The following is a 72,089-nucleotide window of genomic DNA, read 5'->3' as shown; positions in this document are numbered from 1 at the left end:
TTATGAGGAAGCTTTGAACAACGTTTGCCAAAGCTGATCAAAGTGTCGAAGTTGTCATCATGTTGTTGTAACTGTTAGAAACCCGGATCAGCTCGTGGAGCTATGAGTCGAGCGATTGACATGCTGGATCCAAAAGATCAATCGAAGATTTTTTCATATGTTACTGGGATTTTCAACCGGCTACTGTTTGGCGGCGCTTTGGCGAAAGGGTCGGACTCTTTGTTATTGTGTAGCGACAGTGTGAAAGACATGGAGGTTGTTGTGCTTCGTTTGGATATGATGATGTAGACGACAGTTTAAAATTCACAGACTTTTCGGTGAGTTAAAGATGATGTGGTGGTGCGTCGGATGGAATGGAAGAGTGAATCGGCATTTGCGGTTGGTTGTGATGTTTGAGGTGACGATGGAGGCTTTTCCGGCGATGAGTGGAAGAAGGCGGTTGAAGGTGTGTTTGGGTGGTTGTTAGGTGATGAGCGTTAGAATGCGGACATAGGGTGTATAAAGTGTTTTTGGCGAGTGAAAAAGAAAAGCGCTTCTTGATTCTTCTGTGGTTGTTTTGTGCGTGACAACAGAGGTGAAGTGTGATGATGGAAGCTGAAGGTTGAAGGTGATTTGGCAAAGGGTTCACGACGGAGTTGGCGTTGGCGGATTATGATCGCGATGGAAATGGGTGTTGGAAGAAGAAGATGACGCTGAGGAAGAAGGGTTTATCAAAGGGTAGGCAGTGGTTTTTGCGTGAAGACGACAAATGGAGTATGGGTGAAGAAGAACGGGATTTCGGTTTGCGGTGTGTGTGAAGGTTGAGAGTGGGTGGATTGTTGTGGTTGTCTAAAATAGAGAGAAGAATTTTTTTTTCACTTGTTGGTTATTTTTTAGAAAATTAAATTCGGAGGGAAGTCCGATGGTTTTTTTAAAGAGAGAGCCTTTTTGCAGGTTTTTCTCTCCTTTTGTTCTTTTTCTCTTTTTGCCAGCTCATGAGAGACGTTGGAGAAAAAATCAAGTCTTTCCGTTATTTTTGTCTTTTCCTCCTCCTTCAACCAAAAGTCACGCGTCCCTATATTGTACTGATAGAGAGAAAAAAAGATTCTCTCTTAGTGCCAGTTGGATCGTAGGAACGTGATCTTCATTATATCTTTTATTACTTGAATTTTGGAAATTAATCTTTGAAAATTTAATTAAGACAAATAGGAATTAAATATAGTATTGGAAGGATTTCCATTTAAATATAGTTGTCATCTTAAAAAGCAAAAATAAAAGGATTATTAACGAATAAAAAAATCGGATGAAAATACTTGAAAAATTAAATTAAATACACTAAATTGATCAGTGCAAAATAAACTTATTGGAAAAATACAATGTTTCTTTTAATTTTGAAATAAATTTCCACCGGTTAAAAGGCTCAAACAAATTAAAATGCAGCTGAAGATATCATCGACAAATATATTGAGCACACCAGGTTAAACTACGCAAACCGTAGATTAATAATACTGGCGTCTGCAAGTTTAATTTTGAAAAATTTTACCCGCTGATTTTGCACGTACTTGAGAAATGATTTAACCAAATTGTCTATATTTCTAAGAATTTATTCCGACTGACATTTTAGATATCATTAATGATGAAATGCATGTCATGCTGTACAACTAATGCAAATTAAAAATGAAATCAAATTTATGAAAATGTTGAAATGTCCAGACAAAATTGGGGTATGACAGTTGCCCCTATTTAATTAACTTGAACCAGAAGGTATGAATGACAACAGTCTTCGTACATTCATGGTGGAAGATTATTAAATACAAAAGACCTTAATTTTGTCCTTTGAAATGCAGAAAGAAAATGCAATGAGAAATACAATAAGAAATATTTTTGGAAGGTAAAATGAAATGATCAAGACTCTCTGGGAATCGTCAGAACAGTATCTTGGATGTCATAATCGAGATTTTCCAAAAACGGAATGATACCTCACTATACCTAAGACTTTCTGAGCATTAGCAGAACATCATCTTGATTTGAACGCACGAGATTCTCTGAGGATCAACGAAGCAGTACCTTATATGATATAATTGAGATATTCCGACAAGGGAATGATACCTAAATTGTATCTAAGATTCTCTGAGGATACCTAGAGCAGTATCTCTAAAAATGAATGAGACTCTTCATATTGATGAAGCAGCATCTCAAACAACAAAATGAGATTCTCTGTATCGAATCGAAGCAGCATCTTATATGATAGAATTAAGATATTCCGAACAAGGGAATGATACCTTAATTGAATCCAAGACTCTTCAAGGATACTAGAGCAGTATCTCTAAAAATGAATGAGACTCTTCATATTGATGAAGCAGCATCTCAAACAACAAAATGAGATTCTCTGTATCGAATCGAAGCAGCATCTTATATGATAGAATTAAGATATTCCAAATAAAAGGAATGATACCTTAATTAAATCTAAGACTCTTCACGGATACAAGAGCAGTATCTCTAAAAATTGAATGAGACTCTTCATATTGATGAAGCAACATCTCAAACCGAGGAATGAGATTCTTCGGATAAATGAAGCAGTATCTCAAAAACAAATGAGACTCTTCAAATTAACGAAGCAGTATCTCAAACAGATAAATGAGATTCTTTGGATAAATGAAGCAATATCTCAAACAGATAAATGAGATTCTTCAGATAAATGAAGCAATATCTCAAACAGATAAATGAGATTCTTCAGATAAATGAAGCAGTATCTCAAATGTTCGTCTGTTGGGGGAAATATTTTAGAAAAGATTCCCTTTGGAGGAAATTTGCAGAAAAAGCTCTGCAGGGAAGAAGCTCATAATAGACTTTTATGGTAACCTCTGCTTGGGGAGCAATGATAGCAAAGATGTTGGGGAATATCGTTATCAATCATAAAGTTGAAGAATGATTGGCCGAGGAATAATTCCACAAGCACATGCAGGATAAAAAATTTATTTGTAGAAATATGAAATGTCCAGGATACATGTGAATGACCCTGGATCCTAATATTTTGGTGTGATTTTTATATGATATTTCCACTCTGGGTGGCAGTGCCATGCATGGGATGATGCATGAGATGTATGCAAGTATGCAATTGCTAGGGATATTTAGGATGTACATGTAGGAATGCGAATGATTTTATTATTTTGTTGAAATTCCCATTTTATGGGAATGCTATGCATGAGTATGTTGATGATTGATAAGATTATGTTTGATGAATCTTCCTGTTTGGTAGGAAAGTTATGTATGAACTGATGCATGTGATGTATGTGGGAATGCAATTGGGTATTTGGATTTTTTGGGGGTTTTTATTTTTCAATGAGATTGTTGGGGAATATCATCATCAAAGGATTGATGGAAGATAGTGAATATTGACATCAAAGGGTTGATGGACATGTAATTGTCATCGTCAAAGGGTTGACGGAAGAGATTTTCTTCATCAGAGGGCTGATGGAAAAGAAATGTCATCATCAGAGGGCTGATGGAAAATACTTATATATGTAGTGTCATCGTCAAAGGGTTGACGGAAGGAAACTTCACTTATGAAGTGGCATCATCAAAGGGTTGATGGAAAGGTAATGAGAGACATCACCAAAGCGTTGGTGGAAAAGGAATTATATATGTATTATCATCATCAAAAGGGTTGACAGAATAGGTAAAGAAAGGCATCACCAAAGAGTTGTTGGAAAAGGAATTAAATATTTAATATCATCGTCAAAGGGTTGACGGAATATATTTGTCGTCATCAGAGAGCTGATGGAAAAGAGTTTGTCATCGTCAAAGGATTGACGGAAAAGAAATTATATATGTAGTATCATCGTCAAAGGGTTTACGGAAAGGAATTTGTCATCGTCAAAGGATTGACGGAAAGAAACTTCACTAGGGAGTGGCATCACCAAAGGATTGGTGGAAAAGAGACTGTCACCATCAAAGAGTTGACGGAAAGGTAATTGTCATCGTCAAAGGGTTGACGGAAAGAAAACATCACTATGGAGTGGCATCACCAAAGGGTTAATGGAAAAGGCTGTCGTCATCAGAGTGCTGATGGAAAAGTAGACTTCACTATGGAGTGGCATCACCAAAGGGTTGGTGGAAAAGGAATTTTGTAAAATATCGTCATCAGAGGGCTGATGGAAAAGTAGACTTCACTATGGAGTGGCATCACCAAAGGGTTGATGGAAAAGGAATTTTGTAAAATATCGTCATCAGAGGGCTGATGGAAAAGAGTTTGTCATCGTCAAAGGGATGACAAAAAGAAGAGGCCAGGTTATGTCCTCATCAAAGGGTTGATGGGAAGGTGATTGTTATATTATGTATGCATATGATGCATGTTCATGAAAATTTCTCGTTTTTGTAAGAAAGCTTTTGGATATGCAACTTCCTGACTTGGAAGGAAAGTCATGCGTGTTTATTGTATGCAATGCATGTGGGAATGCAAGCAGGTGATCAGTTGTTTTTTGGATTGATCTCCCTTTTTGAAGGTGAGACTTTCTAGGTTCTAATGTTGATTGGATTTGGATTTATGAAAATGCCAGCAAAGTGGACTTTTATTTTGATAGTTGTCAATATGGATTGGACTTTTGGTTTTGGAGATGCCCATAGGGATTGGACTTTGGTTGGTGAAAGGTTTTGACTTCCCGACACTCGATCTTTTGAAGATGTCATGATAGGATGATAAACATGGATGCTCGAGATGCCCCAAGTTTGATCTGTTGTTGATAGATTGTGTGTTTGTTCTTGAGAGAGCCTCAACTTCTTTGCCTGATGTGCCTTGATGGCTTGCAAATGGTTTAATGAGTGTAGCGACGTAATCAATGCATGATGATTGTGCTTTTGCTCTGCCTCGAGGCTCTTTGCAACTTGTTTGCCCCAACCTGTAGGGTCTTTGAAGGAATTAACCTTTGAAAGGAAATCCTGGGAACGATTATACCATGGATTGAACCAATTTTCCCCAGTGTATGAGTCTTTCAGTAGTTTGCCCTAAGTTGAGCTTTTGAAAGGCTTGCCCTAGATGTTCTGAATATTTTGAAATGGTTTGCCTCCTTGATCAACTGATGCTTGAAGATTTGTCTTTTGACTGACCAATTCATAGTCATTAGATGCCATGCCCCTGGTCCATAGGTTTAGGAGGTGTTCTTGATTCAGGTCAGCATTGATGAATGATCAAGTTCCTCTGATTGTTCCTTATTGTTGGAATTTTCTTAATGTAAAGTACTGACTTGCAATTAAAATTGTTCATTCATAAATGGTAATTTTAATGCGATATTCATTCAAGTTTTGAAAAATCATTTATTGGGATGATGTGATAGTGTGTGATGAATGAACCATTAGTTCAAACACTATGCTGATTTATCTAGTGCGAAAGATACAACGAGAATGTGACGCCAATACAGGTGATTAGCAAATACTTAGGAGTCAATTTACGTAACCTTGTTGTAGTATGCTTTCAGAATAAACTTTTCCTCAATTGGGTCTTTTAGGGGTTGCAACGTGGCTTGGTTCATGGTTTTTGAAACAAGGATGTAAGGCTCAAATTTTGTTTTAACCCATCCCTTCTTCGTGATGGATTCTCTAGTCCTACGTTCAGTTGATTTAACACACACACTCGTAAAAGAGTCCAATGGTGTAAAGACGAGGATTCAAGATTCACTTGAAATGGCAGTCACCTTTTTTTTATGTTGGCGCCCCTTTGATTTTGGTATGGTGGTCACCAGATCTCGTTTTTCTTTTGTTGAGGGTTTTCATGACCTCTTTTGATTTTTGTTTTGGTCCCTAACTTTTGCCTGGACCACTTTTTGAAGCTTTAGTCCATCGGGATTGCCCCTAATTTTTTCCTAAGTCGCCTTTGTGGGTGTTTGACTTAGCGGGCTTTTTCTTTAATTAATTTTGTTGGAAGATTGTGACTACCAATTCGTTGGTCATTGAAGAAAAACCAACATAACTTTTGGATTTTTCAAGGTTCCTTTGACACTTCAGGATGTGTGCGAAGAATGACATGTAGTTGATCCTCATACGAGATGTTTCATCTTGTAATTCGAATGTGTAGTCAGATTAACTGAACACTACCCTACCCTAGGTTAAGCGTAAGGGTTTGCAAATCCGGAAGAAACTCCTACTTCTAGGCTCGAAGTGGTTGAATAGGGATTAATTCCTTATTACTCCAGTGTTTGGGAATTTGAAACAATGCCTGTACATCATCAGCAGGATTTTATCCGAAAGCATACAACCAACAATTACGGGTATTTTGTTTTTGTCATCCTCCTTTCAATCTTTGCTAAAATAAAAACTTGGTAAGTGAATGGGAGCAATATTTTTTGTTTTTTTGATATAAATGGAAAAATATGAATGAATACGAAAGGATTCGTTCAAAACATGCATGATAATTTCATTAATATTACTATTGGAGGAAATCAACAATACTTGACATCAGATAAGTACTTTAACATGCAAAGAAAAATACAAATGGGATGCTAAAAATATCCAAATGGTTGCCAGTGTAGAGGAAGCTCTTTCGTGCTTGGTTCGCTGCTTGGCTAGCCTTCTTCAGAGTGGAGGTCGTTCTGCTCATCGAGACTAGTATGATAATCATCTTTAGACCTATTCTCAGAAATTTCTTCTCTAACATAGACTGGTGGACCCACATAGCTATGCGAAGAAGTATTGTTGATGTGAAGGCCTCGAGGCGCAAATGAGAACATCTTGGAATCAAGCAGGGTTTGTACTTTTCTCTTGAGCACCTTACAGTCTTCAGTTGAATGCCCATATGCCCCAACATAGAAGTCACATCGAGCATTGGCGTCAAAGCCTGGTGGATATTGAGGACCTACTAGTTTTAGCTCCTTTGGCACTATCAATCCTCTCTCAATCAAATACGGAAGTACTTGACTGTGTGACATTGGAAGCGGATCAATATGCCTCTCTGGATTTCTTGGCCTTTGTTGAGCATGCTGACGCTGCTGATGTGGAGTGTTATGCCGTTTGTATGGCTGCTGAGGTGGAATCAGTCGTTGATACTGAGAAGATCCTTGATTTGTAGGATACTGACCATAAAGAGAGGATAATCTCTGATATGGAACTTGTGGGATTTCCCAAACTGTATTAACTTCAACCTCTTCTTCCTTTTGGGAACTAGCGATAGATTCACTTTTAATGCTCTGGCTATTTGAGGCGCACTGGATTCTTCCACTTTTGAGGCCGTACTCAATGCGTTCTCCAATTGACACCAAGTGAGTGAAGTCGGATGCTGCACTACTAATCATCCTTTCGAAGTATGGACTTTGCAGGGTATCCCTGAATAATTCCACCAATTCTTTCTCTAAGAGTGGTGGTTCAACACGAGCTGCTAACTCTCTCCATCTTTGGGCATACCCTCTGAAGGATTCATTGTTTTCCTGAGATAAGGCTCTCAACTGCATGTGATCGGGAGCCATGTCCAAATTGTATTTGTACTGCTTCAAAAAAGTGTTAGCCAGGTCCGTCCATGACTGAATATGATTCCTTTCTAACTTCATATACCAACTCAATGATGCCCCAGTCAAACTGTCCTGAAAACAGTGAATCATTAGCTTATCATTATGGGCATGAGAGGTCATTTTTCGACAAAACATCACCAAATGGTGCTTTGGACAGCTAGCCCTTTGTACTTCTCAAATTCTGGTACTTTGAATTTTTGGGGTATAACTAGGCCATGTACCAAACACATGTCTAAGGCACTATGTTTAACAACATCTTGTCCTTCTATGGCCTTGAGTCTTTCCTCTAGCAAGCGACATCTTTCAACAATCTCATCATCTTGTGGTCGTTCAGTATTAACCACCAGGCTTGCCCCATTGGAATATGGCGCAGAGAATGCAAAACTGTGATACTCAACATCATCATGATATGGGGAACCCCCATCTCGAACAATATGATATTCTTATACAACAGAGTTATCAACTGGGGTTCGCACAGGCTGAGGTTGAATATGACCATTTACTGGAGCTAGCACAACATTCTCAACCACTGCAGTCTGCTGAATGTTGTCCTCCCTCTTTGCTAAAGCTATCATGGCTTCCACAAGTTCATCTATCTGGTTTTTCATAGAGTCAACATCTCCTCTCAAAGCAATGTGGCTTTGCTCCAACGAATCCATAATCTTTCTAGAGCTACTTCAAGTCTGATACAAATGTTAGTAATTCAATTGCGGGTTATGGACAAAGGATGGGATGAGTTTTTTTTTTGTTTATGAAAATGATATGCAAGTCACGCTGATGAAATGTGAATGCATGAAATTTTGTATTTAGGTATGCAAAGAAAATGTAATTCAGGTATAGTTAGGATCCATGATAACATGGGTATCATATGGTACGCCCTATACAGAGGTTCTATGTTCTCTACCCCACACACAAAGGATGGATCCTAAGTTTGCTCCATTCTAAGACAAAACTTAGAGTCATGGATTGTGTTCAACATCCCACTGTAATAATGGGTTAGCCACATCATGATGATAGTTTTGAATCAATCTACTCTAAGTGGGATCTTCGTATTGTTCGAACAAAGTGTAGACCCCTCGGTTCAATACTACACAATCGCCAATCATGAAGATGCACTTCGGGTTAAGGTGAGGTCCCTAGAGTCACGGACCATGTTCAAAGTTTCCTCGCAATAATGGGCTAGCCATATTGTCATAGAAATTCCAAACAGATCTACTCTAGGTGGAGTCTTCGTATTGTCCCAATGAGGTGTATACCCCTCGGTTCAATACTACACAACTTCAGGTTCTAAGTTCTTCTCAAAATTCGGGTATGGAGCTTATCTCACAACATATATCAAACACCATAGACCACCTAATATAGTATCAGAATAAATCACATAGCATAAATAATATAGTAAGATACAGAGAAGCAATAAGGAAGAAAACAATATTTTAACATTCATAGCAATTTGAACTAAATTAGGCCTGACTCTCTCTAGCTTGGAGCTATATGTCCCCAGCAGAGTCGTCATCTGTCGCATCTCAAAAAATACGATTCCTCACGATGGTCGCAGAAAAATTTTAGTTCGAACAGAGTCGCCACTAAACTTTATTTATCCCAATGAAGGAATAGGAAAATATCGATAAAACCTTTATAAAATAGGATAATGGTCGTCGCAACCATATTCAGGTTCGGGAGTCGATTACGCAAGGGAAAGGTATTAGCACCCCTCACGTCCGTTGGACTCAACGGGAACCTTTTAGTTCTAATTTGCGATTTAAATGTTAGATGAATGTTATTTGTTTTCTTTGAGTGAATAAAGATTGAAAATAGAGATGGATGGAAACCTCAGAAGGGGGAAAAGGGAGGTTTTTTATTAGTGTGCTCGCCAAGATCTCGCAATCTCGTGCGTACGTATCCTTATGGTGCAGTAAGGAAATCGGAGCATTCGTAGTTCGCGGAACTACAGTTGGTTGGTGTCTTTTAATGAACGACTGTTTAGATCGTGTCCTAAAGGCTAAACGTTGGCTTGTCTACTCTCGGCGGAGGCTTAAGCACTAGTTTGTTATGCGCTTTAGAAAGGATTAAACAGTGTTCTTTCGAAAAAGAGTTTTGATCGCACGGGGGCGATGAAAGAGTTTTGATAGGTTGAATGTGTTTTAATGAACAAGTGCTTAGATCGCGTCCTAGCAGTTAAACGTTGGCTTCTCTACTCTCAGTGGAGGCTTAAGCACTAGTTTGTGTATGCACCAGAAAGGATTAAGCAATGTTATTTCTGAAAAGAATTGAGTTGTCGATTGCACGGGGGCGGGGAATTAAGTTTAATATGTTTGGTATTTTGAAGAAGAACGACAAAACATTGAGCAATATGGTGCACACCAATCGGTCAATTCTTTCGAGGAATAACAAGGCGAACGCCTTCTACTCCCTTTTTCGTTCAGATTATTATTGAAAGTCGTTTTCGAAAATTGAATATGCGCGGTAGTGAGGTGAGCGCCTCCCACTTGCTTATTCGAGGAACAATGAGGTGTGCGCCACTCATTCCTTTATCCAAGTTTATTTAGAGTGTTTTAATCGGCAGACCGAAAAATCGAGTAATATGGCGAGCGCCAATCATTCAATTATTCGAGAGGTGGTGATGCGAACGCCTCCCATTCTTCTTCATCTGAAGTTTAAATTGTAAGAAATATTTATATTGATTTGAACTTATACGACTAAAGTTTTAATCGGGTGACAAGAATTCAAGCAATATGACGTGCGCCAATCATTCGAGTACTTGAGAAATAGTGAAGCGGACGCTTCCAATATTCTTTTTCATCCCGAGTTTAAATTATAAAAGAATATATTTAGAAATTATATTGGCTTAAATGATTTGAGTTTGCACGGTTAATTGGATTTAGATAGAAATACTTGGTGTATCAATCATCTAATCGATTTAATTAGAACCGAGTAGGTCTTATTGTAAGAAAGCCCAAGAGTAAGCTATGTGAGGTTGATGGCGATGCTTAAAAGCAATCGACTTACAAAGGTATTTGAAAAATGGGCTCGATGTTGAACCGAGAATGGTGTGACTTTAATAGTTTATCATGGTTTTGTAATCGATGATGAAACGGAATGGAGTTGAGTTTGTATTGATGATGAAATTGAAAGAAATCGAGTTGTAATGATAGTGGAAGAAATCGACCATCATTCAATCATCGGGATTAATTAATTAATATTTGATTAAATTGATTAATTAAGTTAATTAAAATTAATTATCAAAAAATTATTTAATTGAATTAAATAATCTAATTAATTTAATCAAATTTAATTAATTAACTAATTTAATTTATAGAAATAAATGTCAATGTCGATTTGATAAGGATTGAAGTGAATTGGTCACAATGTGCTAAAAACTGGTTATGGCGAAATGACAATATAATTAGTGTCATACGCAAAATCATAACACGGTGAAAACGTTCTATTGATTTATTGAAATTTGGCTGCTTATCAGCATGAAATTGCCGAATCCGCAGAAAAAAATATGATTAAAACGTAATAAAAATCAAACAGCGATCCAATACCATATCTATAATATGTACATAGGTTAAAACATGATACAATTGGATTTAAATAACAAAGTAAACAAATTTATAAAGAAAAGTAGCTAACATTTGCATATATCAAGTGAGGGCATGTGTGAATTAATGGGCCTGAACCTACAATAGAAATCAGCCAAAATGTCTTACTAAGCTCGAATATATTAATAGTAATAACACATAATAAAATTGATAATACAAGAAAAAATTAAACCCACAGTATTTCAAAAAAATCTAAAAGGAAGAAAATGCAACAGGGATGATATCCCTCATAGTCGCCCATATGCTTCTTTCTCTTAAGAACCACATTCTATAATGACAAAAACCAAGAATATGAAGAAACCAATACCAGAAATTCATATAAAAAGAGTTATCAATTAATATTGTGAATTAAAGGGTATGGTTCATGTAGTGGTATGGGGCGTGAACGGTGACGGCAGATCTCAATCTTTAACCTTCTAAGCAAATGGGAATTATGAGTGAAGCTTTGAACAACATTTTCCAAAGCTAATCAAAGTGTCGAAGTTGTCATCATGTTGTTGTAACTGTTAGAAACGAGGATCAGCTCGTGGAGCTATGAGTCGAGCGATTGACATGCTGGATCCGAAAGATCAATCGAAGATTTTGTCATATGTTGCTGGGATTTTCAATCGGCTACTATTTCGCGGCGATTTGGTGAAAGGGTCAGACTCTTTGTTGTTGTGTCGTGGCAGTGTGAAAGACATGGAGGTTGTTGTGCTTCATTTGGATATGATGATGTGGACGACATTTTGAAATTCGGTGACTTTTCGGTGAGTTAAAGATGATGCGGTGGCGCGTCGGGTGGAATGGAAGAGTGAATCGGCGTTTGTGGTTGGTTGTGGTGTTTGAGGTGAAGACGGAGGCTTTTTCAGTGATGAGTGGAAGAAGACGGTTGAAGGTGTGTTTGGGTGGTTGTTAGGTGATGAGCGTTGGAATACAGACAGAGGGTGTATGAAGTGTTTTTGGCGAGTGAAAAAGAAGAGCGCTTCTTGATTCTTCTGTGGTTGTTTTGTGCGTGACGACGGAAGTGAAGTGTGATGATAGAAGCAAAAGGTTGAAGGTGATTTGGCAAAGGGTTCACGACGGAGGCGGTGTTGGCGGATTATGATCGTGGCGGAAATGGGTGTTAGAAGAAGAAGATGACGCTGAGGAAGAAGGGTTCATCAAAGGGTAAGTGGTGGTTTTTGTGTGAAGACGACAAATGGAGTATGGGTGAAGAAGAACGGGATTTCGGTTTGTGGTGTGCGTGAAGTGGGTGGATTGTTGTGGTTGTCTAAAATAGATAAAAGAAAAAGTTTTTTAAGTTGTTGGTTATTTTTTAGAAAATGAATTATGAGGGAAGTCCGATGTTTATTTTAGAGAGAGAGAGAGACTATTTGCAGGTTTTTCTCTCCTTTTATTCTTTTTCTCTTTTTTTCCAGCTCATGAGAGTCGTTGGAGAAAAAATCAAGTATTTCCGTTATTTTTGTCTTTTCCTCCTCCTTCAACCAAAAGTCATTTGTCCCTGTATTGTACTGATAGAGAGAAAAAAAAATCTCTCTTGGTGCCAGCTGGATCGTAGGAGCGTGATCTTCATTATATCTTTTATTACTTGAATTTTGGAATTAATATTTGAAAATTTAATTAAGACAAATAGGAATTAAATATAGTATTGAAAGGATTTCCATTTAAATATAGTTTTATCTTAAAAAGCAAAAATAAAAGGATTATTAACGAATAAAAAAATCAGATGAAAATAATTGAAAAATTAAATTATATACACTAAACTTATCAGTGTGAAACAAATTTATTGGAAAAATACAACGTTTCTTTTAATTTTGAAATAAATTTACACCGGTTAAAAGGCTCAAACAGATTAAAATGCAGTTGAAAAAGTCGTCAACAAATATAATGAGCACACCAGGTTAAACTACGCGAACCGTAGATTAATAATACTGGCGTCTGCAAGTTTAATTTTGAAACTTTTTACCAGCTGATTTTGCACGTACTTGAGAAATGATTTAACCAAATTGTATGTATTTCCAAGAATTTATTCCGCCTGACATTTTAGATATTATTAATGATGAAATGCATGTCATGGTGTACAACTAATTCAAATTAAAAATGAAATCAAATTTATGAAAATGTTGAAATGTCCGGACAAAATTGGGGTATGACATGTTACAAGAAATATTAACTATTGTAGAGAATTAAACACTTACATAAGTCTCAATGTTGGCGACGATTCCTTTATGCATTTCACCCATTGCCAATTGAGTCGTAGTAGACACTTTCAAATGAGATAATTCGAGAGAATGTCAGAGTAGTATTTGTTTATGATGATGAAAAATAATTGATTTTATGTATATCTATAGGGAACAAATGATAAGTTGAGTAGTTGTACGTGTTTAATATGAGCCATGCATGCAACACTGGTGGGTGCCATTTCAATTGGTAACCATGTTCATTTTCTCAAAGAGTGGCCAATTGGACCGTCGACCTTCGTGTTTAATATGAGCCATGCATGCAGCACCAATGGCGCCATTTCAATTGGAAACCACGTTCATTTTCTCAAAGAGTCTCCAATTGGACCGTCGACATAATATGGTAGTTAGGTTTTGCATGTTGCGAAAGCTGCATAACATAGGTGACAAGATTCCCATGTTATGTTTTGTGTAACAGGATTTGCAGGTGTGCATGCATCTAGTACATGTCCTTGTGGTAGCACCATTTTGACTGGCAGCAACATTCAATTTTTAGTTGAAGTCGCCAATTGACATGGCAAGTATAATTAATGTTGCATGAATATTAAAGTTGCATGATCGTTCTCATTTCAACCTAAACCAATACCATTTCATTCTCATACGAAAATACTCAAGAAATCTCATCTGCACTTAGATACATTATTAATGCCCACTACAACAAAGAGACATATGTCTCTGATGTATCTGGGTTTGGTTTTCAAAACACTGATGTTGTCCCATTTACAATGAATGGAAATTCAAGTTTCTTGAATTTAAAATATATAATAAAATCAAAACTAGGGTCTGGTCCTGTATCACAAATTATATATTAAAATCAAGTTTTTTTAAACAACCACGTTAAATTTTACCCGTTTAAGGTTCGAGACGATGAAGATGTTGAAAATATGTTCGTTAGTCACGAACATTCTGGTTTCAACTATATTGAGTTGTATACTTTACTCCAACAAACTCTTCCATCTCAATAATATCAAATAGTTGATCAATTTGAACCTGCATTTGTATATTTAGATGAAGCTGAAGACATAGATGTAGATGAAGCTGAACCAGAAGTTGATGTTGTTGATGATGAAGAAGAAAAACGTGAGATACAAGTCGATCATTTTTTCAACACCAACACTGAAGATGTTGATAATCAACCTTTGTTGTCTCTAAGTCATGTATATTGTCCCCCTCAACAAATGACAAACTTGAACTTGGATGATGATGAGCCATCCTCTGATATTTTTTATAACTCATATATACGGCCAAAGGGTGAGTTAAAAGTGGGAGACCATTTTCTCAATAAATAAGACTGTGTGTGAGCTATAAAAAAATTCACATGGAAAACTTTGCTGATTATACCATAGATCGCACAAATGCGAGAAAGTATGTCATTCTTTGTCGTAATGTGCTTTGCATGTTTCAACTAGAAACATCTTACAATAAGAGGAGTGATTCATGAGAGATAAGTTCCATACATCCACCTCATACTTGCATCGCCACTAATATTTCACAAGATCACCGTAAATTAAAGATTTTGCAGCATATACACCAGACATAACTTGTGTCAGTGGAAATATAATATTACATAGACTCTTTTGGGTGTTTCGACCATGCATCAAAGGTTTTGCATTCTGCAAACCTATTCTTCAAATGGATGGAACATGGCTTTACGAGAAATACAAGGGCACATTACTTATGGAAGTGGCACAAGACGACAATAGTAACATCTTTTCGGTTGCATTCACTCTGGTTGAATGTGAGACTCTTGGTGGTTGGAGTTTCTTCCTTAAGAATCTCAGAGCACATGTTGCTTCACAACCCAACCTCTGTTTAATTTCATACAGACATGCATCTATTGATACTACATACAATAATCCTAAGAATAGATGGCATAATCCTCTTTCTAGCCATGTCTATTGCATTAGACATATAGCACAAAATTTCATGCGAGAAATCAAAGATAAGAACCTTCGGAAAAAAATTATGAATGCAGGGTATGCTTTAACTCAACCATCATTCTGATACTACCGCGAGGAAATTAGATTATCAAATGCGGGTGCATTAGGGTGGGTAGATAACATTCTATTGGAGAAGTGGACAAGGGCATTTGATGAAGGACGTCGATGGGGCCACATGACAACAAACCTTGTTGAATCCATGAATATTGTCTTCAAAGGCATCACAAACCTACCAATAACTGCGTTGGTGAAAGCAACCTACTTTAGGATCACTTTTTGCAACCAGAGGCGAAAAATGGAATTCAATGTTACAATCGGGGCAATTATTCAGTGAAAGTTGCATGAAAGTGATGAAAGAGGAAACTCTCAAAGCAAGCACACATGTGTTTCAATCTTTGACCGTCATAGACACACTTTTAGTGTAAAGGAAACACATGACCACAACGAGGGGAGACCAGATGGAGACTATCAAGTCTAACTGAATAAAGGTTGGTCTGACTGTGGAAGATTTTAAGCCTTCTATATGCCTTCCTCCCATGTCATTGCAGCATGTTCATATGCTCTCCAAGACGCTTTCATGCATCTCTCCGATGTTTACAAAGTCGTAAATATTTTCAACGTGTACAACAATAGCTTCCCGATGGTAGCATTGTAAGATTATTGACATGCATATCAAGGGGACATAATTTAGCACAACGAAAACATGTGACGGAAGAAAAAAGGTCGCCCTAACAACACACGAATTAGAATAGAAATTGATATGGCTGATATGATGGTAAGATTATGTGGTTTATGTCGTCAGCCCAGACACAATCGGACAAATATTCCAATGTTGGAGTGAGTTCTACATGAACATTTATTTGTTTTCTTTAAATTTTTGTAACCTTATTATTTATAATATATCAACTTTTGGTTATAACATAAAGTTTTCACACACTAACAACACAAGACAGAGTAATACAAATAAAATACGCATAAAACAATAAAAAACAATAGATAAAAAAACTTAACACCACAACATGTCTAAGAGATTACAACAAACAAAATAATGTCATCTGCTGCAAACATCATATCCCTAACATCGTCGTCATCTCTAACTCGCACCCACATACGTTGCATAACATTATTGCCATATGCAATTGAGATGTACGAATCAAGTTTCCCTTTAAAATTTGTACATTGACGTCAATTAAATAGGCAACACCATGTACAGTCGTCACTCCAATTAGAGCATCCTTCTAAAATGTTGGAATTAAATCAAGAAAGAAGTAGAAGTAGTGAGAAGATTTAGGATATAAAAATGGTATTAACTAGAAGCATTTAGAAACTACATATATTATCCATTAGCACTAAACTTATGAATTAAGAAAGGAAAAGTAGTGGTCAGCCTGTATCACCGCCTAAATTAAATGCTTACATTTTAAGTAGCTTAGCCATTAAGTTTTGTGAATTCAAAGCCTATATAAAGGCATGCAAGCTATGGATTGAAAATCATCAGATCAGAAAAATTAAATACAATTGAGAAATTACTTCCTCTTTCTCTATCTCTATTTTGTGTGTTTATTTTTTGTTCAATATATGTCCCATTGATATCAAATTGGTATCAGAGCAGGTTAGGTCCTGCTAGTGTGAGTGTCAAAAAATAATAATAATAATAATTTTTTGGTGTGTGAGGAACAAAAGAGTTCTCATTATCTCAAAAAAAACTAGTGTGAGTATTTTTTTGAAAAAATATGGCAAACAATTACAATTTTGTTTGGTCCGGTCCAAAATTAACCGCAGAGTTAGATTTCAGTTACTGGGAACTGTTGATGACAACACATTTAAAAGCTCACAATGTTTGGAGCTTTGTGGATCCTGGTTTACAACAAGGAGCTGATGAAGTTGCTCGTAGAAGGGACCAGTTGGCACTTTCACAAATTCATCAAGGAATTGATTACTCAATATTTGGCAAAATAGTAAATGCAAAAACTGCTAAAGAAGCGCGGGACATATTGAAGCTGTCACATAAAGGAGTAGAGAAAGCTCGGAAGTCCAAATTACAATCGCTGCGTAGAGAATATGAAAGGCCTATAAGCTTTACAAGGTGATTATTAGTCGAGATGTGACTTTTGATGAAGGAGGAATGTGGGATTGGTCCTCAAAGTCACAAAAAGATCCAATAGTAACTTCAAATGATTACGAAGAGGTAAATGAATATAATCTAACACCTGATGAGCCAGAGACATCCAACAGACAACAAACAACGCCTGATGAGCCAGAAACATCCAACAGGCAACAAAGGCCACGTAGATTACCAGCCAGATTGCAAGATTGTGTTTTGGGTAATGATAATGACCCATCTGATGAGGAGATTATCAACTTTGCTTTATTTGCAGATTGTGAGCCATTTAATTTTGAAGAAGCAGCTGATGATGAAAATTGGAGAAAAGCTATGAATGAAGAAATCAATGCAATTGAGAAGAATCAAACATGGGAGCTGACAGAGTTACCAGCAGACAAGAAAGCTATAGGAGTGAAGTGGGTATACAAGACAAAGTACAAACCCAATGGTGAGATTGATCGGTATAAAGCAAGGTTGGTGGCAAAAGGATATAAGCAAAAACCAGGTATTGATTACTTTGAAGTATTTGCACCTGTTGCAAGGTTAGATACAATTAGAATGCTTATTTCGATATCAGCTCAAAATAGTTGGAAACTACATCAAATGGATGTTAAGTCTGCATTTCTTAATGGTAATCTGGAAGAAGAAGTCTATGTTGAGCAACCTGCAGGATATGTTGTAAAAGGAAAGGAAGATAAAGTCTATAGGTTGAAGAAAGCATTGTATGGCTTGAAGCAGGCACCAAGAGCTTGGTATAACAAAATTGATTCTTATTTTGTGAAGAATGGTTTTCAGAGATGTCCTCACGAGCACACGTTATATATCAAATACATGGATCCTGGAGATGTCCTTATTGTGTGCCTATATGTTGATGACTTGATTTTCACTGGAAATAATTCAGAAATGATTACGAAATTCAGGGAGGCTATGATTCGGCATTTTGAAATGACAGATTTGGGCCTAATGTCTTATTTCCTTGGCATTGAGGTCCTCCAACAAGATGATGGAATTTTCATTTCTCAAAAAAAGTATGCAAGTGATATTTTGAAGAAATTCAAGATGGAACAGTCAAATCCTGTTTACACACCTGTTGAAGAAAAGTTGAAGTTGACAAGAGAAAATGATGGAAAAAAGGTAGACTCAACCCAATATAAAAGTTTGATCAGAAGCCTGAGATATTTGACTGCGACAAGACCAAATATAGTTTATGGAGTTGGATTCCTCAGCAGATTCATGGAAGAACCATATGTTAGTCATTGGCAAGGAGCTAAAAGGATTCTTCGTTATATCAAAGGTACACTGACTGATGGAATTTTTTATGCTAGTAATAATGAAGTGGAACTTGTTGGATACACAGATAGTGATTGGGCTGGAGATATAGAAACAAGAAAAAGCACGTCAGGGTACGCATTTCATTTAGGAACAGGTGCAATTTCATGGTCTTCGAAGAAACAACCAGTTGTTGCACTTTCTACTGCAGAAGCAGAATATATTGCAGCAACCAGTTGTGCTACTCAAACCGTATGGATGAGAAGAATTTTAGAAGTGATACATCAGAAGCAGAATAGTCCTACAAAGATATATTGCGACAACAAGTCGACAATTGCACTGAGTAAGAATCCGGTTTTTCATGGACGTTCCAAGCACATTGATATTCGGTTTCATAAGATAAGAGAGTTGATAGCAGAAAAAGAAGTGGTGGTCGAGTACTGTCCAACTGAAGAACAAATGGCAGATATATTTACAAAGCCTCTAAAGATTGAGTTATTTTACAAGTTGAAGAAGATGCTTGGAATGATAAATATGAAAGCTTGATTTAAGGGAGGCAATGTTGGAATTAAATCAAGAAAGAAGTAGAAGTAGTGAGAAGATTTAGGATATAAAAATGGTATTAACTAGAAGCATTTAGAAACTACATATATTATCCATTAGCACTAAACTTATGAATTAAGAAAGGAAAAGTAGTGGCCAGCCTGTATCACCGCCTAAATTAAATGCTTACATTTTAAGTAGCTTAGCCATTAAGTTTTGTGAATTCAAAGCCTATATAAAGGCATGCAAGCTATGGATTGAAAATCATCAGATCAGAAAAATTAAATACAATTGAGAAATTATTTCCTCTTGCTCTATCTCTACTCTCTGTGTTTATTTTTTGTTCAATATATGTCCCATTGATATCATAAAATTATATAGTTGCCACCAATTCCCTATCAAGAGCACGACGTCCATAATTTTTTTGTTTGAGAATGAGATATTTTGAGATTTTTTTTAAAACATAAATTAATTTAAAATATTAATTATTTGAGTAAAAGATTCTCAGTTGATTTTAGTTAAAGTTATTATTCTATTTATTTAAAGACTCTTTATATTCATATAAATATAAAATCAATATCTATTGATGTAGAAAGAAACAATTTATTTATTTATAACTAAATTATAAAATAGTCTTTTTTTTTTCTTTCTATTTTGACTCTTTTAAACTATTTATAACTAAATTTTAAATTTGTCTTATTTTTTCTTCTATTTTGACTCTTTTAATTACCATTATCAATTTTTTCAGGAAATAAACGCCAACCTTTATGAATATTCTTTATCATTGAAGATTTCTCTTCCTGGATTTTCCTTCCTTGAAATTGGACTTAATTTATAATCAAATTCAAAGGGAACAGCTATCACTATTCAAAGGGAAGTGTGAGTTTGTTTCTGTAACGGATAAAAGAATTAAGCCTCTGCAACTTCAATTGTTTTTTAAACATGTTAATAAAATCATCAGCTTTTGCATCAACCCCTTCATCTTCTTTACACGTCGTCGTTTCACTTCTCGCCATCGCGGTCGAAGGCCTCCTTCTCTCCAACGCTTCTTCATCCTCTTCCTCCTCCCAGTCCAACGTCATCGAACACTCTTTCTCGCTCACCGATCTCTTCAGTTCCGTCTTCCTCTTCTCCTCATCACCAGAATCACAAACCAGTTTGGGATCCAGTTCCGCGGACGAGTTTTCGGGTTCTGGTTGAACGTCATGTGTTTTTACGTGTGGTGGTGCAAGTTTATGGAGGGAGAGATTGAAGGACACGACACGCTTTAAGAGAGATGATATTTGAACGACCTGGGGTTGAGTGGACTCGGATCGTGACTCGGGTTTTGTAATACTAGATGTTTGTTCTTGGTGGTTGTAATAGTGACGGGTATTAAAGGACTTCGCTCGTTGGATGATTTTGATTTTGGGAACAGCATTAAAGCAAGAAACGAGAGCTATGGTACCAATGACTAGGTTTACAAGAATGAAAAGGGGTGATGGTGCAAACCAGGTTGCTATTGCTATGAAATTAGTACCGGTTATGGAGTCTGTCATTTTGTGGTTTAGAAGGTTTTTGCGTAGTGGGTTGGTTGGTGAGAGAGATGAAAGAAAATAATGGAGGGTGTAATATAGAGAAAGATGAGGTCTCTTTAGGAAAGAAAAAAGATACTGTTGATAAATATCATGAGCCACTTGTAACTGTAGTTCAGTTGTCTTGCCGACGTAAAGCTTGAATCAAAATTTAATATCGATGTTTATTTTTCTTTTTATCATAATCTCAAATTTTCAATTCTAGTCAAAAAGCTTGGAATAGTATTTTATACCATTAACAAAAGATATCCAGCTGAAACAGTAATATTAGAATCCAAAAACAAAGGTCTTCTTTTTTAGATGACAATATCCCGATAGCAATAGATAAACAAAAGAAAAGCCGGGAGACATTCTCTCTTGATACGTCCATCACTCAATCACATTACATAAACAACTTGGCTTTTTGGCTCTATATGTGGTTGCCAACTTCTTTGATGATTGTATAATTATATTGAAAACTAATAGGAATTTGATCTTTGAGTTATGAATTTTTCGGTGATTTTTCTCTTCTAGAGATTAGCCGAGATGATAACAGCCTTTATAATTTGAATGATGGGTGTATATTCTGGAATTCTCATAGTCAGGTTATAAATCACTAAGGTTTATCAGGGATAGTCAATGTGTCAAGTATTTGTAGAGAATGACAAAGTGTCGAGTTTTTATAGTTAAAACAAGTCGGAAGTCGAACTTTGGGGTTATTAGTGACGTAGTTTTGAACGACATATACAAATCGATGTAACGGCTATGAGGTAGATCAGTGTAACAGCTATGAGGTAGTTCCAAGGTTTCATGAAAGTTACAGAAAGTGATCAAGAAGACGTTACTTGATAATAATGAGAGCGACGGGTGTTATGGCTATCATTTAACATGGAACTTGAGGAGCCACTTCTTAATGATCCTAGAGAGTGAGACCAGTATAAAAGGCTTACCACAAAAGGAAGAAGGAGAGAGACATTTGACGTCCACCGTAGGGCCTCGGTAAAACTTTTTCAGACCGCACAAAAGTATCATCTACACCTCAACAACACGATGTCTGGATCATCTCCCAGCAAGAGTGAACCTCGCACTCCACTAGACATGGCGCAATTTTTGACAATTATGGAGAATATGCGTTAGCAGAACGAGTCCTTGTAGGAGAGTGTCCACACACTTAAACAAAGCACTAGGGAAGAGGAGACGAAAGAGAAACTCCTGGATCCTCAACCTCTTTCAGAAGCAATTTGGGGGGACCAAGTTCCCGAAAACTTCAAACCACCACCTTTGACATCCTTTGATGGAAAAAGCGATCCACGGGAGCATATATGTTCAATTAACAATCAAATGGCGATAGTCATCACTTCCGACTCTTTAAAGTGCAAACTCATGGCAGGAACGTTCAAAGATGTAGCCTTACGTTGGTACATGAGTTTGCCAAAATTATCCATCACCGGGTACCAGGATCTGACCAAGAAGATGGTGTAATATTTTTCCACCAGCAAGCATAGAAAGGTGTTCACCACCAGCCTGTTCAACATCCGTCAGGGGCCCTCTGAGTCTCTTAGAGAATATATGACGCGATTTAATGAAGAGATAATAAAATTCTCTCATCCAAATCAATAAATGTTCGTAGGAGCCCTCCAGAACGGCCTAAAGGCCGAACATTCCAATGAGTCTTTGGCTCAAAAGCCAACCACCAGCATGGATGAAGTAATGAGTAGAGCATAATGTTACATTAATGGTGAAGAAAATAATATGGAGAAGAGATCCAGAGATGCTAATGAGAAGGTGTACCCTAGGCATGATGGACCCAGGCCCAAAAAGGATCACCACAGGCACGGGTCAAGGGACATATCGACAATGAAGCCTTCTCGGAGGCCATACGACAACTTCACCGAGAGCTTCACTCCGCTCAATTCAAAACGCACGGATAACCTACACGAAATGTACTATCTCAAATTAATACCAGAACCCAATCGCCCCAAGAGAGCCAACGCCATAATGGGAAGAGACGAGAATGCTTAGTGTGCTTATCATCAATTGATAGGCCATCATACAGAGGAATATCATCAGCTAAAAAAAGAAATCGAGATCCTGATCCAAAGAGAACGGTTGCTATCATACATGAAAGATACTGAAGGAGCAGCAAGAAAGAGAGATCCTTCTTATCTCGAGCCAAACTTGGAGAATTTATCCATTAAGTAGGGGAAGAGTACGGAGAAGGTGCGTGAAACCAGAGTAGCACGCCACACACTCAATACCATCTCAAGAGGTTTTATTGGGGGAGGTGAAACAAGCTCGGCCATAAAGAGATACACCTGGTCAGTAATGCACATCTCCTATAAGCTGTTTTCATAGGAAGAAGAAAGACTCGTCGCTATCATCTTTTTAAGACAGGATTCAGAAGGTATACGGGCGCATGAGAATGACCCAATGGTCATAAAAGTACAAATCCAAGATTTGAGCGTCAAATGGATGCTAGTCGATCCAGATAGTTCTGTCGATATATTATATTGGGATGCTTTCAAAGGCATGAACATGGATACGTCAGAGTTGCTATCTTTTAAAGGTACTTTAGTCAGTTTCTCTGGGGGAATAGGTCCAAGTACTAGGGAACTTACCTATCATGACCATTTTTGGGAGCATGGACAATGCCAAAGGCATCAAAGTAAGATATCTGATAGTAAATGCATCATCACCATATAACATCATCATCGGAAGACCGAAGTTCAAAGTTCTGGAGGCTATATTGTCCACTCTTTATCTCACCATGAAGTACCCTTTGGACGACAGACATGTTGGGGTAATTAAGGGAGATCAGGGATTAGCTAGAAAATGTTACAAGGATAGTCTAAAGCTGAAAAAGAAAGCCCAATCAGATCATCACTTAACTGAAAGTCCTTTGAAGGTGAACCTGGTTGGCCTCGACCCCCGGGAGGACCCGACGGATGATAACTTAACCCCCATTAGACAATTGAAAAAGGTGCAGATGGGTGCGGAAAAATTTCAAGTCACGCGGATAGGTTTGGGACTAACTCATGAAGAGGAGATAGACATCATCAAGGTATTAAGAGACAACATCTACCTCTTTGCTTAGAAACCCTCATATATGCCCAGAATCGACCCTGATATCGTACGCCATCAACTTTACATTAATCCATTCACAAAAGTCGCTGCATAGAGGAAACACAAAGGCAAAGAAGATAAACGAAAGGCTATCGTAGAAGATGTAGGAAAACTCCTAAAGGCCGGGATCATCTGGGAAATAAAATATCCTACTCGATTGTCCAATGTTATCATGGTAAAAAATAAATACGGAAAGTGGCGCATGTGCATATATTTCACTGACCTCAAGAAAGCTTGCTCAAAGAACCCTTATCCATTGCCACACACTGATAGGATCATCGATGGGGCATCCGACTTCCGTCTGCTCGGCTTCATGGATGCCTATTCAAGTTATAACGAAATAGGTATGAGCCCAGTGGATGCTCCCAAAATAGCATTCATGACCAACATAAGCAATTATTACTATGAAGTTATGTCATTCGGTCTTAAAAACGTTTGGGTTACTTATCAAAGTTTGATGGTGTTTACGCGAAAAATTGGTAAATAAGTGCTAGTGGCTTAAGTAAAGGTTACTTGCAGGATCAACTAGTAAATCCTAGGACATAGTGCTAAAAAACCTCGCTTTATAATTTTCTTTTGTTAAACATCCTATTTTGGCTTGGTCAAAATAGTGATTTAAAAAAGTGTGGAAGATGTAGACATCGAAAATGTTGGAAATGTAAAGAAAAGTAAACAAGAATTGAAGGAATAAAAGTAATGCAATTGAATGAAATTAAAAATAAACTGGCAAGGCAAAGTAAAGTGAATTTGAAAGACTTTGCATTGAATGCAAAAGATGGTGTTTCATTCTTCATACATTCTCTTAGCCATGACTATTTTCTCTAGACGCTGGTACTTCGAGTTTTAAGTGATATTTTTATAGTAAAATGAACAACCTGAATTCTACAAAAGAACTCCTATATATACTAATACAATAATAACTACTCCTAACGTTCCTATCTTTAGTGTTCGCTACGTGAAGGTTTGCATGCAGCCCGCCTATGTGCTCTTTCCACGTGTTCTTCAGAAATAAACCCCCATGTAGTTACTCATGTTTGAACATAACATCTACCCACCTAAATAATTGCTTCTTCGACGCTCCTGATGCTTTCGAAACTCTACGCGGTCGAAATATTTCCATAATATTTCAAAAATACTAAGTCTCGGATCTCTTCGACCCAAGACTCCTCTTAGGTCTACATCATCAGTGTACCTGATACTTTGCCCTTTGCTGAGATTTTTGCCCTTGTCGAAAATCTCAGCTACCAAATTTCCCCGAAAAAAGGCCTCTTTCGACGAACCTATGAGATAGGGGCGTTTTTTTAATCTTTTCCAGACACTATTTATCTAGTGGGTTGACGTCACTATCATCATGACATTTCTTTCAATTGTCACCTTGAAAACATATGCTTCCTATTATCATATAACTTTACTCATTATGGCCCCGATTTTGTAAGGTAGCATGGTTATGTGTATCAGGTCGTTTCGACCCTTCCTCTAGGGGAATGACATGTGCCACCTGCTTCGGGCCATTTGTTAAAAATGAAGACTGAAGAGTTTTTTATTCTTCGTTATAAATAGAACTTATTTCACTTTCCAACTCTTTTCCTCTATCTTCTTCAGCTTCTCTACTCATAAAAACTTCCTTCTTCCAACGTTTCTCAGAACTTCTCAAACTTTCAACAATGGCTCCTTCAACAAAGAACACTAATGCGTCCCAAGATCCCCTCCCTATAGCCAATATGCTCTCCTGTGCTACAGTAGTTGGAAATCGAGAATACATTCCTGAACCTCCAAACTATGAAGAAAAGTTGTGTATTTATAAGTCCCGGGTACTCATTCCTTACACCATTTCTGAAATATCTCATGCTCTTATGGGTCCTATGTGTGACCCTTCTGAAGATCTTACTAAGCTTTGGGATTTTTTCCCGCTTATCATAGGACAAAATCCCTAGTTAGTATTAAGGGACCCATGAATCTAAAGCACATGAAGACCACTCTACGAGTCTTTCGCTCAGCTCCTCCAACCAAAAAAGATGATGATTACATCTCTTGGTTAGATAAGATAGAAGCCCAAATGAGTGAAATATGGAAAGAGAGAGGTATCTTTGACTTGATTCAATTGTCGAGAACAGATCCGACATACTGCCAAAATATGTTGGTTGCGTCCCTTTACTATTGGGAAAGCACCACTAATACCTTTCAACTTCCCTGTGGAATGTTGACGCCCAAGCTCTTCGACGTGGCAGACATTAACGATCTTTGCCCCACTGGTGGAAACTTTGACCCCAAGGAGAGGGACAAATATAACATTAATTTCAACAACAATCGCACCGACTTCAGTAGGTAAATCGAAGATTACCACGCTACTAGCATCATTGACGTCACTGCTGAAGAACACATTGTGTTCCTTGCATTATGGTTATCCAGATGCATATTTTGCTATAGATCGCTCAAGGCGGTGAAGAGGTATTTGACTCTAGCCAACCAGCTGCATGAGGGAAAAGATATATGCCTTAGCTAGCTAATCTTAGGGTCGCTATATGAATCTCTAGGAGAAGCCACCGAAGCCTTAAGGAACATAAAATCTAAGGAAGGTTTACTACTAGCTGGACCATTTGGCTACTTCAGTTATGGCTCAATGCTATGTTTAAAACTTTTCTGAAGATCAAGCATACGGATGACACTAATGCCCTAATTAGTGACAGAACCATTGAAGGCATTTAACTGAACCTTCTAACCCCCACTGATAAAAATAGGTCGAATCAAGATGCCTTTTGTACTTATTTCCTCATGTTCGCTAAGCTCTATAACTTCACTATGCCCATGGCCCCCTTCTCTAAAAGAACACATGGACCTTAATGTTTTACACGTCAGTTTCTAGCCACTGGCGAGAAAGATAACGAATTGAAAAAGATATGGGAAGCCTTCTTGACTCCCAAACATCTCTCTACCAGACTTCGGACTACCAAGGAACATGTGAGGATCATTAGTTACCAACCCAACCTAGTACCACGCCAATTTAGGATCAGCCAAACTGTATCTCGACCATTCTTTAAAAAGAAAAGCGATTTGTGCCTTAGCATTGTCAACTACTCTGAGGATGATTACCTTCATAGGATAGCTCGACATGATGATGGTCAACCCACACTTACTCCATTTTCTTTTGAAACATCCTACTACTACACCAAATATTTTGATGCTCAGTGGAGATCCTATTATGCAAAAGGGTTTATAGATGCTGCAATAATAAGCCAACATATCACTAACGCTTTCTCTTCTTTGCAGAAAAAAACCGACAAAGGTAGATCTAAACACCTAAAATATATTCAAGATTTCCATAAATACTTTGAAACTGTGTACGACCTCAATGACCTTAGTCGGAAAATTCATGAGGCATCGGTTACTCTAAAAGATAAAGTGTAGGTGAAGCTTCCCAATTTGAAGATTCCAGCATATGTAGAAGAAAAATATAAGTTCTCCCTGAATCATTACCCTCCTAGATTCCCCCATTTTCCCATCAACGAAATGGATTTCTCCCCTCAGTTTCCATGGTGGTCCATTTGTGGGGAATTTATGAAGGTACATAAAAACGAGTTTCTGAAACCTGCGCAGCGAGTGACTTCGACTAAGCTGGACTTATACAGATTTAAAGGCCATCTTCATGTGGACATAAATCAAATGAAAATGACACACAAGTACCAAGTGTCCCATGTTCAAACATCAAATGAAAATGGCACACAAGTACCAAGTGTCCCTGGTTAGGGTTTCATGATACAAACCAACAAATCAAGGTCTTCAAGACAAGCACAAAGCTCCTTAATCAATATCCTAACAAATGGGCCTAAAATTAGGGTTTAGATTCACATATGGATACCATATTATGGGCCTCATAAATCAAGGTCCCAAAAGATCAAGAAATTAGGGTTTCACCCTCTATGATGAGCAATACTCCAATCCTCAAGCAAAATCCTGGTTTTTATTGACCATAAGCTTTGAATCTATGATGCTTATTAGAAAGTATTAACATGAATGAATGTTGCACATGAATGAGACATGAATGAGGCATGAATGAATCTCAAGTCATTGGTTAGATGAAAACTGAAAAGGGGAGGGGAAATTTTAGGGTATGAAAATACCCAAAAAGGCATTTAAGGGGTTTAAGCATTGTATTGGAAATAAATAGAACATTATCCAAACATTACAAAAATCAAATCATCATAGATGGCTAGCAAGAAAAACAAAAAAAAAACTTAAACATCAAGTTGTTCATCCTCTTGAGAAACATGGGTCAGATTGTTGGTCATCGCATGCTTAGAAACCTCGCTTTAGGAGAAGCTTCCTCTATATCCATAAGTCGGTCATCCATTATGGTCTTGAAGAAATCCATCTCTGATACATTAAGGTCAGGTTTGAGGCATAACTCTTGAGCTTTAGCTCTCTCAAAAACCTTATCGCCAGCTGAAAGCATGTCTACATGGGCCTCTAGTAAGGATTTCTTCAACGTCTCATTAAGCTCCTGAGCTTGCTCAACCTCTTGGATCAAGCCGAATATGGTTGTTTCGAGTTCGAAACATTTAGATTTCGTGGTTTCCTTCTGTTTCTTCACTTTTAATAGTTGTTTGTTTAGATCTTCCACCTTTTCAGTTTGAACCTTAAGGCTAGCCTTCAATTGGGTTACATCTTTAGTAAGACAAATTTCATTCTCCTTATAAGCATCATCGACTTCAAACAATCCCCAGGTTATAACACCACACTCATCAGGTAGGCACCAATATTTTGGGTTAGCTGTTGAGCACCTATAGTTTCACCTTCTCGACGTCCTTTATCGCATTCAGATGATCATAAAGAAACTTTAGACCATCAAAGTTGTTGGACCAAAACTTGAATTCGGTTTATGGGTTAGATTGTTGGTTGCCTCCAAAATCTTATATCGGGGTGGTGACTGCCAATTCGGCATGACTTACAGGGTCACTCATTAGAGTTTTCACCCTCTTATGAGAATTTAATTTCAATCCTCTAGGAGGGGGAACAGAGGCATTTTGGGGCTCCGAAGCACTTAGGGCTTCTTTGTGAACATCTGTTTTATTTCTCTTAAGAGCTTGGGTCTAAATGTCGGACAAGTCAGACTTATAGGAAGATTGGTCTCCCCTCCTCGCCCTCACTTCATCCATTAACTTCTTTTGTTCCATCAACTTGAGGTTTGTCATTTCGGCTGAAAAGAGAATGAGAGATTAAGATCAGAGAAATGAAATAAAGAGATCGTTAGAGTATAACAAAAGACATATAAGCATTACCCAAAAAGTTAGAAATTTGATATGGATCATTGACCATGTCTAGTAAGTCCTTGCCCTTTACTACCCGGAAGGCATCTAGAATAGCTAAAGCTCGGATTTCCAGATCGTATAGTTTATCATAATTAAAGGCGAACACTAACAATGGGTTAACCGTCTAATAAATCGGGAAACAATGATCCTAATCCAACGCATACATAGCTTGGGGACATCTTTTCCCATTTTTCACTCGAATAAACTTATCTTTAAAGCCTTTGTAGTTAGTAGTATAAGCCTGGAGGAAACTTTTACCTAAGATCCCGCTAAGGGAAACTCAACCTCCTTTGTCTGCTCCTTTCAGCTCAAAGAAAGAGAAAAATAAACCTATAGTATGGATTATGTTCACTGCCTTGCAAACAAGTTCAAAAGCTTTAATAAAACCCCAACCATTTGGGCGTAGTTGGGAAATGGTGATGTTCAAGGTTTTAAGGAAATCAAATTCAAAATCAGTAAAATGGATACGGATCTTAAAATCCTCGATAACCCCTAAATAAAAATAAAAATATTTGTTTGATACTCCCCTTGGTCAGGTGATGTAGACTCTTTCACCAATCACACAAGGTTCCTGCACAATATCTTCTACATTGTCGGTTGAAGAAATTTGCCTGTCAAATTGTATTTTTGAAATTAAGTTTTTGTTAAGTGTGTTATGGTTCTAGCTTAGGACTTCCTTGTCATAAAAGATCCCATCATCTCCATCAAAATGGACACAGAACCTCATGACGAAGATTCTGAATCAGTTTCGCTACAAGGTGAAGAAATGTCACCATAAACTTCCTTAATAATTTCATCAAATTCTTCTTGCCCCAGATGACCCTCACAATCTCTCATGCATTCATCCCTGAGTTTCCTTCTCTCCCAGGCATTGGGGGAAATCAGTACATTCCCCGAATCATGACATTCGCGTATTATAACCATGATAAAAGAATAAAGTAAGAGTAAGTAAGGCAAAGAAGTAATACCTGAGACTTGTATTTGCAAAAGCGATTTGCAGAAAGCACAAAAACTTGGTTAACAAATGTTGAAGAAAAGATACAAAGGTCAAAAACAATTTGCAAAGGAATGGTTTTGTGGACATAGATTTTACAACGGTCAGGAAACCCTATCGAACTAGGGTCGTGATAGCGATTCGTGGAACACCCCAAATCCGATTAATTAATTAAATTGAATTATTTAGATTTTTATTTACTTATTTTATGAGCCTTTAAATAAATTTGGTGATTATATGTATTGTTGGAATGCAATGGGATTGGTAGGGTGTGGTGAGAACATATGAGCTTGATTGAATAATTAGAATAATTGATGAATTTTAATTAATATTAGAAAACAATATAGAAAAGTATGGCCTTATAATAGAAATTATTTAATTAATTAAACAATGGAGAAAATATGAGTTAGTAGAGAAATACGGGGCAGTGAGAATATTTAGAAGAATAAGTTGGGATAATAAAGGAAATGCCTAAATGGAGAATTAAGTTTCATTTATAAATAGGAGATTGAGTACAAAATTAAATTTATTATTCGTATGAGTTTAATAATTAAATTAGAAAAATAGAATAATGAGAGTTTGTGGTGATAGTGTGAATTAAAAGTGTTGGGAGCTAATCGAATAATTAGAAGAGATTGTGTAGAAAATCTTAGACATATATTCTAAAAGGTGAAAGAGAGCTAGGTTTTATACAATTCTTATAGAAATTAAGAAAGAGTCAAGAGGAGAACGCTAGACCTAGTAGAGGAGAGGAAAGCCATTGGAGCAGAGCTTACTTGCTGGAATTCTAAGGTAAGGGGGAGAATTGATTCAATAAAGGGTATATAAATAAAATGATAGAATTGAGGAGTCCTTAACCTCCAATAGGATGTTATTTGATTGCTTTGAATTCTGAAACTGGAGATGATGTGTTGTTATGTGATGAATTTCATGATCCAATTTGTGTACTAATATATGCTAAATATTCTATTATGAGTTGTTTTCATGATTATGCCATTGTTGAAGTTTTGAAGGTTTTGAGAATAACATAATTTCATGATAACCCATGTTTATAATAGAGTAGAGATAGGTTTGGGTCGAAGAAATTGGGCTTAGGAGTGATATTTCCATAACGGAGTCGCAGAAAAACGCAGGAGCGTATTGATCATCAAGTTTTAGGCATGATTTGAGTTTCGTAAGTTCTTTTGGGATGTCGTCAATTGTGTTAGAAAAATAATTTAACGATCTTTCAAAATGGAAAGTTTCACAATTTTATCATGATTATATAATTTTTCATACTATTTTGAAGTCAGACTTTCTGTTTTAGTGTTTATGCAGGAAATATTTGGGATATGGCTGAACTGAAATAAATAGAACTAGAGTTTCGTAACTCCTTTTGAGGTGCAGTTAAGTACATTGGAAAGAGGATTTAATGATATTCTCAATTGAAATTTTCATAATTTTCTCGTAAGTATATAACTTTTAGCACCATTTTGAAGTAAGGAAAACGTTATGTCCAATACGAGTATTTGTTCTTGTTGTTTGATTAAATTTAATCGATTGATGTATTAAGTCCTGGAATAAAAATCATATTCTTAAAATAGACTCTCTAAGTTTTTCTGAACATACTCATTTGGTTTGATTCCGATTCCGCTTAATATTTTAAATAAGTATTTGAATATGTTGTGTGACTAGTAGGAAGCATGATTTTGAGGTTGTTTGATGAGTTTATAGTTATTATTGAGTAGTTTTGAGCTCTTTATAGTTATGAAAGTGCAATTGGTAGTTTAATATGTTTTAGAGTTGCCTTTGAGCACCTCAGATAAGTTTTAGAGTTATGTTAAGTTTAAGAGAGAGATTCATTACCTTAGAATTGTCAGAGTTACTATTTGAGTAACTCTGATATGTTTTAGAGTTGTGTTGGTATGTCTTGGTGTTAAAGGTTATTACTATGTTGATGGTCTGACACAAGTAATAGTAATAGTGAGTTATTTTATTGATAATTTAGAGTTAGGTTGACTATTTGGAGTCATTTTCAATTGTGCAAGAGTTCTCAATTTAGTATTTTAGGATACTTTTGAGTACTTTAGAGTCATATTTTTATTTGTTTTTAGTAACTCTAACATATTTAGAGAGTTGTTTTCGAGTCGTTAGAGTTAAATCTGATGAGCTTTATTTTATTTAACAATAATAATAATAATGATTTAATATTATAAATTAGAATATTTTAGAGTTGAGTTGGAGATGTTTATTATTTAGAGTTGTTAATAGAGTTCTTAGAATAATCAATTGAGTTCATAAGAATTATTTTTATAGGCAAGAGTTGACAGTAGAATATTTTTTAGCACCTTAGAGTTATTTTAGAGTTGCAATGATTATTGTATGGTTGTTTAGAGTTTTTTTGGGAACTATATTGAGTATAATTATTGTTGTACCCCAAATTTTGACCATCTTTTCTTTCTATTTTTAGTTAATACTAACATGTTGAGAGCCTTTACAAGTCAAACCCAATGATTTAAAAAGTCAAGGGATACCATTTTGACTTTTTTTAAACCCTTAATCCCATTTTTGGATAACTAATAGGCTAATATTATCATTAAATACTATGGGATATTTGTTTTTTTTTATGTTTAGGGTTATTTGGTTACTTAATTTTTGCTTAGGGATAATATTATGGTTAACTGAGCCTTGATTAATATTAGTAAAGTTATTTATGTTTTATTAGTAAAATATTGGGGTTATTAGGTTAAGTTTTTTATCAAGTTGTTAAATTAAGTTGATATTAGTGGTAAGGTTAGTTGGATTTTATTAATTTATAAATAGATTAATAAAATGTTTAGGTTATTAAGTTAATTAGTTTTTTCTTTATATTTTTTATTATATTAATAAGTCAATTAGATTATTTCTATTATTAGATATGAATTAAATTAGGTGTTTAATAAATTTGTTTTAGGGTTAATTTACTATTTAGTTATTGTTTTTCTCGGTTTTTATTGGGCTCATGCTTCAATTTGGGATTGGATCTGACCCAATTCGACCCCCAAGTTAATTGGCTCAAGTGAATGACTCAAATTCTAACTGGGGAAGGTAGGACCAATGAATCAGAAACTTCCATTTGTATTCCAATATACATTATAAAATGGCGATTACAATGAATTTCAGACCAAATACATTACATATTCTGAAACCCTAATTCTATATCTAAGCAAAATCAAATTACAATCAAATTTGATTCAATCATATCTCAATCAAATTGAAAACTTCCTAAAAATAACCAATCTAATTAAAACCTAAAACCTAATTTAATCTATAAATACACATAAGTCAGATGAATCAAGGACACAGAGAAAAACTCTAAGGAGAATCCTAAAGTTGCTGCTGCAATCCCAACCTCCACCAAAGCTCAAACATTGAATATTGTTTTCTGCTAACATATCTTTTTGATTGATGACAAAGGGGGAGAAACATATCTAAGGGGAAGATATTCATAGTTATTTTGATATACCTAAATTCCTTAAGTAAGAACCCAAACATTGAATATTGTTTTCTGCTAACAACTACTTCGAAGAATAGTTTGTTAAATGATTTGCAGGGTTATGTTCAAGAATCAGAATGGTTATGATCAAGAAGTTCTTATGGAGTCTCAAAGATCAGAGTACAAGTTACCAGTTTCTGATGAAACAGTCTTTTATCTGAGTACGTATAACCTTCATGCTGATAATTGAGAATTAGATTCAAGTGCATGAATCTTCAAGGAATTAGTACCCATTTTCTGAACCTAGAACAATGAGTACTTGGCACCAAAGTGCTTATGATAGTTCTTTTTGAAAACCGTGGCATTTGCAACTAGCTATAATGAAAAGTTTCTTCTACATTTTCTTTAAGAAGATAACTAGTTCTAAAGCGTCTTCAAAAGAACTCAACAAAGCTTCTGAAGTGAAGCTTATCAGAATGTTGATGTTAACAAACTAGTGCTCTGGACAACATCGATCAACTTATGAAGATAAATCGGATTTTGACTTAAAATTTACTATGATACTTCAAAAAAGTTAATTAGGAAAGTGTTCTTTCATTCTGATTTTATCTTTTTAGGATTATACATATTAGGGGGAGCTTTGTGCTTCTGTAAGATGTATTTGTAGCACCTCAAATTTGCACCCCCCATTCATGCATTCATTTCATTTTTTAGGTCATTAACATTACATACTGCATTGCATCATATCCACAAGAATTGGCATCAAGAGAATTCATCAGTACAAAAGGACAAGTATTTCCTTGAGATGAAGGACACATGATTACTCTAAAGAGCTTATATGAGCCAAGGGTCATTTTGAAGTAACTTTGCCAAGTGGTAGAGGCCCAAAGTCATCAGTGCATTCCCAGGTCATCTGAGGCCCATAAAAGTCGACTGCAAGTCAACTGAGGGCTATGAGGTGGAGAAATGGTTTGAGACACTTCATTCATGTCCAAAATAGGCTTATTCATCATGTCAAACACATACCTTGAAGAATTTGAAGCCAGATCAAAAGTTTCCAAAAATGGAAAGTGACCTGTAATTTCAAGTTTCCAAAAATGGCAAGTTTTGGACCACATTCAACTTCACTTTCCAACATCAAAGAAGCTTCAAATTAATTTTAGGTCAACATGAAGGTTGAAGATCTTTCTCTCCCATTTCCAAAAAGTCCAAGATCATGAGCATCTGATGAATGGTTCAGAAGTTATGGTCCAATGATTGCAAAGTGTACATGGAGGTTCAACATGCCATAACTTTTGATCCAAAACTCCAATTTGAGTCACTCTTTTGGAAAAATGCTTCTTGTGACCAATATTTTCCAAATCCATCATTGCATTGCATGAAATAATATCATATGATCATTTGGCCATGCATGAACATTTTGGAGGGAAATTGTCTAATTTAAATTTGGTTGATCACATGAACTTAATTCCAATTTCATGATGCTTATGAGACAATTTGAAATGTTTTTGAACCTGGCATGGGCACTGTTCACGTGCATTTTTGCCATGCAAGGGTGAATTTGCCAAATTGGTCATACATCTCTTTTCTCATTAACTTTTCATTAGCCAAGCCTAATTGTGATTAGCATGGTGATTAGTGAATCATATATAAGGCTAATTCTAACTGTTTTGCTCAGATGACACATTCTAGATCTAGAAATTGGTTTTCCCTCCAAATTTTCTCTCATTCCAAATTTGAAAATTCTTCACACAACACATCAATTTTATGGCATATTCGTGTTCATTGATCATCATTTAGTAGGGATCATGCTTTGGATTGAAGAAATTGGACAAGGATCATGCACACACCAAGCTTGAAGATGAACATGGAACTTGAAGATTAAGCTGCATACAAGTGGATTCAAGCATCAATTCGTGCATAAAGCTTCCATACACAAGCTTAGGAGTGGATCTGGACATTGCTGGAGCTTGAATCCAAGAAATCAGGTCACTGCTCTTCAAAGAGGTTAGAAATCGAATCTCACTATTCTTAATTCTATTACCATGATTAGATAGGCCTTGCTGCACTGATAATGCTGATATGAATTTTGTTGAAAATGGATGGATATTGAGTGAGTTATGGTGAATTCAAGTTTGGTTGTGCAATTTGTTTTCCTTCGATTCGCGTTTGTTATTGAGAATTAGATCAAGTAAATGTTAGATTTGTGTTGTATGTGATGAGACGATTCCATTGATGTATGCCATGCACGATTCTGGAAAAATTAGTGATGAGCTCGTCGGAATACCGCCGGAGAAGATGACCGGAAACACTGTTCCGGTCATCTAGTTCATGACACTAGGGTTTACTGTGTAGCGCTTGAATCTCCCTGTCACCGGTTCGATTCCTGGCCTCGCGTGTGTTTCTTTATTTATTTTCCATAACCAAACGGTGCGTTTTGTAGCCAGCGCGCCTTGAATCTCCCTGTCACCGGTTCGATTCCTAGCGAGTGTTGTGTTTGTTTTTTCATTGAATTTTATTCTGAGCGCTTCTGTTACCTTCGCAGCCTGGGTTCGATTCCCCCTGTGTGATGTTTTGATTTTCCAATTGATTTGTTGGAGCGCCTATGACTGTACATACCTGAGTTCAACTCCTGATGCATGCACCTTTCAATTCTAATTTCCAACATTGTTTCCATTGCTTTTCAACTTTATTTCATTTTTTGTTCATCCATTTCAAAAAATCATAAAAAATTGAAAACAAATCCAAATTGAATGCATCTTTTTTCCACATGATTGTTGTGAGGTCTATTATTTTTTGACGACATTTGCCTGATTTTACTGTGGCTAGATTTTTAAATGTGTTTGTGTAATTGAATGTGGTGCAAATGCGACATGTGGTGCTAATTGATTTGTGAAATGCTCATACTTTCTTCAATTGCCTTGAAAGTTGACATGCTCATTCATAACATGTAACATGATTTTTGAGAATTAGTTTGGCATTTTTACCATTCACCATCACTGTTTTAGACACATGAATACATGGTGTGACAATTTGAGTCACACATTTGGATGTTGGTCTTGTGCATTTTCATTGACATGCCATTTGATATCTTCTGGTCCTAATTTTTTGCATGAGGCTTGGCTTTAACATGTTGTGTGTACATAAAAAATTTCATGATCATTGGATGTGTTTCTGATTTAATGTGCATTTTCTCATTTGTATGTCCAATTGTTGATCATCTTGTGTGCCTTTGCCTTATCTTGCTCACTTGAAGCCTTTGCCTTATGATTTGAGTTTGATCCTTTTTAGGACATGTTCTTGCTTGATTAAATGTGCTTCATGTTGAATATCAACTTCTGTTTTGACTTTTTGCTTTGCCTTTGACCCTAGTCTTTGCACTAGTGGTTTGTACTCACCTTTTGAGCTTTGTATTTCAGGTTCAAGCAATTAGCTCTAGTGGTTGGTGTGATCTCATTACTTGAGATGCAAATTAGTTTGTCCACTAACCTTTGTTGTGTTGTAGGTCCCTTGGTGATGAACTCACTTGAGTTGCTTACACTTTGACTTGTATTGTGTGCATATTGAAGTACCATTATTGACTGTCTGTTTGGTTTGTCTGAATACTATATTGACTTGTTTGACTTTCTTACAGGTACATTAGTCACTTTTAGCTCATTGCTTGAGCTTTGCTTTGGTTGTGGTTGGTATACCACCTAGGTAATCACTCTCTAACTCCATGTAGTCTGGAAGTCTTGTCGCCTTTTTGGCAGGCATTTGGCTGAAGTCCTCCTTAAGAGGCAATGTTTGTGATTGTTTACTTTTGTGCCAAAGACCTCCTTGTCGAGGCATGTTACTCGTTAAGTCCTCCTAAGTGAAGAGGCAATTGACAGATAGAAGGGATTAGCAATCAATCCCCTGTTATTCGTTGAGTCGTTCATTACGCTCGTACTACGTGTTGATGCTCTTGAACCTAACCCAAGATCTTTGTATTAGAGTCAGTCAAGTGGAATAGGATCCCTCATTCTGGATCCCCACATTTTCATTGATTCAAGCTCACCCAGGCCAGGGTTGAGAGCATGAGGTCTAATCCTCGTTTCCTTTCATCAGCTTCACCCTAACTCTCAATGTTAGTGGTTAAGAGCTTCAGCATACCCCTACAGTTGGCTTGTTTGTCGAGGTTGATATGACCCCTCTTGACTAAAGCCTGGCTTGTTTGTCGAGGTTGATATGACCCCTTGACTAAAGCCTTACCCTTGGATGTTTGAGCCCCCTTGTTGGTGTGTTTACTTCATGATGTATATTTTTTTTTGTGGTGTGATTGTATCCTCACAGGTTTGCTAGACTTCGTGTAGTCTCTCGTTTGCATGTCAATTAAGGTAGCACGGTTCCTTCGTCTAGGACTTCCTTTCTTGCGTGAGCATTCCTAAAACACAGACAAACTTTATCTTCCCTTAAGGACACGTTAACTCCTTCTACTACAGGTGAGTAAGTCTCTAAAGGTCGAGCATCCGGTAGATTGTGTAGTAACGTTGTTCATCTAACAAACACAAAACAAACAGAAATAGTTTAGCCGAACTACGACAACTCTGATTCTCATGTTCAGATGAGATACGTAGGCACGAGATGCGATGTCTTGTTGAGTTTGACTAACGACTAACATTGATCCTTCTTTTCTCTTGCCCTAGTTGCAATCGAGACCCTTCTTCTTTTGTGTTTGTTTGTTAGGAGTCGGATGTAAGTCCATCTATTGGCATTCGGTTTCATGTTTGCGTTTGTTGTTCGGAGTTGGATGTAAGTCCATTTATTGGCATTCTGTTTCCTTGTTTGAGTGTTTGGAGTCGGACGTAAGTCCATTTATTGGCAGTCTGTTTCCTGTTTGCGTTTGTTTGTTAGGAGTTGAATGTAAGTCCATTTATTGGCATTCTGTTTCCTGTTGTGTGTTTCTTTTGACGTCTCAGCGTCTCTCTTCAGTGTTTTGTTTCGGCGTGCGTTAGCCGAGCTACGAGTGCTCTGATTCTTACTCTGGTTAGAGAAGATACGTATGCATAGGATGCGATATCCTAGCGAGCACGTTCCCCATTTCCCCAAACGACGTCGACTCTGATGTTTGTTTCTGACAAACTACGTAGGCCCAGGATGCGACACCCTGCCGAGTCCATTTCCGTCTTCTTTCACCTGTGTTTTCATTCCAGTTTGGTGCAGTTTCTGAGCAGTTTATTGGCAACCTTATTCTATTCTTTTGAGCGTGGATCCCGTCGAGTACGACGGACGTGAGGGGTGCTAATACCTTCCCCTTGCGTAACCGACTCCCGTACCTAGCAATCTCTGGTCGTAAGACCATTCCTTTCCCTTTTTCAGGTTTACTTCGAGCGTTTCCTTTCCCTCCTTTGGGATAAATAACGCACGGTGGCGGCTCTGTGTCTTTTCCCGCCGGTTGTTTTTCGCGAATGCGACAGTATTCTACTGTGATTACCCTGTACAAAATTGTTAACCAAAATACATGTTTTGTCTTCATCAAAAAGGGGGAGATTGTTAGAACAAGATTTGGTTCTACATTTATACCTTGAGTTTTGATGATAACAATGTTGTATTTGTGTGAGAATAATTTTGGTACCATATTGGTTTATTATTGTGTAGCTTTAACAACCGGATCTGATTTTGAATATATGACGTGCAACGTCATCAATTTCTGAATAATATGTTCCAAATCCGCTTTTGCGCTAATTATTAGAAGTTCTGAAAGATGTTCAATATTGCTGCTGCAATGATCTTTTTGCTTCTGTGTTGATTCACTCCTGAGAAGCTTCTGACGAGACATTATGTTGTTGCTGCAATGTTCTCTCAGCTCATGCTTCTGGACGTGACTCTGCTCACCAAACTTCTGAAGAATGGTAAGCTTCTAAAGTTAGGTTATGTAGCTGAAGATTCTGAAGATCTCAAGTCAGACGATTGAGGTTATCAAGGTTCTGACTGTAGATTCTAAAGACTCTGAAGATTCTGAAGACACTGAAGATCTCAAGCCAGACTACTGGCTGCCAAGGTTCTGACCAAAGATTCTGAAGTTTTTGAATCCAACTTTATGTTTCTTCATTTCATGCTTCATCAACTTCCATCAAAAGCTAATGAACTTGAAGATAAGATCAAATGGGAACGTGATCAATTAGTGCATAATACATATTGAACATCCTTTCCACTACCTGATTTTATGGGAAAGGATAGTACTATACATCACACATGTCACTGCTTTTATGGGCGAAGGAGAGTACGCAATATCACTCCTCTCTCATCCAACAGTGGATAACCTCTTTATGATCTTTTCCCTTTTTCCCTCCAACGATCTTCTTCTTATGCTATATAAGTGAGACTTGGAGACTTGAAGAAAACGTCGGTGACACAATATTTTGACAAGTCTATTTCTTTGTGAAAAGCTATCATTTTTTGTACACAATTTTTCTTTAAGTGTTTGTTTATCATTTGTGTAAAATTTGCTTGTATAGAAGCAACTTGTAACACACAAAATATTATTCAAACTGTTTAATTGATTCCTTGAGGAGGTTACCCTTGAGAAGACAAAGAAGGTTATTCTTTGTGATTATTGTAATCTGTTGATTATAGTGGATTAAGTCCTTGTGTATAATGCAAAATCACCTTGACGTATAGACTGGAGTAGCTTTGAGTTTCAAGTGAATCAGGATAAAATACTTGTATTTCTATCTCTTTGTTGCTAATCTGTTTGTGGTTTTCTTGTTTTGGAAAAAGCTTTTGCTAGTAAAACTCAATTTAAACCCCACATTTCTTGTGTTTTTCACACATTCACTCCCTCTGTGTTTCCTCAGATGTGTGCCAAGTGTCACTCTAAAGGAGCCCAGATCAGTTGACTATCCCAGTCAATTGATGATCTCATGCACGCTTGTGTACCGTGTTCCCCTTTTGACTTTAAATCTGAATCCTTCACCATGTATACTTTGATTGGTAATCCAGATCAAAGGCTACGAGTTGATTCCATTAAATCCACATGATCCAGATCATGAGGCCAAGAGAGAGTCAAACTTTGACTCTCTCTTCGTGGACCCTTCCTCCCACGTGGGCCTCAGAGCCTTTTAGGCTCTTTCCCTTGCTGTTCACACTCCCCAACTCCAGCCCAATTACTTAATTAGTTGAAAATACACCCCCGCCTAGTTTTTTATATTATTTATTTTAATTAATTAGTAATGCGGTTTCATAATTTGTTTAATTATTTAAGTTAATATAATTAAGGTAATTAGGGTCTTAATTAGTATGATTTTTTATACTTTGATATTTTAGTATTTATTCTTTTTTTATTCAATAAATAATAAGGGATAATATAGTTGATTAAGAAACAATAATTAAGAAATCAGGGTTTAAGTAAATGGGATTTTGGGGATAATTTTAGGATTAATTCAAGGTCATTTTTAGGGTTGACTAACTTAATCAGGGATAATAATCGGGATAAGGGATAACTTGTGTTTTAATTTTTAATCAAAAGAAATATATTTGTATTATTGGTAATTTATTTTCTTAAATCAAATTAAACATTATGTTTTTTTTTTTTTGCAAATAATCAGGGCATAAAATCCTAGGATTTTTAACGGATAAAAACAAGGGATAAATTGGAGATAAAAATCAGGGATAAAAGTCAGGGATAAGGGATATGATATTGGGTTATTTAAACATTTTAATATTTAATATATAATATCATTATTAATTTATTTTCTTAAATAAATTAATCATTATATTTTGCAATCAATCAATGAGATAAAATTAACCTAACACGCTTCAAATCATAAGTCTTCTATCCTTGTGCATTGAGGCACTTTTCAAAATCAAACTCTTCTCCTCCCTCGATGCGTGAGAACTTTTATAGGATAAAAACAACAACAAACCAACAAATATTTTCTATCAGAACTACGTGACTCCAATCCTTCATTAAAAGTGAGGTTACGTAGGCATAGAGTTGTAAGACTCTAACGAGTATAATAATCAAAAAACTTTGTTAGGTTCTCCTTCCTTAATTAATCAATTTTCTTTTAAATAATAAAATAATTTGTAGTAGATAAATAATTAACCAATAATAGTAATAAAGCGGATATCCTTAAGCAAGCATAACTAACCGTAGAACTTAGAGGAGGATTCCGTCGAGTACAATGGAAGTGAGGGGTGCCTAGTACCTTCATCTCACTTAACCGACTCCCGAGCCTAGTCTTTCACCCTTAGTTATTAGCTTTTATCATTATTTCCATGTTCCTTACGAACAAATAAAGAATGATGGTGACTCTGCCATTTTTCCAGCCGCGATAATTATATATTTTTATAACCTTTGATGAGTTAAGAATATAGAATAAATTAATAAAAATACTTTATTAAAACGTTTTAAGTATGTATGATTGATTTTCAAGCTGCTGAGTAATAATACAACCTTACTCAGTTATTGATAATTTTTTAGTATAATATAATGATTGAATTTAATTATATGATGATGTTTGAGTTAAGTAATTTAGTAGAATTACAGTGAGGCCTGATAGTTGGCGAATTTATGGTTCAAGAATGGAACCTATTTTGAGTATGAGCATGACTTGTGTTGTTGTAATATGATTGTGTTATTGTGGGATAATAGTTCGGGAGAGGAACTATTATCATTGGGTCAATGTATGTTTTGTTTATTGTCAGGAAGATGTTTTAAACATTATGTTATTGTTGCATTGACATGTTGTGACATGCATTCATTATGTCATTGTTGTTGATGAAAGAGGCAAGTTGCAATTCGAGCAGGGTGGATTGGTGACTTGTCCCAAATTTGAGCAGGGTGGATTCGGGGTTCGAGTAGGGTGAACCTGATTCCTAATTTAACCAATTGATGATGATATTGTACCACATGCGTATGAGTCTAGTTGAGGTTGTGAGTCTCGTTGCATACTTTAAATGATGAATATGCGATTGTTTTGTATATGGTGATGGATTGGGTGTGAGAATGATGTTGTGTGATTGTTGTTGATGTGTAGATGTTTGTATTCTAGCTTGCATAATAGTATAGTACTTGTATTCATCAGCATTTTCTAACAAATCTATGTGATCTGAAAAATAAGTCATAAAATAACAGTTAATGAGATAAGAAAAATTCATCATATTATAGGAAAATATAACAATAAAAAAAGGAACCCTTTAGACTAAGCATGGTGAGTTAGACGCCATCCATTGAGAAGTGGATTGCACAAGTTTGATTGGTTAAGAGGATGATATGTTTTTGGTTGCATATAGAGATAGGATAAAAGAGACAAGAGAAATTATGGATTTGAATAGTGAAAATGAAGTGGAAATGGAAAAGATATGGAAGATGTAATTCATATTGATAGTAATGGATGTCCATAATGAGAAGTTATGGAGATAAGAGTAGTGGGATTGAGATGTGTGCGGAGTAGTTGGTTGTTGTGTAGTGACTTTAGTAGAAGAGAATATCATTTAATTTTATTTGAGATGATCTGGCATATGTTTTTGGAAAAAAAAATTAAGTATATGATTAGGATAAGTCATATATATATATATATATATATATATATATATATATATATATATATATATATATATATATATATATATATATATATATATATATATATATATATATATATATATATACTAAAAGGCTGACTTCCTCGTTATCCGTCGAGGAGATCCCTAAATGATTGATTTTAAGTGTTTGTTTATGTATTTTCTCAGGTGATTCTTGCTTATATTTTTCATCCACAGAATCTCCTATTTATATGACTCGACTCATCCATCATCCATTAATGATTTCCTCCTCATATCCCTCACAAAGGCAGCCTCAATTAACATCTGTCGCCCATATAATTGCCATGTAACATCTTTCCCATCAATATTTCTAACTCATGTCACCATAGAACATTTTGTAACCGTCTCTTGTGACTCTTCACATCATATCCTAGCTTTGAAATCGGGTATGACTTGTTGAATGAAGTCGGTCCCGACGTACTTGTTTTAGGGCTCTTAACCGAACTCCGACTTGTATATATGAGTACGATCATCCCACCTACTTGCCTCTTCATACTCGGCTTTTTCACCAACTCAATTTCAGAGAATTCTGAGATATTATATATATATATATATATATATATATATATATATATATATATATATATAATCTCAAAATTCTCTGAAACCGAGTTGGTAAAAATGCCGAGTATGATCTCCGACGGATTATTAGAATTATTAGAATTAAATCTGCAAGAATGAATACATGCGGATTGTTCTGCGGTGAATAAAATTATTAGTCCGCAAGAATACATGCGGATATATTTATATGCAAGTAGGTCGGATTGTTCCGCATGTATTCTTGCAGATTTAATTCTATAAATATATTTTACTCATTATTCTTCATTTGTTGAACATGATCTCCGACAGATGACATGACCTATTCCTATCACTAATTATAACTCAAATATTAATAAAATTATTAGTATTATTTCTTTGTGATCAATCTCATACATATTATTAGTCAACCTAAAATCTTAATCATAATAATTCTAATAAATTTGTTCAAAATGCAAAAAGTAAAAATATAACAAATCAATTTAAAGAAGATTGCTCTTGCAGATAAATATAATAAAAATTACATCAGACTTATTTTTTTTATAAGTAACAAATCAATTTTGATAATCATAAATTTAAATATTAAAATTAAAAATTATTTAAAATAACTTCAATTTTAAAAAAGTTATTGTTGCAAATATCAAATTTTGTAAGAATAAATAATAATTTATATTATATTTAAAAAAGTATAAAATTTTTATTTTCAATTTAATGTAACTCTTAAATATTTAAATAATCTATAAAGTATTACAAACTATTTTTTTAAATCATAGAAAATATACTTTTAATATCTTCTTCAATCTAATACATTTGAAAGACCGATTTTCTTTTCGATTATTGTTACTAGTTTTTCAAAAGGATTATGGATAAATTGGGTTAACACAAATTATGGGGTGAGAATTTCAATTATGGGGCATGAAATATAATTTGGGGATTAATGCACCCTATATATTTCTTAGGCATCACGCTAAAATTCTAAAATGGCCCCAGTTTTTGGAGATGCATCTCCGGACGCATCTAATGCACACTCAGCGTAGGATATTCTGTGTGTGTCATATAAGTTGGATTTTTTAATATCGAAGATGCATCTTTGGAATTTTCAAGAAATATATTCATAATTGATCAGCCCAGTAGAAATTTTGGAGATGCATCTTCAGAAGTTTTGGCAGGATTTTGAAATTTGTTGTCACCTTTGCATGTCAGATGCACAAAAGTCAGAGAGGTACCACCCATTGATTTAGGCGACGACAAATGTTTCGAGTTGTTCCAATTTCCTATTTAGCCAGACAAATAAGTGTATGTAATTGTGTCTCAATATTAATGAAGTGTAATATATTCAATTTATCATATTGTGTCTTAATATTTTAATATATTTTTTATCTTTCATAACAACAATTTTTCATTTGTCAAAAAAAGGTTTTGTTTCAAAGGTTCTATTTTCAAACATGTTCAGAAGAGGTTCTAGAGATGCATATCCGAAACAAGATAATAGGGTGCGGAACCAGAGCTATATCTCCAGAATCAGTATGTCGGTTTTTGAATGGTCCACAATTGTCTACAGCTTCTATAAATTAAGGTGCCCTTGTTTCTTATTTCACACAAATTGAAACTGTCTCAAATGTCACAAATAAAAATTAATTGGTATGTCGCAAACGTCTCCTTCTCCAACGCAACTCCCGGGCAAAACTTTAAGCTCAACGAGTACACATCCCTTGCAAATATTAAATATGATATTCATCATCTCCTACCTTACGAAGACAATCGACGAATTATGAAGCTCGAGTACCGTACACTATCGATCGACAACGGAGGAAAGATTGAGTTCAATAACATTGAGCTCAAGACGGATGCAGATGTAAGGGCAATGTGGAATAAATTTTTACATTTCGAAAAAAAAGTTACGTTCGAGTTGAAAGCATCAATTCCAAGATCGGTCGAAGATATTCTGAAGATCTTGAAGCGTCCACCTGAATATTAAAGTGTAATGTTGCATTTTATGTTAAAATCATCTATGTAATGCTTATTTTATGTTATGAATGTTAATTTTATTTTGTCAAATTACATGTTTTTGGTGTCTGCTTTCGGTACTGGTGTGCAACCGTTCTGAAATGTATCTACGGAAATATACGGAGATGCATCTCCGGTATTAAAAAAACCAACTTATAGGGTGTCACTCAAAATGACCTATGTTGAGTATGTATTGTGAGCGTCTGACGCATCTCCAAAAACTGGGGGACATTTTAGAATTTTCATGTGGTACAACTTGATTGAAGTAACTTCCCAGAATGCAATAACTTGGGTATAGAATTATTTCATTCAGAGTCATTGCTTGAGTGTCAGAAAGTCTGGTTATCAGTCTCGTCACAAAGCATGATTTGTCAGAGCATTCATAGTCTTATTTCATATGCCTGGTTGAATAACTCATGTCTGGTTGTCATCAGAACTTGTATACATCTGGTTCAGAGCTTGTATACGCCTGGTTCAACCTGGTTCAATAAATATCTGATTCACTTGAACTTAGTTCAACACAAGAATATGTCTAGTTAACTGCAAACTGTTTAGTTAACTGTTTAGAACATAAACTTGGTTCTTTAACATAAGCCTGGTTCCTATGAACTCAATTCAATTTTGTGAATGCCTTAGAACCTGAAACACTTGGTTAACATGATGAACTTTTTCAAAGTTCTCAAAAGGGTTACTAATGTCATAAACATATAAAACATATTTGGGTTTCAATTTGAAATTAGATATATCAAAATCAGTCATTCTTTCTCCCCCTTTATCATCATTAAAAAAGAAGTAAAGACAAAGTAAGTCTGTTTACCAGTGAATTTTGTAAACAAGCGCTAGTCTTCCAAAAATAGAAAATAGTTTGGTTACTCACAGGATCGACTAGATTGATCCTAGGACATGTGCTCTTGTTAATCTAAGGTTTATATAGGATGAACATTTCGACAATGTTCTTGATTTAAAAATAATATTCAAAAGTTTTAAAGTAAAAAGGGAATAAATATAAAGAAATTGTATAAAGAAGGCTTTGAATTAAACTCGTAATAAAGATAAATGGCTTTGACAATGTAAATAACTTTATATAAAAAATATAACAATATGGTGATCACACATACATTCTCAGTAACTCGTTTCTCAACACACACATATACTAGTGAATTTGAGATTTTTGTACACGATGGAACACCCCTAATCCTAAGCACTAAGACTCATGTTTATACTAATTTGAAATAACTGTAACAAACGGTCATTTCTCCAAAAGATGACACATTTTCATCTGCATGCACTTCATCATCCATAACTTTTCACGTGTTTTTCTTAAAGAATCAGATAAGGCCAAAAAACAGTTGCGAGCCTTATTTGAATTTACGCCTCGTCAAAGACAACCCCAATAAAAAGGATTTTGTCGAATTATAGTCTGAATCCAATTTGTTTCTAAGTCTCAAACCAGCATTTCCCTCTACACGGGGGGTTCCTTCGACCAAAACTCCTTATGTCGAAAGAATCTACTTCATGTATTCTTTTCAGAATATTTTCTCTTGGTCTTTATAGTTTATCTCAAACATTTTCTTAGTGTCGAATTTCCACTAACAAAGCCAAAATAAATTTTATTTCATTAAAATAAGAGAATTCAAATACATAAAAGAAAAGAAAAAACAAAGACAACACAGAGTTTTAAAAACTAGGGTTTAAGAGGGGGTGACAGTCTTGATAAGATCTCTCCAAGCAACCCTTCTATCTTTGATGTCCTTTTCTTAACTTCAGAATTCTCAGCCGCCAGATGCTCAAAAGTCTTCAAAATATATTCCATAGAAACCAAAGTCTCCTTGACGCTAGAGTTACTTCCATATTCAAGAGTAGCCTCAGAAGCAACCGTAGTAGTCTGAACTGGAGAAGGAGGTGGGGTCACTACTGGACCAGGAAGCATAAGTGTTGGAAGAACCTTTTGAAGAAGAGGTTCAACTATACTAGAGATTCTGGCATGGAAGTTCCTCTTAGCTTCTTTCAGGAAATAAATCTCCAACTCTTCAGAGCTGACTTCTATCCAACTTCTGAAGTTGTTGGTTAGAGTGCACACTTCAGAGAGGTTTGCGTTAGAAGTTCAAGCCTTAGTGAAAGCTTTAAGTCTAGAAACAACCTCGTGTTCAAACCGAGTCAACAAATCATCCAAAGGAGTAGGATGAATGTTGGTTTGAGCAGAAGTCAGATCATAATAGAGACAAGAGTTCCTGTCTGATATTGCGATAACCTCAACATCTGATTAAGATTGTCTGACTAAATCATCATATTCCTCAGGTTTTGGTTCGGATTGAATCTTGGTGTCATAAGAAATGGCAATGGTTTGGTTTAAATAATCAGGGGTAGATGGTTCGTTGTTTTTGAGTCGTTCAATGAATACATCAAAGACAAATTCATCAATGGGTTGTGTCATACGGTGAACTGACTTTGTGTGTTTTTGCTTTGGAAAGCAAATGTCGCGGATAGCAAGAGTCGCCACCGACTTTTCTTTTATCCAATAAGGAAAGGTGGAAAAGAACAGGAAAGACCTTAATTAGATTTTGGGTTCGGGAGGTACATTATACAAAGGGAAGGTGTTAGCACCCTTTGTATCCATGGTTATCCATGGGCTCTTAATTGCTAGATCACTTATGTTTGTCTGAAGAAAAAAAAAGTGTTTGTGAATTGCTTAAAAAATGTTTTGAAAAGAGAGTTTAACTTTGTAATGATTCTTGTACGAATGTATACAAAGTATTTATCTCGTTTAATTTTGAAAGCGGTTTAGAAAAATATAACTTGGCAATGATTCTAGTACGAATGTATACCAAGTGGTGATTTTCTAGTAGATGTTTTGCAAAGTGTGAGGTATGAAAAATGTTTTAGGTTGTGAGCCAGCGATTAAGAGTTATACCCACCCAAGGTCTTTATGGGCATTTCCTATCCTTATGAGGGTAAAACTGTCCTTACTATTGAGAAGTAAGTAGTCTTATCCCTTTGGATGTAAAGGGACATCGTAGGGTCATCGTTTGGTCATTGAAGGCAACATTTGTAAGGATACCTTAGCATTCGAAGGGACGATCATCATTTAACCGTAGGCTACAACGAAGGGTCATCGAGGGATAAAATCATATATTCGAAGGCAACATCCGAGGGACTATGATTTATCTTATAGGGATATGATGATTTAATCGAAGGGTCTTTGCTAAGTGTATCCCCACATTCGCGGGACATGACCATAATACCGTGATATCGCAAGGCAACAAAGAGAGGTCCAAGATCACATATTCAAAGGCAATATTTTATAATCAATTAGGTAGTTGTAATCAATTAGGTAATTAGGACGAATCTCCACATTAAAATCAACTAAGTAATTAGGATGAATCTCCACATTAAAATCAATTAAATAATTAGGATGAATCTCCACAAGGGTATCCCACAAATAAGGTGGAATACCTAGCAAGCTACTTTTCCGGGAATATGTAAGCCCTTACAAAATTCAGCAAACGGGTTAGAATATCGAGACAAAGTGCAATTGAGAATTGCACTGCAAAAGAAATACAGCAGTAGTAATGTCAGGCGAAATAATGCATGATTATAATGAATCAGATCAGGTAGGCACAAAACAGAACAGAAAAATTCAGCGACTGTCATGTTCGCTGCTGCCTCGCCTAGCGAAGGCTTAGCGAGTGCTCGCTACATGCTCGCTTAGCGATATGCTAGCGAGCGGCTACGGGTTTTGAGTTTGACAGCAGTACGATTTCCGGAACTCCGAACCCTATGGCATTCAATTACAGAAATAACATGGTCAAACATTCAGGATATTCAGGCATATTTAAACTCACATGCAAAATCTAATTACATATCCAAAAATTCAATCATGATGCATTATGTATTTAGAGATTACAGATTGGAAGCATAAAACAGTAGTGATGCGCAAACCTGTTTGCAATTGAATTGCAACGTTGAATTGGCAGATCACTTTTGGTATCGGATTGAGTTGGGCGGAGGTAACCTTTGTGCAGATGAGTTGCCTTCAGGGTTTCCTTTAGGGTTGCTCTGAATTCTCTTGGTTAGCCTCCAAGGTTTGATTGCTAGGGTTCCGGTTCGTCTCCTTCCGTCCTCTTTTTCTGAATGAAGTGTTGGTATTTATAATGCTTTTCCGCGACCTAATGGGCTCAGAATGAAGCCCAGAATTTTCTGGTATTCGCAAGCTTCGCTAGGCGAAGGAGTTGCTCGCCTAGCGAGCATGCCAGTTTGGGCCATTTTCTGGATTTGGCCCTCTGTGAGCTGGGTCTTGGTTCCTTTAAGGTCAAGGCCTTGGAAAATAAGTTGGGGTGCCTTAAAAAATGTCGTGCAAAATTAACGGGTAAATTTTGGGGTATGACAGCTGCCCCTGTTCAATTTTCTTGAACCGAGAGAATTAGGATGGTATGTATGCCATTCGTGGTCTGGAGGTGGAAGATTATTGAACACTTAGAATGCCCCAAAATTTTCACTTGTTAATCAACAGTTAGTCTTGATGAAGATGGGCTTAAAGATGCCATCCAGGAAGTTTGATGATGAGAGCTTCAGAGTGCGTCGTACATTAGATGATATCTGAAGACATGGGTGTCATACCGGGTCATACGCTAGACCATATAGTGAGTCATCCATTAGGCTGTCGACTTCGCCGGGGAGTCAAAGTGTGTTATACGTTGCTGGGGAGGAAAGATCAGAATGGATCATTAGGCGGACCGTATCTGAATAGCAAAGTGAGTTGTTCATTAGGCGGATGACTTTGCTGGGGAGGAAAGATCAGAATGGATCATACGCTAGATCGTATCTAAGTTGCGGAATGAGCCGTACGTTAGGCTGTATCTGACGAAGGTAGAATCAGAATGGATCGTACGCTAGATCGTATCTGAGTTGAATAATGAGCCGTACGTTAGGCTGTATCTGAAGAAGAAAGTAGTCGTACGCTAGACTACACCCCGGAATGTACCGTACACTGGGCAGCATCTGAGGATTTGAAGGTCCAACTGGGTCGTACATTAGACCGTATTGGAGTAGTTGAAGGTCAGAATGGATCGTACGTTAGATCGTATCTGAGTTGAAGGAGTCATATGTTGAGCTGAATCAGAGTGAACCGTACGCTAGGCTATATCTGGTAGTATTTGTATATGTTGTATTTGCAATGAATATCTGGGGTGGGCTTAAAGATGCCACCATTAGGCGGATATCAGAGTGCTTGCCAGAGTGAATGCTCATATGGATTGTAATTGATAAAGATGTCCGTCTGAATGGACCTTTGTTTTGACTGTATCAGGAGGATAATTAACTGGAAAATAAAGTTAGCTCCATGCCATGTCATGATGCATGAGATGTTTTATGCTTATGAAAATAAATGCGAACAATGTATGCATGCGTATGTTGTGAAATGATGTAATGAATGAATTATGCGTCTGAAAAGTTTTTCCTGGCGACTCCCTGGGGAAAATAAATCCCCATCTTCTGGTTGGAGATGCTTGTATTGATGACCCTTTCTTGGCTGGGGATACTTGATTTCTGTCTGATGGTGGAAACACTAAATAGAGCCTGGCCGGGGGACGGAAGAGATGACCAGTCTGTCGGGTGATGCCAACCTCTTCTGGTAAATAGCTGTTTTTGTTGGGGAATAGAATTAGCAACGGATTCATTGGAAAGCGTGGTTAGACCTTCTCCTCGATCCTGAAGTCTTGTAGTAATCGCTATTTCTATTTTATGCATGTATTTTTGATAAACATCGATCATATTCAGATGCATATACCAATTCAATCTAAATCAATGGACGTTTACGCAAACAAAACAGAGAAAGTAAAACAAAAGCAGTTTTTTTTTTGGAAACAAAATTGTATTGATTTTGAAAGAGGGCCTATAAACAAGCAATTTGTGTACAAAGAGACAGAAATCCTAGTAAGAGGAAATTGTCGAGAACATAAAGAAAAAGCTATGAAGGAAAAGTCCTATCGATTTTAATTCTGCTACTGTCATTATGTCTTCAAGCATCTCATCTCCTGCTGTCGGATAGAAGTGATTGGCTTGTTCAGTCCCTTTGACTTGGGTGAAGCTGACTGAGAACGGGACATAGTCATACGCTTTTAATCCCTAATTTTTGCCTGGACCACCTTTTCAGGTTTTCAGTCCACCAGGATACCCTTTTTTGCCCAAGCCGCCTTTTCAGGTTTTCGACTCGTCGGGTGTACATTTTTATATGTTTATCCCTAATTTTTGCCCGAACCCTTTTGGTTCGCCGGGATGCCCTTACTTTTGCCTAGGTACGTCGACCTAGCGGGTCTCTTTTATGCGTAGTATTTTTTGACTATGTCTGTGTTCACGGGGTGTGGGAAGTCTTCGCCGTCTGTCATACCCCAAAATTTGCCCGTCGATATTACAAAGTATTCCTCAAGACCCTCTGACTTGCTCTGCAAGGCACTGATATCAAATGGACAAAAACCCAGCTCACAACAGGCCCAATCCAAAGGCGGCCCAAAATAGCTTGCTCGCTAGGCGAGCAATCCCTTCGCCTAGCGAACATTTCATCATGACACTCGCCCAGCGAAGCCTCAGATCCAGAAAAAAGCCCAGAACTAGCTTGCTCGCTAGGCGAGCAATTCCTTCGCCTAGCGAAGCTTGCGAAAATCTGAAGTTTTGGACCTCATTTTAAGCCCATTAGGTCACCACCACTACTACTATAAATACCAGCTCTTCAGCCACGGAAAACACACAGACACAGACCCAGAGACAGAAACACACAAACAGACGGACGAAGGACGGAAACCCTGGTACAGAAACCCTGCTAACCTGAAGGTCGCTCACCCGCCTCGAAGCTACCACCGCCCAGCTCAATCCGATACCTATAGTGATCAGGTCAACATAGCAATTGCAAACAGGTTTGCGTATTATCGCTGTTATATGCTTCCATTTGATAACCGTTACCTACATAATGCATCATGATTAAATTTTGATATGTAACCTGATTTCACATGCCAATTTAAGTATGCTTAAACATCATGAATGCTATCCATGTTGTGCCTGTAATTTAATGTCATAATTCAAGGTTCCGGAGACGGTACGATTGCCAAAATTCAAAATCTGTGGCCGCTCGCTAGCACATCGCTAAGCGAGCCTGTAGCGAATGTTCGCTAATCCTTCGCTAAGCGAAGCAGAGGCGAACGTACCAGTAGCTGTTCTTATGTTTCGTTTTATGTTTGTCTTATTGTAATCATGCATTATTTGACCTTGTGACTATTGTGTTCATTCTGTAGTGCAATTTTCCATTGCACTTTAACTTGGTATTCTCACCCGTGTGTTTAATTTGTGTTAAAGCTCACATATTCTCAAGGAAGTGGCTGGCTAGGTACCCCACTTTATGTGTGGAAGACTTTCATGGAGATGGATTCTAAATTATTTCACTTTAATGTGAAGATTCATATTGATTGCCTAACCAATTTTAATGTATTGATTCTTAATGTATTGATTTTAATGTATCGATTTAATGCGGAATTATCATAATTACCTAATGAACTTAAAATATGGACTTTAAATAAACAATATCGGACCTCTCTTTATTACCCCACGATTTCGTAATACGGTCATGTCCCGCGAATATGGGGATATCCTTAGCAAAGACCCTTCGGTTAAATCATCATAGTCCCTCGGATGTTGCCTTCGGAAATACGATTTTGTCCCTCGATGACCCTTCGGTGTAGCCTACGGTTAAATGATGATAGTCCCTTCGAATGCTAAGGTATCCTCACAACTGTTGCCTTCAATGACCTATCGATGACCCTACGATGACCCTTCTACATCCCAAGGATAAACTACTTACTTCTCAATAGTAAGGACAGTTTTACCCTCATAAGGATAGGAAATGCCCGGAAAGACCTCGGACAGGTATAACCTTAATTGCTCATTCATAACCTAAAAAAATACTTTTCACACCTCACACCTTTCAAACATCTTTTTTGGAAAATCACCACTTAGCATATATCCGTACTAGGATCATTGCCGAGTTATATTTTTCTAAACTACTTTCAAAAAACTAAATGAGATAACCACTTTGTATACATTCATGCAAGGATCATTACAAAGTTAAATTCTCATTTTCAAACATCTTTCCCACATTTCTCAACCACCTTTTTCAAACTAGAAAACATAAATGATTGAGCAATTAAGAGCCCATGGATAACCATGGATACAAAGGGTGCTAATACCTTCCCTTTGTATAAAGTACCTCCCGAACCTAAGAATCTAAATTAAGGTCTTTCCTGTTCTTTTCCACCTTTCCTTATGGGATAAAAGAAAAGTCGGTGGCGACTCTTGCTAACCGCGACATTGCGATTAAAAACACACAAAAAGTCCGGTTCACCGTATGACAAAACTGGTGACTCTGCTGGGGACTACAAAGAGAGGTCCATCTTAAAAAAAAATCATCTATGTTTTCCTAATTGTTCTTTCGTTTAAGGGTATTGTTGAGTGAAAGATCCTACACCCGGATCTAGTGTACCTTAGGTAAGTAGCAATAGATCATCGCGACTATCCGGCGTATACTGGAATGGTTAAAATGATAGCTACGGTTAATGTGACACTTTGGATGTCCTGATGTTCCTCATGTTCACTTGAGGAAAAATTTGGCTTCCGCGTGGTGTCATCAAAGCATTAACCAGACCTTTAGAACCCTAATTGACTCATCCTAGCCATTAGAAAGTAGTGAGATAACTGACTTCGGTTCCGACTGAGGTTGGTTGATACTCGATGCTACACTCTTTGAGATTGGACTTTAGGGAAGCTTCGGTCAACCACTTGGCGTTGCACTGAAGTGGACTTAAAGAAAGGTCGATGATCTGAGATCCTTCTAGAACCCGGTTACTATTCTAGGACAGGTTGAACCAACCAAACTTCAGTGGGGAGGGTACTTACCTATGGAACTCATGCAAGCCTTAAAACCTAGGAATGATTGTTGTGTGACTTGCTTATGTTCATAACATCATAACATCATAACATCATAACATCATGACATCATAGCATCACCTTACTAACCATTTCAAGGACTTAGGGATTTAGCTTCGCTTTGTTGCACAGGTTATGGCTTCCAGGAAGACTATCCGGATCAATCTTGTAATGATCTCTCCTCAACTCAAGGATTTGGTGTCAGAACTCCCCGATCATGCTCAGTTCAACAAGAAACATGGTCATCTTCTCAACTTAGTTACCACTGGTTTCAAAGAAGATATGATGAGAGTCCTATTCCAGTTCTTCGATCCTAAACATCATTGCTTCACTTTCCTAGATTATCAGTTGGTACCCACATTAGAAGAATTCTCCCAGCTGCTTGGGATACCCATCCTTGATCAAACACCTTTCAGTGGTCTGGAAAAGATTCCGAAGTCTGAAGAAGTTGCCACAGCTTTACACATGACAAAGTCTGACATTGAAACTAATTGGGTAACAAGGAGTGGAATGAAAGGTTTACTTGCCAAATTTCTGATAAGTAAGGCCCGAGAATTCCTAAAGGTTATGAATGTCCATGCTTTTGAAGATGTCCTAGCATTACTGATCTATGGTTTGGTGTTATTCCCTAATCCGGACCAATTCATAGACATGAATGCTATTAAGATATTCCTCACTCATAACCCTGTGCCTACCTTGCTTGGAGATGTCTTGCATTCCCTTCACACTCGTACTATGAAGAGGCAAGGGACTCTCATGTGCTGCATACCTTTGTTGTCTAGGTGGTTTATTTCGCACCTTCCTCAATCAATCTTGAAGAATGATCAAAATCTGAAATGGTCCCAAAGGATAATGGCACTCTCCCATTCAGACATCTGGTGGTGTTCTAACCTCAGAGAAAATGTTATCATCATCGACCGTTGCGGAGAATTCCCTAACGTACCCCTCATGGGGATAAGAGGAGGTATTACTTATAATCCTGCCTTAGCCCTACGTCAGTTTGGGCATGCTCGAAGAGATGGTCCGCATGAAATAATTATTCAAGGTATAGTGTTTGACTATGACAATGACTCTCAAGGTCTCCGCCAAAGGTTTATACGAGCTTGGGGCATGGTGAAAAGAAGCAATTTAGGACAGAAAAATTCTATTCCTATGGAGCCTTATCTCAGATGGGTACGCGCCAGAGCTCGTGAACTTGTCATGCCATATCTTGCAGTTGGACCATTGATTGTTGAATCAGAGGTCGGAGGAGGTACCTCCCAGATCATTCCTTATCCAGATATGCCTACTGATGTTGAGGAATTGAAAAGATCCTGGACCCAGTTGAGAGAGGAGGGAGATGCTTTCGAAGCTCAGTTCAATGCAGAAAGGAAGAAAGTACTAGAGCTCACCAGTCAACTTAATGAGGAACGAAGACTTAATGCATATCTTCGCCCAAAAAGAAGTCGCCCCTGGGAGACTTGAGCTTTCATTGTATTTTATCATTATTCCTTTTGTAATGAACATTGATCAAAAAAATTAGCAATAAACATTTCTCTCTTGTTGGTGATTTGCGCAAAGTTAAATTCCAAAAGTCCTTGAAAACATTTCATACATTGCATTGCATAACATAACATTGCATAACAGGTATTCTAAAGGACCATATTCTCACGGTCTGCCTATTGCAAACAGAAAAATGGATCTCGAACAAACTGTCAAAGATCTTCAGACTCAGAATGCTCAATTCAAGGAGATGATGTTAAGCTTATCCAAGGGGCAGGAGGAACTGAAGGCTCTTTTGGTCGAAAAGAAGAAAGACAAGAAAGCTGTGAGCTTCATTAACCCGGGCAGAAGGCGTAAAGGACAGGCTACGGGAATCAAATTTGGAATTCCGAATGGCCCAGAAGAGGGGGCGGAGAATGATTCAGAGGAAGAGAATGCTGATTTCTCCAACCCTGACGATGACGATGAAGAGTATGAAAATGAACAGTACTCTCCAAGGGATGATAAGTATAAATTGCTGGAAGAACGCATGCTAGCCATGGAAGGTCAGAAGACACCTGGTCTGGATTTCGAAAGTTTGGGTCTGGTCTCCGATGTGACCATTCCTCGCAAATTCAAAATCCCCACTTTCACTAAGTACGATGGTGCGTCCTGTCCTCAGATGCATCTGAGAGCTTATGTGAGGAAGATTCAGCCGCATACCACTGATCGGAAGCTGTGGATTCATTTCTTCCAAGAGAGCCTGTCTGGCACACAGTTGGAATGGTATTATCAGCTCGAGAGTTCTGACATCCGCACCTGGACTGATCTAGCAACAGCTTTCTATAAACAGTACCAATATAATTCTGAGCTAGCGCCTACTCGGCTACAGCTGCAGAATATGGCTATGGGATCTAAAGAAAGCTTCAAAGAGTATGCCCAGAAATAGAGAGATTTGGCCGGTAGGGTCAAACCCCCTATGACTGACCGAGAATTAGTAGACCTGTTCATGGGTACCCTGACTGGCCCATTCTACAGCCACCTACTGGGGAGTTCTTCATCAGGTTTCACTGAACTTATACTGACAGGCGAACGGGTGGAGAGCGGCATTCGATGTGGAAAGTTACAGGCGGCTACTTCTACAAGCGGTAAAAAGTCCTACCATGGGAAGAATGAATCGAATGCTGTGTATGGTCAAAAGAATCATAGTAAGAAAAATGGTGACCACGCCATTGGAGCAGTGACAATCGCAGCCCCGCCAGCTCAAAACTTCCAGCAAAGACAAGACAGACCAAGAAGGCAGTTTACCAAGCTCAATATGACTTTAGCACAAGCACTGCAAAGTATGCTAAAGGTAAACCTAATCACTCTCAGAGGTCCTCCTGCAAATGTCAACACTGCTTCGCCTCGTTATAATCCCAATGCCAGGTGTGCATATCACTCCGATAGCCCCGGGCATGATACAAACGATTGTTGGCTGTTAAAGAATAAGATTCAGGACATGATCGACGCTGGGGAAATTGAGTTCGAGCCTCCGGAGACCCCTAATGTCATCACTGCTCCTATGCCTAATCATGACAAGGCTGTTAATGCTCTCGATGACGATTCTCTCATCACTGCTGTAGCGGACTTAACATCTCCTCTCCCGATCATAAAGAGGAATTTATTGCAAGCTGGTTTATTTCCAGGTTGTACTAAGGATTGCAATCTCTGCATACTCTGGCCCGAGGACTGTTTGAAATTGAAGAATGGTATTCAACGGCTGATGGACGATCGCACAATTCTCTTTGAAAGGGTTTCTAAGGCGGAAAACCCTATTGAAGAAGTATCTGTGATTGCGAGGTCCAAGGTTCCAGTGAAGATTACTGCTCCCAGAATACCTGTGAGGATTATTGCTGAGCCCAAAGTAGCCCCTCTAATCATCACTGCCCCTGGCCCAGTACCGTATTCTTCAAGCAAAGCCATTCCGTGGAACTATGGAGGTGACGTTTACATCCATGGCGTAAAGCAAGTTGGTGATTCTGCTAATCCTAATGACATTGTTGGGACTAGTAAAATTACTCGAAGCGGAAGGATCTTCTCTCCAGAAATATCACCTCCGGTTCCCGAAAACCGAGGAAAGGAACCGGTCAACCCTTCCCCGTCAGAGACACCGATCGAAGCTACTACTGAAGACGTTGCCAAACGAGAAATGGAAGAAGTGCTGAAAATCATCCGCAAGAGTGATTTTGATGTGGTAGAACAGTTGGGGCATACCCCGTCTAAGATCTCGATGTTGTCCTTGTTGTTATCTTCTGAATCTCATGCCCATGCCTTGATAAAATTCTTGAAGACTGCTCATGTACCTCAAGAGACCTCCGTCGATCAGTTCGAAAACTATGTTGCTAACCTGACTATTGACGACGGCCTAGGTTTTTCCAATGCTGACCTGACACCAGCAGGAAGGAACCACAATAAGGCTCTGCATATCTCCATTGAGTGTAAGGGGATCACCTTGTCTCATGTGTTGATCGATAATGGCTCTTCTTTGAACGTGATGCCGAAAGCTGTGCTCGATAAACTTGACTGTAAAGGCATTGAATTGAAGCCTAGTGACATTGTGGTGCGTGCTTACGATGGTGCAAAGAGTGTTGTCCACGGTGAAGTTGTTCTCCCTATCAAGATAGGACCTCAAGCCTTCAACACTACCTTTCATGTAATGAACATTCGCCCCTCCTATTCCTGCTTGCTGGGACGCCCTTGGATTCACGGGGCAGGTGCTATAGCTTCGTCTCTCCATCAAAAGCTGAGATATCCAATAGAGGGAAAGATTGTCACTGTGTGTGGGGAAGAAGAATACATTGTCAGTAGTGTGCATACCTTCAGATATGTCGAGATGGATGGTGAATTCTTCGAGACTCCGTCTCCGTCATTTGAAGTGGTTCCTCCGCCTAGTCCTGTCCTTAAGCCAACTCCCCTTGTGCCCGAGGTTATTCGAGCTCCTCCTGCCATGGTTTCCCTGAAGGACGCTCAAGCTGTGGTTGAAGATGGTGGCTGTACTGGCTGGGGTCAACTGATCAACATACCCTACAAGTCTGATAAATCTGGTCTGGGATTTAGCTCTGAGAAGATGGTCAAAGATCAAATCAATGCTGTAGAAGATGCTAACAGCGATCGCGACCTGGATAGCTGGATTTTCCCAACAATTGGTGACGGACTCAATAATTGGAAGGCTGAAGACACTATCCCGATCTCCTTTAGTCAGGAGTAATTGTTATTATCCATTTAGTATTGCAAATTTTAGTTTTTTCAATTGAACTTCTTAAAGCATTGTGTCTATGCCCGGGGCACAATAGCTAATTTGTTAAGGGTTTTGTCATTTCATAAGCATATTCATATTCAATAAATCAATGGACCTTTTCGCATTCAAATATTGCGCTCTTTATTTTTCCTGTCGTCTTTCAAACAAGCTATGCTTTCTTACACACACTCACGTAACAAATTGCAGATCCGTATCCACTCTGGATCCTATTGATAATAATTCCGCTACTGTTCATTATGACTTTGAAAATCCAATCTACCAAGCCGAAGATGGAAGTGAGGAAGATTGTGAAGTCCCTGGAGAGCTTGCCAGACTATTACTGCAAGAGGAAAGGACTATACAGCCGCATGAAGAGTCACTCGAAGTCGTAAATCTAGGTACTGAAGTGGAAAGAAAAGAAGTCAGAATAGGAGCAGGATTGGAAAACAGTGTCAAAGAAAGATTGATTCGGATGTTACATGACTATGTAGAGGTTTTCGCTTGGTCTTATGAAGACATGCCAGGATTGGATACTGACATAGTAGTGCATCGTCTGCCCATGAAGGAAGACTGTCGTCCCGTCAAGCAAAAGGTTCGCCGCATGCGTCCTGAAATGTCTGAGAAAATCAAAGTCGAGGTTATGAAACAATTCAATGCCGGTTTTCTAGCCGTTACTTCTTATCCTCAATGGGTTGCTAATGTGGTGCCAGTGCCAAAGAAGGATGGTAAGGTGCGAATGTGCGTAGATTACCGAGACCTGAATAAAGCAAGTCCCAAAGACGACTTTCCACTCCCACACATCGATGTTCTGGTAGACAATACCGCTCAACACAAAGTATTCTCCTTCATGGATGGTTTCTCGGGTTATAACCAGATTAAGATGGCACCTGAGGACATGGAAAAAACTACGTTTGTGACGCAATGGGGCACTTTCTGTTACAAAGTAATGCCATTTGGTCTAAAGAACGCCGGGGCAACGTACCAGCGTGCTATGGTGGTTTTGTTCCATGATATGATTCATCATGAGATAGAAGTATATGTGGATGACATGATAGCTAGATCTCATACTGAAGAGGAACATCTCGATCATTTATACAAACTGTTCGAGAGGTTGAAGAAGTACAAGTTGAGATTGAATCCGAACAAATGCACTTTTGGAGTAAGATCCGGTAAACTCTTGGGCTTTATTGTCAGTGGTAAAGGAATTGAGGTTGACCCAGCTAAAGTGAGAGCTATTCAAGAAATGCCAGTTCCCCGTACGGAGAAAGAGGTCAGAGGTTTCTTGGGACGCTTGAACTACATTGCCCGATTCATCTCCCACTTGACCGCTACCTGTAAACCCATCTTCAAATTACTGAGGAAGAATCAAGAGATGATATGGAATGACGAATGCCAAGAAGCTTTTGACAAAATCAAGAAATATCTCCAGGAACCTCCAATTCTGATACCACCAGTTGAAGGAAGACCTCTAATCATGTATTTGACCGTGTTAGAAGGTTCAATGGGGTGCGTGTTGGGGCAACATGACGAGTCTGGTCGAAAAGAGCATGCCATATACTACCTGAGCAAAAAGTTCACCGACTGTGAAACAAGATACTCACTGCTCGAGAGAACTTGCTGTGCTTTGGCCTGGGCTGCTCGCCGACTAAGACAGTATATGTTGAATCATACCACTTTGTTGATTTCTAGGATGGATCCCATCAAATACATGTTCGAGAAGCCTGCCCTCTCTGGAAGAATAGCGAGATGGCAGATGATCTTAACAGAGTACGACATCCAGTATACTACCCAGAAAGCCATCAAAGGAAGCGTGCTCGCTGATCATTTGGCTTATCAAGCGGTGGACGATTATCAATCTATGAATTTTGAGTTCCCAGATGAGGATGTCATGTTTGTTACTGATAATGGAAAACCTAAACCGGATGAAGGATCCGAATTGGGATCCCGATGGACTATGGTTTTTGATGGATCTTCCAATGCATTGGGCCATGGTGTTGGTGTGGTACTCATTTCTCCCGAGGGTTACCATACGCCTTTCACGGCTAGACTATGTTTTCATTGTACCAATAATATGGCTGAGTATGAAGCATGTATTTTTGGACTCAAAGCTGCTATAGATTGGCGAATCAAGTTTTTGAGTGTGTACGGAGATTCGGCCTTGGTAATCAGTCAGATCAACGGAGAATGGGATACTAAACATCCAAATCTCATCCCTTATCGAGAGCGGGTAATGACATTAATCCCATACTTTGAAAAGATTACATTTGAACATATTCCACGAGAGGAGAATCAGCTGGCAGATGCATTGGCTACCATGTCATCTATGTTCAGAGTCAGATGGGACGGCGAAGCTCCCAGGATTACCATTGAACGATTGGATGAACCAGCATATTGTTATGAACTTCGCACTGAGAGGGTACAGGGGAAACCTTGGTTCCACGACGTAAAAAGATATTTAGGAGCCCAGGAATACCCTGAAGGGGCATCCATCAATGACAGAAAATTCTTGAGGAAGTTCTCCGCTAAATTCTTTCTGAGTAATGGGGTGTTATACAAACGTAATCATGATTCGACTCTGCTTCGCTGCGTGGATGAAAAGGAAGCAGAAAAGATTATGGAAGACATGCATGACGGTATTTTTGGGACTCATTCTAATGGACATACAATGGCCAAGAAGATTCTGAGATCAGGGTATTATTGGTCTACCATGGAAGCTGATTGCCACCATCATTCCAGAACCTGTCATAAGTGTCAGATCTATGCGGACAAAGTACATGTGCCTCCTGCTCCATTGAACGTGTTGACAGCGCCTTGGCCCTTTGCAATGTGGGGCATCGATATGATCGGAGAGATTAAACCTACGGCTTCTAATGGACATCGCTTCATTCTCGTCGCTATTGATTACTTCACCAAGTGGGTAGAGGCGGCCTCATTCGCTTCTGTCACCAAGAATGTGGTGGCACGGTTCGTCAAGAATAGCCTTATTTGTCGATACGGCATCCCTGAAAGGATTATCACTGACAATGGTACTAATTTGAACAACAAGATGATTACTGAACTCTGCACGCAGTTCAAAATTAAGCACCATAACTCTTCTCCGTACCGGCCAAAGATGAATGGCGTCGTAGAGGCTGCTAATAAGAACATCAAGAAGATCATACAAAAGATGACAGTAACGTACAAAGACTGGCATGAGATGTTACCGTTTGCTCTCCACGGTTATCGCACTTCAGTACGCACTTCGACAGGGGCAACTCCTTTCTCTTTAGTCTACGGAACGGAAGCCGTCTTACCAGTGGAAGTTCAGATTCCCTCTCTAAGGATCATGAAAGAGGCGGGTTTAAGCGAGGATGAATGGATTCAGACTCGACTCGATCAGATAAACTTGATTGATGAGAAGAGACTTGCGGCTGTTTGTCACGGGCAGATATATCAGAAGCGCATGACCCAAGCATTTAACAAAAGAGTCAAGAGACAGGTGTATCAAGTTGGCGACTTGGTGATCAAGCGTATCATTCTACCACAAGGGGATCCCAGAGGCAAGTGGACTCCCACATACGAAGGGCCATTTGTGGTTAAGAAGGTATTCTCCGGTGGAGCCATGATACTTGCTACAATGGATGGCGAAGACTTCCCGCATCCTGTGAACGCGGACATAGTTAAAAAATACTACGCATAACAGAGACCCGCTAGGTCGACGTACCTAGGCAAAAGTAAGGGCATCCCGGCGAACCAAAAGGGTTCGGGCAAAAATTAGGGATAAACATATAAAAATGTACACCCGGCAAGTCGAAAACCTGAAAAGGCGGTTTGGGCAAAAATGGGTATCCTGGTGGACTGAAAACCTGAAAAGGTGGTCCAGGCAAAAATTAAGGATTAAAGCGTATGACTATGTCCCGTTCTCTGTCAGCTTCAACCAAGTTCCAAGGGACTGAACAAGCCAATCACCTCTATCCGACAGCAGGAAATGAGATGCTTGAAGACATGATGACAGCAGTGGAATTAAAATCAATAGGACTTTCTCCGCATAGCTTTCTCTTTGTTTTCTTGACAACTTCCTCTTACTAGGATTTCTGTCTCCTTGTACTCACTGGCCTATTTGTAGGCCCTCTTTCAAAATCAATACCATTTCATTTCGGAAAAAATGTTGTTATTTTACTTTTCTGTTTTGTTTGCATAAACGTCCATTGATTTAATTTGAATTGATATATGCATTTGAATATGATCAATGTTTATCAAAAATACATGCCTAAAATGGAAATTGCAATTACTACGAGACTTCAGGACCAAGGAGAAGGTCTAACCATGCTTTCCAATGAATCCGTTGCTAATTCGATTCCCCGGCAACGCCAATTATTCCCCAGAAGAGAGTGGCATTACTAGACAAATGGGTCATCTTTTCTATCCCCAGCCAGGCTCTGTCAAGTGTTTCTACCATCAGACAGAAGTCAAATCCCCCAGTTAAGGGAGGGTCTTCCCTACAACTATCTCCGACCAGCAGACTGAGATTTATTCCCCCAGTAGAATTCCCTGGAAGAATGTTCAGACGCATAGTGCATTCATTACATCATTTCATATTACACACCTACATACAATTTTCATTCCGCATCATATACATCACATCATTTCGTAACATATACACGCATACAATGCTCGCATTTATTCCAGACGCATAATTCACTCATCACATCATATCACGGCACACGCATGCATACAACATTTGCATCTCATGCATCATGACATTGCATGAAACTAACTTTATTTTTCAGGATGATTATCCTCCTGATCGCATTCAAGATTCGAATACAGCTCTCAGATATAATCCATCTGACGAACGTTCTGACATCTTCCCAATGGCGGCATCTCTAAGCCCACCCCAGATATTCGCTGCAAATACAACAAATATTATCAGATACAGCCTAACGTACGGTTCATTCTGATTCAGCCCAACATATGACTCTTTCAGCTCAGATACGGTCTAACGTACGATCCATTCTGACTCTCAACAACTCCAATACGATCTAACGTACGACCCATTTGGACCTCCAGCTCAGATACGATCTAACGTACGATCCACTCTGATCTTCAACAACTCAGATAAGGTTTAATGTACGACCAAGTTAGACCTTTATCTCCTCAGATGCTACCTTCGGACAGGTACATTTCTGAATGGTAGTCTAGTATACGGCTACTCCCTTACTCAGATGCTACCTTCGGACAGGTACATTTCTGAATGGTAGTCTAGTATACGGCTACTCCCTTACTCAGATGCTACCTTCGGACAGGTACATTTCTGAATGGTAGTCTAGTATACGGCTACTCCTTTACTCAGATGCTACCTTCGGACAGGTACATTTCTGAATGGTAGTCTAGTATACGGCTACTCCCTTACTCAGATGCTACCTTCGGACAGGTACATTTCTGAATGGTAGTCTAGTATACGGCTACTCCCTTACTCAGATGCTACCTTCGGACATGTACATTTCTGAATGGTAGTCTAGTATACGGCTACTCCCTTACTCAGATGCTACCTTCGGACAGGTACATTTCTGAATGGTAGTCTAGTATACGGCTACTCCCTTACTCAGATGCTACCTTCGGACAGGTACATTTCTGAATGGTAGTCTAGTATACGGCTACTCCCTTACTCAGATGCTACCTTCGGACAGGTACATTTCTGAATGGTAGTCTAGTATACGACTACTCCCTTTTCAGCAGATTCAGCCTAACGGACGGCTCATTCTGCTCAGATATGGTTTAATGTACGACCAAGTTAAACCTTCATCTCCTCAGATGCTACCTTCGGACAGGTACATTTCTGAATGGTAGTCTAGTATGCGACTACTCCCTTTAAAGCAGATACAGCCTAACGGACGGCTCATTCTGTTACTCAGATGCTACCTTCGGACAGGTACATTTCTGATCCCTTATCCTCAGTAGTATATAGCACACGCTGACTCCCTAGCGAAGTCAACAGCATGATGGATGATTCATTATACGGTCTAGCGTATGACCCGGTATGACATCCATGTCTTCACACATCGTCTAATGTACGACACAATCGAAAGCTCGTCCTCAAACTTCCTGGATGGCATCTCTAAGCCCATCTCCATCAAGACTAGCCCCTGATTGACAATCGCAAATTTTTGGGGCATTCTAGTGTTCAATAATCTTTCACCTCCAGACCACGAACGGCACATACCATTCTACTCTCTCGGTTCAAGAATATTGAACAGGGCAGCTGTCATACCCCAAAATTTGCCCGTCGATATTACAAAGTATTCCTCAAGACCCTCTGACTTGCTCTGCAAGGCACTGATATCAAATGGACAAAAGTCCAGCTCACAACAGGCCCAATCCAAAGGCGGCCCAAAATAGCTTGCTCGCTAGGCGAGCAATCCCTTCGCCTAGCGAACATTTCATCATGACACTCGCCCAGCGAAGCCTCAGATCCAGAAAAAAGCCCAGAACTAGCTTGCTCGCTAGGCGAGCAATTCCTTCGCCTAGCGAAGCTTGCGAAAATCTGAAGTTTTGGACCTCATTTTAAGCCCATTAGGTCACCACCACTACTACTATAAATACCAGCTCTTCAGCCACGGAAAACACACAGACACAGACCCAGAGACAGAAACACACAAACAGACGGACGAAGGACGGAAACACTGGTACAGAAACCCTGCTAACCTGAAGGCCGCTCACCCGCCTCGAAGCTACCACCGCCCAGCTCAATCCGATACCTATAGTGATCAGGTCAACATAGCAATTGCAAACAGGTTTGCGTATTATCGCTGTTATATGCTTCCATTTGATAACCGTTACCTACATAATGCATCATGATTAAATTTTGATATGTAACCTGATTTCACATGCCAATTTAAGTATGCTTAAACATCATGAATGCTATCCATGTTGTGCCTGTAATTTAATGTCATAATTCAAGGTTCCGGAGACGGTACGATTGCCAAAATTCAAAATCTGTGGCCGCTCGCTAGCACATCGCTAAGCGAGCCTGTAGCGAATGTTCGCTAATCCTTCGCTAAGCGAAGCAGAGGCGAACGTACCAGTAGCTGTTCTTATGTTTCGTTTTATGTTTGTCTTATTGTAATCATGCATTATTTGACCTTGTGACTATTGTGTTCATTCTGTAGTGCAATTTTCCATTGCACTTTAACTTGGTATTCTCACCCGTGTGTTTAATTTGTGTTAAAGCTCACATATTCTCAAGGAAGTGGCTGGCTAGGTACCCCACTTTATGTGTGGAAGACTTTCATGGAGATGGATTCTAAATTATTTCACTTTAATGTGAAGATTCATATTGATTGCCTAACCAATTTTAATGTATTGATTCTTAATGTATTGATTTTAATGTATCGATTTAATGCGGAATTATCATAATTACCTAATGAACTTAAAATATGGACTTTAAATAAACAATATCGGACCTCTCTTTATTACCCCACGATTTCGTAATACGGTCATGTCCCGCGAATATGGGGATATCCTTAGCAAAGACCCTTCGGTTAAATCATCATAGTCCCTCGGATGTTGCCTTCGGAAATACGATTTTGTCCCTCGATGACCCTTCGGTGTAGCCTACGGTTAAATGATGATAGTCCCTTCGAATGCTAAGGTATCCTCACAACTGTTGCCTTCAATGACCTATCGATGACCCTACGATGACCCTTCTACATCCCAAGGATAAACTACTTACTTCTCAATAGTAAGGACAGTTTTACCCTCATAAGGATAGGAAATGCCCGGAAAGACCTCGGACAGGTATAACCTTAATTGCTCATTCATAACCTAAAAAAATACTTTTCACACCTCACACCTTTCAAACATCTTTTTTGGAAAATCACCACTTAGCATATATCCGTACTAGGATCATTGCCGAGTTATATTTTTCTAAACTACTTTCAAAAAACTAAATGAGATAACCACTTTGTATACATTCATGCAAGGATCATTACAAAGTTAAATTCTCATTTTCAAACATCTTTCCCACATTTCTCAACCACCTTTTTCAAACTAGAAAACATAAATGATTGAGCAATTAAGAGCCCATGGATAACCATGGATACAAAGGGTGCTAATACCTTCCCTTTGTATAAAGTACCTCCCGAACCTAAGAATATAAATTAAGGTCTTTCCTGTTCTTTTCCACCTTTCCTTATGGGATAAAAGAAAAGTCGGTGGCGACTCTTGCTAACCGCGACATTGCGATTAAAAACACACAAAAAGTCCAGTTCACCGTATGACACCGTCCATCGTAGCAAGTATCATGGCTCCACCAGAGAATACCTTCTTAACTACAAATGGCCCTTCGTATGTGGGAGTCCATTTGCCCCTGGGATCACCTTGTGGTAGAATGATACGCTTGATCACCAAGTCGCCAATTTGATACACCTGTCTCTTGACCTTTTTGTTAAATGCCCGGGTCATGCGCTTCTGATATATCTGCCCATGACAAACAGCCGCGAGTCTCTTTTCATCAATCAAATTTATCTGATCGAGTCGAGTCTGAATCCATTCCTCCTCATCTAAACCTGCCTCTTTCATGATTCTTAGAGAGGGAATCTGAACCTCCACCGGTAGGACGGCTTCCATTCCGTAGACTAAAGAGAAAGGAGTTGCCCCTGTCGAAGTGCGTACTGAAGTGCGATAACCATGAAGAGCAAACGGTAACATCTCATGCCAGTCTTTGTACGTTACTGTCATTTTTTGTATGATCTTCTTGATATTCTTATTAGCAGCCTCCATGGCGCCGTTCATCTTTGGCCGGTACGGAGAAGAGTTATGGTGTTTTATTTTGAACTGCGTGCAAAGTTCAGTAATCATCTTGTTGTTCAAATTGGAGAGAGCAGGTTTCTCAGATGTATATTTGATAAGATCCATCTTAGAAATCAATAAAGTGGTATGATTCAACATATACTGTCTTAGTCGGCGAGCAGCCTAAGCCAAAGCATAGCAAGCTTTCTCGAGCTGTGAGTATCTTGTTTCACAGTCGGTACCTTTTGCTAAGGTAGTATATTGCATGCTCTTTTCGACCAGACTCGTCATGTTGCCCCAGCACACCCTATTGAATTTTCTAACACGGTCGAATACGTGATTAGAGGTCTCCCTTCAACAGGTGGCATCAGAATTGGAGGTTCTTGGAAATACTTCTTGATTTCGTCAAAAGCTTCTTGACATTCATCATTCCATATTATCTCTTGATTTTTCCTCAGTAATTTTCTTGTCTATTTCAGTACCCTGATTCAGTTGATTCCTCATGCGGCTGTATGAACTTTTCTTCTTGCAGTACCAGTCTGGCAAGTTCTCCAGGTACTTCACAATCTTCCCCACTTCCATCGTCGGTTTGGTAAATCGGATTTTCGAAGTCATAATTAACAGTAGCAGAACTATTATCAACAGGATCCAGAGTGGATATGAATACGTAATTTGTTACGTGAGTGTGTGCAAGAAAACATAGCTTGTTTGAAAAATGACAGGAAAGATAAAGAGCGCAATATTTGAATGCAAAAAGTCCATTGATTTATTGAATGTGAATATGCTCATGAAAATGACAAAACATTTAACCAAATTTGATACATTAGATAAGCAATAACGATTACTCCTGACTAAAGGAAATCGGGATAGTGTCTTCAGCCTTCCAGTTATTGAGTCTGTCACCAATTGTTGGGAAAATCCAGCTATCCAAATCACAATCGTTATCAGCATCTTCTACAACATTGACAGTCTTGTCATGATTAGGCAGAGGAGCAGTGATGTCATTAGGAGCCTCCGGAGGATCAGAGGTAGCCGCCTGTATCTTTCCACTTCGAATGCCGCTTTCAACATGCTCACCTGTTAATATAAGTTCAGTGAAACCCGATGAGGAACTTCTCAATAGATGGCTGTAGAATGGGCCAGTCAGTGTGCTCATGAACATGTCCACTAATTCTCGATCAGTCATAGGGGGTTTGACTCTGCCAGCCAAGTCTCTCCATTTTTGAGCATATTCTTTGAAGCCTTCTTTAGATCCCATAGTCATATTCTGCAACTGTAGCCGAGTAGGCGTTAATTCAGAATTATACTGGTAGTGCTTGTAGAAAGCTGTCGCTAAATCAGTCCAGGTGCGGATGTCAGAGCTCTCGAGCTGATAATACCATTCCAACTGTGTGCCAGATAGACTCTCTTGGAAGAAATGGATCCATAGCTTCTATCGGTGGTATACGGCTGAATCTTTCTCACATAAGCTCTCAGATGCATCTGAGGACAAGATGCACCATCATACTTAGTGAAAGTGGGGATCTTGAATTTGCGAGGAATGACCACATCAGAGACCAGACCCAAGCTTTCGAAATCCAGACTGGGCGCCTTCTGACCCTCCATAGCTAGCATACGTTCTTCCAGCAACTTGTACTTATCATCTTTTGGAGAGTACTGTTCATTCTCATAATCTTCATCATTGTCCTCATGGTTGAAAGGGTCAGCATTCTCATCTTCCGAATCATTTTCTGTCTCCTCTCCTTGATCCTTCGGAATTCTAATCTTGACTCCTGCAGCCTGTCCTTTAAGCCTTCTTCCCGGGTTAATGTAACTCACAACTTTCTTGTCTTTCTTCTTCTCGAGCAATAGAGCCTTCAGTTTCTCCTGCCCCTTGGATAAGTTCAAGATCATCTCCTGGAATTGAGCATTCTGAGCCTGGAGATCTTTGACAGTTTGTTCGAGGTCCATTTTTTTGTTTAGAAGGAAGATCGTGAGAACATTGATCCCTTTAGAGTACCTGTTATGCAATGTGATGTTATGCTATGCAATGTATGAAATGTTTTCAATGTTTAAAGTCCTTGAAATGGTTAGTACAATGCCATGATGTCATGATGTTATGATGTTATGATGTTATGATGTTAAGTAAGTAACAAGCACAAGCAAGTCACACAACAATCACCCCTAAGTTTTAAGGCTTGCATGAGTTCCATAGGTAAGTACCCTCCCTACTGAAGTTTGGTTGGTTCAACCTGTCCTAGAATAGTAACCGGGTTCTAGAAGGATCTCAAATCATTGACCTTCCTTTAAGTCCACTTCAGTGCAACACCAAGTGGTTGACCGAAGCTTCCCTAAAGTCCAATCTCAAAGAGTGTAGTATCGAGTCTCAACCAACCCCAGTCGGAACCGAAGTCAGTTATCTCACTACTTTCTAATGGCTAGGATGAGTCAATTAGGGTTCTAAAAGGTCTGGTTAATGCTTTGATGACACCACGCGGAAGCCAAATTTTTCCTCAAGTAAACATGAGGAACATCAGGACATCCAAAGTGTCACATTAACCGTAGCCATCATTTTAACCATTCCAGTATACGCCGGATAGTCGCGATGATCTATTGCTACTTACCTAAGGTACACTAGATCCGGGTGTAGGATCTTTCACTCAAGCATAAAATACCCAAGCAATCCTTTAAAAGTAAATCAGACAATTTAAATAAGTGATCTTGTTTTTAAGGTAACCTCTCTTTTCAAGTATCCCCAGCAGAGTCGCCAGTTCTGTCATACGGTGAACTGACTTTGTGTGTTTTTGCTTTGGAAAGCAAATGTCGCGGATAGCAAGAGTCGCCACCGACTTTTCTTTTATCCAATAAGGAAAGGTGGAAAAGAACAGGAAAGACCTTAATTAGATTTTGGGTTCGGGAGGTACATTATACAAAGGGAAGGTGTTAGCACCCTTTGTATCCATGGTTATCCATGGGCTCTTAATTGCTAGATCACTTATGTTTGTCTGAAGAAAAAAAAAAGTGTTCGTGAATTGCTTAAAAAATGTTTTGAAAAGAGAGTTTAACTTTGTAATGATTCTTTTACGAATGTATACAAAGTGTTTATCTCGTTTAATTTTGAAAGCGGTTTAGAAAAATATAACTTGGCAATGATTCTAGTACGAATGTATACCAAGTGGTGATTTTCTAGTAGATGTTTTGCAAAGTGTGAGGTATGAAAAATGTTTTAGGTTGTGAGCCAGCGATTAAGAGTTATACCCACCCAAGGTCTTTATGGGCATTTCCTATCCTTATGAGGGTAAAATTGTCCTTACTATTGAGAAGTAAGTAGTCTTATCCCTTTGGATGTAAAGGGACATCGTAGGGTCATCGTTTGGTCATTGAAGGCAACATTTGTAAGGATACCTTAGCATTCGAAGGGACGATCATCATTTAACCGTAGGCTACAACGAAGGGTCATCGAGGGATAAAATCATATATTCGAAGGCAACATCCGAGGGACTATGATTTATCTTATAGGGATATGATGATTTAATCGAAGGATCTTTGCTAAGTGTATCCCCACATTCGCGGGACATGACCATAATACCGTGATATCGCAAGGCAACAAAGAGAGGTCCAAGATCACATATTCAAAGGCAATATTTTATAATCAATTAGGTAGTTGTAATCAATTAGGTAATTAGGACGAATCTCCACATTAAAATCAACTAAGTAATTAGGATGAATCTCCACATTAAAATCAATTAAATAATTAGGATGAATCTCCACAAGGGTATCCCACAAATAAGGTGGAATACCTAGCAAGCTACTTTTCCGGGAATATGTAAGCCCTTACAAAATTCAGCAAACGGGTTAGAATATCGAGACAAAGTGCAATTGAGAATTGCACTGCAAAAGAAACACAACAGTAGTAATGTCAGGCGAAATAATG

The 72,089-nt window shown here is 38.1% G+C and overlaps 1 protein-coding gene across 1 annotated transcript; it reads right to left on the bottom strand.

Moving 5' to 3' along the window:
- Positions 1-19,895: 19,895 nt before the first annotated feature.
- On the bottom strand, positions 19,896-20,835 carry LOC127138634 (pathogen-associated molecular patterns-induced protein A70-like). The gene has a single exon (XM_051065119.1). It carries the CDS (start codon positions 20,691-20,693, stop codon positions 20,019-20,021), a length of 675 nt encoding a protein of 224 aa, XP_050921076.1. The 5' UTR covers positions 20,694-20,835; the 3' UTR covers positions 19,896-20,018.
- Positions 20,836-72,089: the final 51,254 nt, after the last annotated feature.

This window comes from Lathyrus oleraceus, chromosome 4, assembly GCF_024323335.1.
Source record: "Lathyrus oleraceus cultivar Zhongwan6 chromosome 4, CAAS_Psat_ZW6_1.0, whole genome shotgun sequence".
Taxonomy (NCBI): domain Eukaryota; kingdom Viridiplantae; phylum Streptophyta; class Magnoliopsida; order Fabales; family Fabaceae; genus Lathyrus; species Lathyrus oleraceus.
This window is presented reverse-complemented; position numbering and strand designations above follow the sequence as displayed.

Excerpts from the sequence above, each read along its gene's own strand:
- LOC127138634 (XM_051065119.1), bottom strand. The coding sequence starts at position 20,693 with ATGACAGACTCCATAACCGGTACTAATTTCATAGCAATAGCAACCTGG.